A 72,089-nucleotide genomic window follows, 5' to 3' on the forward strand; every position below is an offset into this window, starting at 1 on the left:
GAATGTGACACAATGCTTTATTTTTGGATTTGGTATACACGCTCAACCATATTGTAAAATATGCCCTCTGATTTATCCTGTATTGAATGTAAATCTTTATTTGGAGGGAAACTCTGAGAAGCTTCATGGCCTACACTTCATTTGCACATTATTAGGTGCATGCTGACATTGATTATTCTGAATGGATTAAGAGCGGGGGGGTTGTAGGGCACAGCTTCCTTGGAGTTAAATGCAACATTGGCAGCATACAGACTTTCATCTGGATCCACGGCGTACACGTTATGTCATGAACTCAGTTTTATCCAAACAGGCCGCTCTACACACTCCAGTACCATGGTCCTTTGCTGCGCTTGCACTTCTGCCTTACACCACTTACCCCACCTCTGGGTACAGTTTCAATGTTTCCATGTTCTCTTCAATGTGTGACTGGCTTTGCTCTGACACTTGAACGTAACTTTGGACTATCACTACAATGACAAATGATTTGGGGAAATTGTAAACTAGCTAGGGCATTTGACCTTTGGGAATTTATCTTGCACACAGGGCCTACAGATGCCATACCTCTTACAGGGGTGGCTTGTTGGTGGAGGGCACATGTTCCTTTTGGATGAAATGCATACAGAAAATCAACATCTTTTCTGCTTGAGAAATTATTTTAGCCAAAAACCATCTTGCTGAAATGTTACTCTTTTTTGCTTATTATATATATTCTCTTTTATCCTTACAACCACATGTAGGATAAATAGATGAATAAACACACACACACACCAAGGTTTTTTTACTTAAACTTATATATTTTTAACTATTTACATAAAAATAAAAAACAAATAAAAACAAAAAACTATTGATACAAAGCACAACAATAGGCCAGTTTGGCCTCAATGTCCTCCATGTGTTTCTCCTACTCTTTTTGGAGGTCCTTAATTCGTTGCCACCAGAGCTGGATTAAGGCTTTGGGGGGCCCGGGGCACTTAAAACAGGGGGGCCCCTAAGATCTGAAATTAAGAACATAGGGGCATATTCAATTGAGCCGTTTCTGCAGCGCGTTAAAACTACTACCGTATTACTGTAGTAGTTAGCTGGATTTCAGCTCGCGGCTCAGGGAGTTTCCGCCGACAATTGAATATGCCCCATAGTGTCATCATGCACAAGAGAGCGTTACAAGTAGGTGGTGAATATTAAAAAGACAATCTGACCAATTCTATCATAAAAGGAATATTTATTTAACATGTATCCAAAAATAATAGTGAAAAAATAAAATGTTTTATATATATTATATGTATCTATACATACACACACATATATACAATACCACAAATACATATGTATACATACATACATATATATACAAACATATATAAATATATATATATATATATATATATATATATATATATATATATATAAATATTTACAACTACTTACTGCTACCTCTACTGCTTCTGGAAAGCTGGCTAGGTCCACAAATATGTGAAGGTATGATGGCTAGATGTAATATATGTAATATATATTAATATTAGTACTTGTAAATTGTACAGGCACCTCCGTATAAAATGCATGTAATATAACGGCATTGGGTATAAGGCTATTAGCATTGACACATCCTCCATTACGACACCTACAGCCCACAATATGACATAGCTCATCCAGAGGGCTCGCCTAGGTTGTCTGCACAAGAAAAATCATTGTTTCCACAAGGTAAAATACTGTACATTAAAACAATCATAAAAACCCCACATCAAAATGGGTATTGAAACCACACATTAAAACTAGCAATGATAGGGAGATCCAATGATTAGCATTAATTTAATAGTAGTTGGATCTCCCACCATTTCAAAAGTCTCCCTAACGGTATAATATAAAAAAAAACATTGCATCTGCCTACCTATATGCAAACCTTTAGGGTGTCCCAACCATGGTGGTGTGTGCCCTAACCCTCAAGAACAGGTTCCACCCTCCCAATGCCCTCTCTGCCTTTTTATAGGGTAAGTAGTGGGACTTCAAAGAAAAAACCTACATACTTTTATGTAAAACTGTGATTACTTGTAAAACACACTAGCATGAAATTTTTTTTTTTAAAAAAAAGCTTTTTTTTTTCAAATTAAATGAAAAAAGTCCCATGGATGCACCATAAAACATGTATTGCAATGTTTCTGTTCTGCGTCATAATTTGCCCAGTATTAGTGATACTTATGCATTACAAAGAGCATCCTAATGACCGTCATACAATATAACGAGCAATCTAGTGACCACCATGCAATGCAAAGAGCTTATTGTGCCCGCCATGCAATGCAAAGAGCATTCCTATGACCGTCATAAAATACAGAGAGCATTCCTATGACCACCAAACAATACAGAGAGCATTCCTATGACCACCATACAATACAGAGAGCATTCCAATGACCACCAAACAGAGAGCATCCTAGTGACCCCATATAATAACATGTGCATTTGTGACTGCCACACATACCACCCTCAATATCATGAATTAACACCCTTTCAAAATGATTAACTCCAGCCTCATTATAACAACCCCTTCATAATCATTCTCAACTCCTTCATGCAGTTTAATTATTAATCCTGATGTAATCAATTAAGTCTATATATATATATATATAGTGTTTGTGTGCCCAGGGTCTGTACTAGTGTATGTGTGCCCCGTGTCAGCGTGCCAAGTGTCTGTCCCTGTGTATGTGTGCCCAGGGTGTCTGTCCAAGTGTAAGTGTGCCCAGGGTGTCTGTCCCAGTGTAAGTGTGCCCAGTGTAAGTGTGCGCCTAATGTATATATCATTGTGTGTATGTGTGTGTGTGTGTCCCTGTAGTTCTTCTGTGTGTGCCCAGTGTCAGCGTGCCAAGTGTCTGTACCTGTGTATGTGTGCCCCGTGTCAGCGTGCCAAGTGTCTGTACTTATGTATGTGTGCCCAGTGTCAGCGTGCCAAGTGTCTGTACCTATGTATGTGTGCCCAGTGTGTGTGTGTGCCTATTGTATATATCAGTGTATGTGTGTCCCTGTAGTTCTTGAAAATTACTCACCTTAAGATTCCCAGCTGTTGTCCAGGACGGCAGGGCGCAGCCACAGGGCAGAAGAAGTGGGCCCCACCTCGGAGTTTGAACAGGAGTGACCATCAGACGTGAGATAGGGGCCGTGCACTGTATCAATAGACTGCACAGTCCCCACTTTGAAAAAGGAGCAAGGAGAGACTAGTAGGGCCAGCTGCACATTCATTACTTAGTCAGCCTCTGCGTCCATCCTCCCGCGTAGTGTCCCGGGGGGAAAAATAATTCATAACTGAGACTGCCTCTGGGCGGCGCTGCAGGGTACCTTCCCTCCACCTGGCGCCGACTGCCGGCACACACGCCGGGTGTATTTTGAAGAAAAAAAAAAGACATCCCTCGTTACTAAGGCAGCCTCCGGGCAGCCTCGTTAGGGTACCGGCTGCTGACAGGTGAGATGATGTGGACGGCGGGGGGCCCTTAGAGAGAGGGGGGCCCGGGGCACGTGCCCCCTGTGCCCCCCCCTTAATCCGGCCATGGTTGCCACGAGGCCAAAATGTCGGCCCTCAACTCTGACAAGGTTGGTGGGGGGTGAGGCCCATTGTCAGCTTTCTCCATGTGTGCTGAAACAAATCAGAAAAAAACATTCAATACATGTATACCTATTTTGACAAACAGACAGGATTTACTAGAGATGCCTACTGTTACATTACTTTCAAATGTTAGGGCTCTAGGTACAAATGCATTTGGCCGCACAATAGACGTTGGTAAGGCTTTGGTGTTGCATTTGGATAGATGTTCTACATTCTGGTGTGGCCCGGGGAGAGGCCCGGGGACAGGGTGGTCTTAACAGTATTATAGGCCCCAAGGCAAAGCACTACAGTGGCCCACTATCTACACAACCACTCACAGGAAGTTACAATATTTTTTGGTTTAGATTTGAAGTTAAAAAAAAAACCCATTCATATACTGACAGGTTGACAAGGCTATCAGGCACATTTGTGGCCTAGTGGTCAGCACTTTGCTCTCACAGCACTGGGGGTCAGGAGTTCAAGTCCCTGATTATTGTTTCATATGTGTGGAGTTTGGCAGCTTGCCTCATATTTGCATGTGTTGTCTACCACACTCCCCGAACATACTACTGGCCAGCTAATTTGGCTTTTGTAGAAATTGCCAGTAGTATGTTTTTTAATGTTGGTGAATTTAAGTCTGCAAACTCCCATGGGGCTGGTAATGATGTTAATTTGTTCTCTCTTTTCAGGACCACTGAATTAGTGGATGGATCTCAAAATCTTTGAATGCTGAGTATACTTTGGAAATCAACCTTTGTTGGGACTACCTCACAGTCTAAAATAGTCTAAATAGGCAGTTAAATAATGATTGAGTACCTATATCTACTACACTCTGTAATCTGGTTGCATCTTATGGGAGTTTTTAAAAATTTGTCTAAACACTAAGAAGTTTGGAATTTCAAATCTGCCTTTTAAATCTTTGCACAATAATGACAACACATCTGCCACTCCAAAATGTTTTTAAGGTTAGACCAGCAAGTTACACCACTCGGGTCAAGAGTTAGAATGCCTGATTACATAAACCACCCTTAATGTTCAGATTTGTCACACAAAAACATTTAGGTCAGTAAATTGTCAGCAGACAAATGTAGGAGACAGGAGGCAAAGCATTTTGGGTGCACTGGAAGGGCCATGACCTTTATAGTGTGCTTGCACATTGTTATGTAGGCCATGTCAGGTGATTAATGTGAACATATTTGCAAACATATCGCACAGATATATGTGTACACATGGTTTTTGAGATTAATAGAGAACTCACTTATTCTGATCTCCCACCGGAGTTCTTCCAGAAGCTGGGGCTGGCGGCGCCGGAGATCGCTCCACCGCCGTTGCAAGTGCACAATAGATCTCCGGATGTGATACCGCTGCCGGAGGTGTCTGCGGATCCTTTCATAGGCCCGCAGCTTTACCTCGTTAGAGATATACCTCCCAAAGGGTACATTGTCCATACCCTCTGTGAGGACTCTCAACTCTCGCCTACTGAAAATAGTAGCCCTCATTTGGAAATGCTATCTCTCACTCAAAATGGAGGGCTCTGCGCTCCGATTGGTTCTCAGAGCACGTATGGGCGTGCGCACGTCACACGCGGATCTTTAAGAAACCTGTGTGTGTAATGGTTGTCTCTCCCACCAAGAACATGGCGGCCCCCTACGATGAGACGAGTACTCTGTGCTCTGCAATTAGGAAGAAGAGTGTACACCTGGTTTATTAAACCAAACTTCCATTTAAACCCACCTGTGCTTTGCTTTACTGCCTGTTCATTAGCTTAATTGTCAGGACAGGACACATTCAAGATTTCAATATATTTTGATGCTTTGCCTAATAAGCAAACAACAAACAGTAAGTACAAAACTAAATTAGAGATTGTAATATTTCAAAATTGTTTGTATCTCCTAATGTAGCAAACTGTTTTGTCTAAATTTATGTGTGTCCTACCTGTAATTAAAGTGCTATATAAATGGGCCTGGCCCTCACATTTAACATGGAAACAATGCAATAGTAGCCTACACTATGCTAAGGTATTTTACCTTATCCATATTGCACTCAATAATATTTGGATGGTAGCTTTGTTGAACACATTACCTTTCCTTGTTTTGAAAATATTGTGTATATTTATTTTGCCAGGCCACACCACGCATTAGCCACTTTACATTGAAATTAAAATCGGCTTTTTGTGAAAACCTTTGAAAAAGTAAGTATAACAATTTAACATATCTTGGAGTATATCCCAATTGTTTGTATCTCCTAATGTAGCCAACTGTTTTGTCTGAAATATGTGTGTCCTAGCTGTAATTAAAGTGCTATATAAATGGGCCTGGCCCTCACATTTAACATGGAAACAATGCAATAGTAGCCTACACTATGCTAAGGTATTTTACCTTATCCATATTCAACACACTAATAAATAACTCATTGCATTGATGGACACATGGCTCCAAATGTATACACTTATTTTGGCGCATACCTAACAATTGCATTTGGAGTACACACTTAAGTGTGTTGCTGGCTGATTTGTACCCCAAGATTAATATTTAAAGCACAATATAGGGTTTGCCACTCTGCAACTCTGAGTGTGATATCATTCATTTTGGTGTGTTTATAACCTGTTAACCAATGTTATGCTTTTAAAAGTGACGAGTGGTAGTAGTAGTAGGAGAATGTGGGATTAGTATTTGTCGAATATGTCTGACAAAATGCAGTGGACAAACTCAATGTTCGTTACATATACAAGGCACAATGTTTATTATCAGGATCAGGTGGTAGGGGCTCTTTTTGGTGAGCTTACCTTGGGCGTCTGCGCTTGACAGGAGTTTCTTAGGGATTGGTGCTGCCGTTACGGATTCTTCGGGTGTTCCGGTTTCTGATTTTGTTGTTTGTCTCTTTGTTTGTGCCGTGGCGCAACCTGGGGAGAGAGAAGAGAGAAAAAAAGAGAGAAAAAGAGGGGGGGAGAGAAATGTGGGGGGGGGGGGGGCAGGGGTGGTGTGTGGAGAACACAGAAAGATGCGGTACCAACAATGGGGCTGGCGGGGGGTTATTTAAAATTATGACTGTTAATTAATGATATAAATTTACTATGAGGTGCGTTTTAATAAAAAAGGGGGACCTAGATGATCCGTTTGATAGCTTTTGATCCAGTGTTTAATTTTGAGATGGCCGCTAATGGGATAAGGTTTTTCTTCTATGTTAATGTGTATATTAATGTGGAACCCTGTTTAGTGGCGGTCTTTTGGCTGATAATGGGATGTGATTTTGGGTGCACAGCGGATGCTAATTATTGCGGGGACCTTATGGGGCATTGAATTGTTGCGTGTGGGGCTTATTCTCGGAAATCCCTTATTAGTCATAATTTTAAATAACCCCTGCCCCCCCCCCCCCCACATTTCTCCCCTCCCCCCCTCTTTTTCTCTCTTTTTTTCTCTCTTCTCTCTCCTCAGGTTGCGCCACGGTACAAACAATGTTTATTATAATAAGGGCCATGTGTTTTATACATAGTTAGAAGTTTGTGAAATGCTACCTTATTTAGGGGGTGGATGGCCTTAGAATCTGTATTAGCACCTGACTGTTTGCATTGCCTATGAAGACACTACTTATCTTTCAAATAGGAATATGTCTGATGCTGGCACCAGTGGTGAGCAGGCACCAGGTGTGCCAAGTAGGCGCAAGCACAATTTTAATGAGCAGTAGCTTGAAGTCCTGGTAGAAGAAGTGCTGAGGAGATTTCACACTGACCAGCGCCCAATCACAGGGCACGAGCGCCAAACTCTTTGGCACCAAATTACCAACCTCATAAATGACATGTCTCCATATGTGCATACAAAGATTGAAGTACAGAAAAGGTACTAATCCCAATTAGAAACAATACCCCAATTTAACTTGTCTGACTGTGTATAGGTGGAAATTAATATATATATATATATAGATATCGATATAGATAAATATGGATATTGTGACATAGTAGTATTAGGCAACTGTGAGGGGAAACCACCTTGTGTCTCGAAAGCATTTGTTGATCAGGACCTTTGTTTAAAGAAACTAACAGCATGGCCCTTGGTCACATTTCCATAATATGCTTGCCACATTATCCACGCTTGAAAAGGCCAAAATCTGTATTCGTGTATGTGTAGTAGAAATTGGTGTGATTTGCAAACGTGCAATGTTTTCTTTTAAATTGTGTCTCATTTGGATTTAAAGCTGCTATGTGAGCCAATAATGTTTGTCTATTCCACAGATGGGCAGACTATAAAGCACGCCTGAAATTGAAACTTTCAAAATTGCATAGGCATGCAGTAGGAACTGGTGGTGGTCCTCCACTAGATATTCATTTAACACCCCTAGAGGAGCGTGCAAGGGCAGCAATTGCTCTGTTGGAGATTGTTGGGATGGGTGACATAGACACTGGCTATAGCCCATCCCGAACAGGAGGGGCCGCTCCACTAGGTACATGATGAGTTTGCTTATTTAATGTCTGTAAAGGTTTGTATCTGTCTGAGCTAATGTGTAAACTCTCAGGATGTGTCTGAAGAATAACTTTAAGTGCTCAATGTCTTAGCCTATCAGATTGGAGGAAATGTAATGTAGAAACTGAAGTCAAGATGTCTCTATATGTACAGTTTTGTGTGTAAGTTAAAAAAAAAATGCCAATGTCTGCTTTTGGTGACTGTGAAGGGCTGCAAGCACATTAAATGTCATTTAAAACTTCACCAATGCTACATCAGGCGTACCTCAATATGTGTCAAAATATCATTTTATACCGTACTGTTTGTATAGAATATCTTAGTGTTTGTATTTATTCTCTCTACAGATTCTGAGCAGCAGCCCGCTGCACCCGTCGCGGAAGTTCGCCGTGATGAGGAGGCCGCTCCGGTGGATCCAGCTGAACATGTATGGGTTCGGTCACTCTCACACGCATCCCAAAGACTTCAAAACACCACTGAAGCACAGAATGTTCACCTGGCACTAATAACGAGCACTGTCCAACACACGGATCAACAATTGTCAAGTCTCAATAGCAAACTCTCCACTTTCATGAGCACACACACCTCTTTAATAAGCACAAACAACTCTTTAATGACCACACACACCACCCAAATGGATACTTTAAATACCACATTGTCAAATATCGCAACACTCCTGGGTGATCTCTTGCATGCCCACTCCCAACGCACCTCCGGCACATTCCCTTCACCCAGTTCAGATTATTTGTTCACCAGCCCCCATACCCAGTTGGCTGGTGGCTCAAACCTCCCTATTGTGTCTGACTCCTCCCTCCCAGTGGGACAGAGGATGGTGACAGTGGGACAGAGGAGGGGGACAGAGGATGGTGACAGCGAGGCAGAGGAGGGGGACAGAGGATGGTGACAGTGGGACAGAGGAGGGGGACAGAGGATGGTGACAGCGGGGCAGAGGAGGAGAGCAGAGGATGGTGACAGCGGGACAGAGGAGGGGGACAGAGGATGGTGACAGCGGGACAGATGATGGTGACAATGGGACAGAGGAGGAGAGCAGAGGATGGTGACAGCGGGACAGAGGAGGGGGACAGAGGATGGTGGCAGCGGGACAGAGGAGGGGGACAGAGAATGGTGACAGCGGGGCAGAGGAGGAGAGCAGAGGATGGTGACAGCGGGACAGAGGAGGGGGACAGAGGATGGTGACAGCGGGACAGGGGGACAAAGGTTGGTGACAGCGGGGCAGAGGAGGAGAGCAGAGGATGGTGACAGCGGGACAGAGGATGGTGACAGCGGGACAGGGGGACAAAGGATGGTGACAGTGGGACAGAGGAGGGGGACAGAGGATGGTGACAGTGGGGCAGAGGAGGGGGACAGAGGATGGTGACAGCGGGACAGAGGAGGGGGACAGAGGATGGTGACAGCGGAGCAGAGGATGGTGACAGCTGGACAGAGGAGGGGGACAGAGGATGGTGACAGCGGGGCAGAAGAGGAGAGCAGTGGATGGTGACAGCGGGGCAGAAGATGGTGACAGCGGGACAGAGGATGGTGACAGCGGGGCAGAGGAGGCGGACAGCGGGGCAGAGGAGGCGGACAGAGAGCAGAGGATGGGGACAGAGAGCAGAGGATGGTGACAGCGGGACAGAGGATGGTGACAGTGGGACAGAGGAGGGGGGCAGAGGATGGTGACAGCAGGGCAGAGGATGGGGACAGAGAGCAGAGGATGGGGACAGCAGGGCAGAGAAGGGAGACAGAGAGCAGAGGAGGGGCACAGTGGGGCAGAGGAGAGGCACAGTGGGGCAGAGGAGGGGGACACAGCGTGAGAGGGGCAGTGGAGGGGGACACAGAGTGAGAGGGCAGAGGAGGGGACAGCGTGTGAGAGGGCAGTGTGTCTGGATGCAGAGGGGGCAGTGTGTCTGGATGCAGAGGGGGCAGAGTGCCTGAGGGCAGAGTGTCTGGATGCAGAGGGGGTATTTTTGCATACAACTAAATAAGTATTTCTGTCCTGACCTAAATACTTATTACAATTTTTTGACCCAACTACTTCTAAAACAGGACTGCTCAATAATTATTTTGGAGGGGTGCCTTGAAAAAATTTGGAGACTTTAAGGGTGCAGCGAACTGCAAAAGTTTGGGAACCACTGCCATAGAGTGTGTTTGTAGGCTATGGTGTGTCTGTGGCAAAGGACAAAAGAACCACACATTGAAATAATATATTTACCAAGTATACCTGTTCCACAATAGTTAGGAAAGCAATACACATGGATTTATGTGTATCCAAAGAGAAATCACTGCACTATAGTAATGGTACAATATGGCATGACAACAGATTGCTGAGTCATTTGCAGGATAAAATATATTTATTACATATATGAATCCAAACGTGCTAACAAAAACATAGCAAAGAAGTTAATGATCTGTGTGTGTCCAAGTTCCTTGAATGAAGAGATGACAATCTGGCCAGACTGAAGAGAGACATAAGGAGGCTTGGAGCTCTGGAGAAATACTTCAACATGTAGTGAGACACGAATTGCACCACTCCAAAATCCACGCCAACGCGCCCTGTAGAATGGGAATCAAGCATTTAATATTGCAATATTAGCTCCCAAATAACTTGCACTTAGGCATCTAGTGGCTGACTTGCTAATCACTAAGTTTACCACTGTATTAAAATGTGTAAAAAAGCAGGTAATAATCTACACAATAGTGTCTAATAATGGCTTGTGTGTTTGAGCTATATCTTTGAGTCTGATTGTACTATTTGACATGATTACAAACCACATAACCATAGGTAACATAGCTAGCATATGTTTGGTTTCCACACCCACACATTCCAGGCTTAGTAACGACATTATTGAATGGAGCACACTCACTTGACAGACACATTTTAGTGCTGATAACACTAAACGACTTACATTTATCAACACCCTTCACCATGGCAACATCCACCAACTCAAAAGGAAAGTGCAATGGCCCAAAGGCCAGCACTCCAGGCCAAGTGTAATATACAGCCTGTAGATATAAGAAAAAAAAACAAAGTGTGAAAAATGACCACTACAACACACTATATGTGCCGAACAATAACCTATAAACCTCACATGGTTAAATGACCAGAGTTAGGGTACATTGAAAAAAATCACAATTTAGCAAACACATTATGACACTAGGGGACATCGACATACGAGACCATTAGTGCCTTTTGTGACTTAGCTAATACAAGCATCAAGTGTGCAAAGTTTGGACTGAGCAAACTGTAGCAAACATTTAAACCAAAAATCATTAATGTTGCGACATTAGGCTGTAGATGAAATCTAACACACTAAGGTGCATTTAGCAAAAGACATTGAGGCAAAACATAGAGGCATGAAAATATACTTTCTACACACATTGTAAAGGTTAAATACAGGTTGCCATGGTTTTTTAAAAAAATTATTACACCTATTAGACATTTCACTATCACACCAGTCCATGTCTATTCATGTTGACATTTGAACTTACCATACCTTATATAATCTAACCTTGAATAAGCTTGCAGAATATTTTACCACACAGCTTTGAAATGTGAAGTTAAAAAAAGTGCAAACAAATACATTACCTCAAAAATAACGACCGACAACATAGCTCCTGAAGTTGGAGCCACGCACTGCTTCACGAGGGGGGTGTACTAGATCTTCCTCCTCCACCTCCTCCTCCGCCTCGTCCACCCCAGCAACCTCGTCCATGACCCCTGGTGCCCCACTCCTGATGGCAATATTATGGGACACCACACACATAGCGATGATTCTACACACCTTACTCGGCTCATATATGAGGGCGCCACCAGACCGGTCAAGGCATCTAAATCGAGCCTTCAGAAGACCAAAGGCCCTTTCTATGACCGATCTGGTGGCCCTATGAGCCGAGTTATAGGCCTCCTCCTGCTCTGTGTGTGGGTTTAATATAGGAGTGAGGAGCCAAGGGCAGGAGGGATACGCATTGTCTCTTATGTAGGAAGAGAGGAAAGAATAAAAAAATCTAGATTAATACCATTTTAAAGTACAACTATACCTGAAAAAAATGTAATGTTAACATTCTACTATATGAGGCCAAACTACATTCTAGCCGAAATAGTAAGGTTACAAAGTCTTAATACTGTATAAGTAGCATCCTAAGAAAACTATCCATGTCTATTAATGCCTCTAAAACAAAGGTCAATCCACATTAGAGATTGGCAAAGTACACCTAACTAATAATTACACACCTGACGGAGTCCACTATTCACAGGACACATACCTTTTACTAATAGGTGACTTTCAGTTATAGGCCTACATTAGCATTATATCTCTCACTATTCAAAACATTGATTCAATCACTCTATAGTAGCGGAATCTATAAATACAAGGCACATGCACTATCTTACACATTGTGTAACAGTAACATCTCAAGTACTATATTATACTTTAACAATCTATGTCTGCCATACAATATTACTAACAATTTAGAGTTGAGAGAACCATTATTTGCACATAATTACCAAGTAGCCACGCATCTCTGTGTGGTGTGACACCCCCTTGCCTCTGTTGCAATCTAGGCCACAACCATGAGTTACGAAATGCATAGGAGTCATGGGTACTCCCAGGCCATTTCGCAACCAGGTTTCGAATCAGGAGAGATGGGTCACATATGGCCTGGACGTTTATTAAGTGAAAATGCTTCCGGTTCATGTAAACCGAAGCATCTCTACTCAACGGCACAAGGGCCACATGCGTCCCATCTACAGCCCCTATGATGTGCGGAAAGCCAGCTATGGTGGCAAACTGCTGCTTGATCTGCACAAGAGACTCCTCTTCGAGTGGCAGATAAACTGCCGGAGCCGTGACTGAAATGCTCTCAGGACAACCTCCAGCACACGGCTGAAGGTCGCCTGGGACATTCCTGCCGCGACCCCGACTGTGAACTGGAATGACCCAGTAGCACAGAAGTGCAGTACCGCCACAAGTTTGGTCAAAGGCGGTACTGCTGTCGGGATGTTGCGCATTGGCTCAAGGTCACACTCCACAATGCGCAGGGTGTCCAAGATCACATGTGGAGGAAGCCGATAGCGAGGGACAACCTCCGCATCTGACATCCCAAAGAGGCTGACACGTGGCCTGAAGATGCGCTCCCTCGGACGGCGACGTTGTTGTAGTTGCTGGTTAGGACGGGGCACAGGAGCAGGCCCCTCGTGATGCATAATGTACTCCAACTCCAGGAGTGCCTGTATGTGTTTAAAAAAGAAGAGGTCACAAACCAGCACTTAGGTGAAACGTTTAGACTTTGCATTGTCTGACTTTGCCACAAATGACACAACCAATACTTACAATGATGTCGGTTTTCATGCTTTCGCTTAATGGTGTAAAACGACAGTCCATAAGTAGATGAAAGTAATGTGAAAGGTGAGTTTGTAAAAAAAACAAACAAAACAAACAAAAAAAAAATTAGAACCAAAATTAGAGAAACAAACCCTATTCATTGTCCAAACACCATCTAGTCATATAGAACCACCACCAAAGTGCTTGCAAACGTGATACTTACCATCGCCATAGACCCTTTCACAAATCACATTACTTATATTCAACTTTATGTGGCGTACAAATGTGAAGGGAGTGAAACACTAAATACAGAGTGTTAATGTGTCTTTAAGGTAGGGCCAAAAAACAACACTTCAATAAAAGTGAGTAGAGCAAAAATAAATAAATATAAAAAGCCTGCCCATTCTTACTGCAAGGTGTTTTAACAAGGGGTATGTAATAAACAATCTCTGGTTTCTACTTACCACACACACAGACAAGATTGTCTTTAAATGGCACAGATCCCAAACAACAATGACAGTACCAAATTCGGCAGACAGATCCGATATCTGTGGGGGAGATCAACAGGTAAAAAATTAAGCAATGAAAAGGGATAATATTTATTCATTTCACTACATTCTAGAGGTCTGTATGCAGTCCCGCCTCTAAGTAAACACAGTGGACTAAAGATTTAAACTCCGCAGCTAACCAAACACTTTTCCACTAACCTTCAACATAAAAACCACTAGCACAGTACATTAAGCCCTTTCAGCAGCAATAGAGATTTGTAGCTCACCAACACTTAGGTAAATATTTAAACATACTGAATGCTGAGCAAGGTACAGCAGTAAACATCAGATTAAAAGCATTTGACCATCTACGGTCTACTTACCCAGAACTGTGAAACTCCCAACAACACAGAAGTGCAAGCAAGGTATTTTTAACTACCACTGTAATTAGTTAATTAAATGCCGGTGAGTACGCCGGAGAGTATGCCGGACGAAGTCATTAAGAGCACACAGGTGCGTACGAATTAAATAAGTGTGTTTTTGCCTAAAAGTCACCTGCCATGTTAGCAAAGTAGATTCAATGTACGGTAAGTCGAGATTTAAACTATTATTACAGATGTAATTCATGCGCTTAGGTGTTAGTGCTGTGGCAATATTAAGGTAAAAATAGTTTTAACTATAATTATATTCTGTAGAAATCATTTACATGTATTAAATTACCATGTGCAAATTTTATATGTGACACTATAGTGTAGCGGTTATGTATTCCACCCACCAATACTAAGTGCAGGAGTTTGAGCCCACAGGTCAACCCGAAGCACAAAGCGATTTAGGAGCCTCCATTAAGCGTACTCACTAAAGTTTAACATTTATGCAAATGCTCGTAACATAGTGCAAGATACGCAACGCGCTCACATTTTTTTTTTATTATTTTTTTTTTTTTGGGGGGTGAAGTCTTTCAAGCTCCTGCTGCTTTACTCAAACAATTATTTTTCGTTATGTGTGTGTGTGTGTGTAGGGTTATGAATTTAATAGCACGTTATCCCTCATGCCGTTCATAATAAATGCAACCTGACAGATTTGTCAGGCCTAAGACAGCGATTCAGCTGACCGAAATAGTTAATGTGCAGTTTGGTGTGGGTGATTCAATCTGAAGTATACTTTAGTAGATAAAGAAATGACCTTGCAATGATAAGGTAATGAGTTTGACCCACGAATGATGCGTGCATGTGGCTTACCTTTGTTTTTTAGTGTATTTATTCCACTCTGTGACTTATCTAGGAGTGCTTTAGTATATAGTTTGGTGTGTAATCTGCCTCTATGTCATGTTGAACAGTGTGATCATTTACAACACAGCAAAGCAGTTGTTGGCAAAAACTGTATTGCAAGGACATAGTAAATCTGTACTGGCAAAAGTAGAAAAAGCTAAGTAAAAAAAAAATTAAATTTAAATTTGGAAACAATATTAATATACTTTTGGTTTCTAATAATCTACATGGATATATTTCAATATGCATAAATTTTTACTCTGCATGTACCAATTATTGCAGTGTATAATATTTGTAGGTCTTTTGACTTTTCACCATGTTTTAAGGAAACCAACTTATGATAGAAGTTGCTGCTTAGCTTTCATTGTTATTCTATTCTCTTGGCATAACCACTTGTACAGTGGCGTAGCAGTTAGCCAATCCACCTTGCACGGTTGCATACATGTGTTTGAGTCCTCACTAATTCACTTGTATCTTAGGGATCATTAATATCTTTACAATATTCATGTTGCTGTTAAAAGTGTCCCTCTGGTAATAGTACGCTTTGCTTCACTTAGCCATAATAATGTGTGTAAATGGAACAAATATAGTGTAGAGTTATTATATGTGGGTTTTTTTTTGTTTGTTTTAAAAAACCCACCATCAACAACTGTGAAATCAGGCATGTTAGATAATTGAGAGTAATGATAATGGGAGTTGATGAGAATCAAAAGAGATTTTTCAGAAATATTTACGCCAAAGTCGATTGTTTGTGCAACATTTTCACACAAAGAAAATAATTACCCATGCACTGTGCACTCGATTCCAACAGCCGGAATGAATGGGGAATGCACTCAGCCAACCATTACGACAGTGGAATGGAGTGTGCACTCCATTCCGGCAACTGTAATGAATGGGGAATGGAGTGTGCACTCCATTCCGGCAACTGTAATGAATGAGGAATGGAGTGTGCACTCCATTCTGGAAACTGTAATGAATGGGGAATGGAGTGTGCACTCCATTCTGGAAAGTGTAATGAATGGAGAATGGAGTGTGCACTCAATTCTGGCAACTGTAATGAATGGGGAATGGAGTGTGCACTCCATTCCAGCAACTGTAATGAATGGGGAATGGAGTGTGCACTCCATTTGGGCAACTGTAATGAATGTGGAATGGAGTGTGCACTCCATTCCGGCAACTGTAATGGATAGGGAGTGATAGTAGCAAATATATCTGCCTAGCATACCAAACTGCAGTGTAGAGGCCTATAAGAGCCAGGCCTCTTTACTAAAGAGGCAGCAAGCAGCATAGTGCGCTATATGCAGCTAATGAAATCAGCTGTTCCGACATTCCGGCAGTTCCAATTATAACCCTAAGGGTCTAAATATCATTATACATGTTAGACCTGGCAGTGGCATTTAGTAGAAAGACGTGTGTGTAAAGGCAAGAGGATTTTTTTTACAACACAATCACAGTAATGGAACATTGTATATATAATTTTTACATTTTTTTTTAACATTTCAGAATAAAAAAACAAATATTGATATGTGTGCTTGTTTAGCATATTTTTTTTTTTTGCTTTTCATACGCAGAGTATGCTTCTAAAGGCTTTTAACAGCTGTTTGCGCTAGGTGTTTTGGATTTAAACATGACCCAGTCCTTCCTTAACTTTTGTGAAAGATTTGAGACAGGAGTGACGTCAGCTTCACTTAACTGCACATAGGGAACGCCTACTGTTCTCAAGTGAAAAAGCATAATGCCTACCTTACTAAAATGCTATCTCATCTCCGCCCAGTCCGCGCTTACTCTCCGCCCATTCCCACCCCTTTGTTCTCAAGTGGTCAGCCGCCATCTCAAATATATTTGCCTTGTCCTTTGAGATTGCGTTGACTTTGAGTGCTGTACCTGCTGTGAATGCGCAGCGTATGTGGTGTTTTGCGCATCTCAAGTCGCGTTTCGCGCATGCGCAGAACAAATTAGCAGATGCGTATGCGTTTGTGTTCCTTGATGAATCGGGCCCTAAGTTCTTAACCAGGGTAACCCCAGGATGATAGGGTTAACCGACTGAGAAAGAACCAAGAAACTTGCTCAGAGTGAAGGACTCCTACCTCCATCTGTACCGGGGAGGTTGTGAGAGAAATGGAACCATTGGCGACTCTATATGTGATAAGGGAATCGTAGGAAGACGGCATTCTGACACCAATCTGGCAGAAATAAAGTTCCCTGTGGATCCCGAGTCCACGAAAGCCAATGTAGAATGTGGGCCCTCCGGGGACAACAGGGTAACAGACATCAGAAACAGACTCCTTCTGAGAAAAGGGAGGAAAGGACTGGGATCCTAGGTTGACCTCCCTACTATCACCTAGGAGGAGGCGTTTCCCGGCTTCTTAGAACAAACAGTGAGAAGGTGTCCAGGTTAACCACAATATAAACATAAATGATTCCTCATTTGTCTCTCGTACCTCGGGGCATAGATGAGAACCACCAATCTGCATCGGCTCCTCTGTGGATAGAGAAGGCATAAAATTAGGTGCCAGTCGAGGAAATGGTTGACGAGTGTGATCGCGTTTAAGTGCACGCTCTCTATGGCGAATATCCACCTTGATACAAAGGGATAAAAGGTCATTCAAACTAGAAGGAAGATCATGTGAGATAAGATCATCTTTCATACATTTATTGAGGTCAGAATGTTGCTATTAAAGCCTCATTGATCCACCGAAGTTCAGCAGCTAGGGTCCGAAATTGTACCGCGTATTGGCCAGCCATGAGAGAACTCTGACGAAGCCCTAGAAGTCCTGAGGCAGCAGGGGAAACCCGTCCTGGTTCATCAAACCCCTTTCTTTTACAGTTCCCGAATACACCTCCATAAGGCTGCGAAATGAGCCTTAGGTGGCCAAAATTTCTGATCGCATCAGACGATATGCAGAAAATAAATTGCAAAATATGGGGAAAAAATGTAAAAAAATAAAATTATTAAATGACCTTTATGGATAATGTTTATTTTTTCAAAATGCATAACTGTTTTTCTATTTCTAAATTTTCAAATTAATATAATCTTATCAAACAGAAACATTTGTGTGTGTGTCTTTATTAATATATTACAATTGCACAACATGTGGGTATTAGGCCAATAAAGAATGGAGATTTAAATAAAACATTAATAACATTTAAGGTAGATTGTTTCATTACTACATTATCATTTCAACATTTATATAGCACCACTAATTCTGAGTTGCTGTACAAAGAAGGCAATCTGTCCCAACAGACATTACAATGTAAAAGCCATAACACAGAAAGACACGGGTTAATTTGTTAGCAGCAAATTAAGCTACTAATATGTCTTTGGATTTTGTGAGGAAAGCCATGCCATCATGGTAGGGCACACAGATAAGGCAATGGGCAGAAATCAAACTCATAACACCGGCACTGGAAGGCAGAGGTGCTACACACTAAGCGACCGTGAAGTCCCTGTGTTGGCTGCAGTGTTTTTCTTTACAAGATGGGGACTTAACATACAAGCAGTAGAAGATGAAAAAAGGTTGGCAGTTTATAGTTGTAATTCCCAAAAAGGAACCTGTGCCCTCAACCAACAACCCCCACTCCCTCCAAAAGGTAGGACATTTGTAGTAATATCTTACACATAATGTGCCCTGGGGGCATGAATCATTAAGGAATGTATATGTCAAATGCCAAACCAAATTAACACCTTCCCAAAACCATCTTGCATTGAAGAGAGATCAGATTAAAATTTTAAAAAGAGTTTAGCGTACATTAACTTAGAATGTCAGAGTAATCCCACACAAATATGGAAGAGAACATACTCCACAAAGATAAAGCCATGGTTAGGAATTGAACTCATGACCCCAGTGCTATAAGGCAGAAGTGTGAGTAACTGAACCACCATGCTGCTCTACTGTGTTCTTCATTGATTTTTAGTAAAGCTGAGTATATAACATAACATACAAGCCATAGATGGCGAAAAAACAAGGTTTCAAGACAATGTTGCATTTAAGTCCAAGAAAGTCCCTTCAAAATCAAGCCAACCCCCTCTGAGTCTTAGGCCATTCATAGTAATAGATGTCAGCATGCACATAATAATGTGAACGTGACCTGTGGGGAACCATCCTTTTTTAAAGTAAAACATTGTAATAAATTAAAAATGCACCTTGCCCTAACAAAGCTGCATTTGAGGGGGAAATACATCTAAAATAAGAGGACAGATTTTTCATTGTGGTAGAGCGTGTAGTAGATCACGTTTGAACGACAGAGTAAAAATCAAGATAACAAGTGTTTGTGTATTACATGAAAACAAACCATTACTTTCCATATTAGCTAAATACTATCCTAATACTACCACTTGCAAAAACAAAACATAGATTAGTTTACCAAAAACTCCTTTTCTGTTTCTTTCATTAATGAATAAGGCCCACAAGCTGCACACAGATGCTACGGCCATGTTTGGTATTTGAACTCATGATGCCAGTGTTGTGAGACTGAAGTGCTAACCACTAAGGTACCCATGTAGAGCATATATTTTTGGCAAAAAGGAAGAGTGGCTGTGTTTTGCGTTTTTTTTTTTTTTTCATGAAAGTACTATTATCAAGCTCTTACATCTATTGCACACATGCTGTGTTGTTGATCTTCTAGCTCTATTCTATAGAATGTATTTATTTTTCTAAATGAACGTTTGCTTTAGTGGTTAACAAATCCACCTTCCAAAAATGGAGGCATAAGTTCGATTCCTGACTCATGCCCTTTCTCTGTGTGGAGGTTGTATGTATTCTCCTATGTATCGATTATGGAAGAGTACGCTACGCATTTTGTAATGGTCAGGACACAAATTTTTAGCATATATTAATTATAATATTTATATTCATGTTTATTTATGATAGCAAATCAGATGCATTTGCATCCACATGCCCTCAGTTCTACTCAAACACATTATACGATCTTTCATGTCAGTGATTAAAAATGTGTGTTGATATAACTGAGTAATGCTCTAAAATCATTTGTCCAAGGTAATCTAATTATATGAATGCTAATGCAAATAATAAGGTAGCAAGAATTCTATACTATATACACTCGATTGCGTTTTAACATTTGTAAACAAACTCTTTGCACTTCCCACATTTGCCGTTACATAAATAAGATACATAATATCTTTAAATAAGAAGCAGATCTTGAGAAGCAGATCCTAAGATGAACTAACTGCTTAAGATCCGTTGCATCTTATTTTTCATTGCGTAAAAGACTGGAGATGGGCTTGTCTTTGAACTTCCATTCCTTGTTGAATTCCAACTCTCTTATCTACCAGTTTCTTCTTAAAATACTCATCGCAACTTCCACACAAGATAAGAACAGTAATGAATCGGGCCCATTGTGTTTAAGGGGGTTGTTGGTCGAATAACATGTGGAGTAATGTTGATCCCTAAGTTGAGGAGGTGCTCTAGAACAAAAATGGTCTATTGGAGTGCCACAACATCTGCTCTGTATTTAAAGAATGTCACAAGTGCTAAGTGTCGCTTGTTTGGAGAGTTGAGGCCTCGTACATTTAGAGAAAGTATTTAAACTATAGGAGTCAGGGTGTACAAGTATTGAGGCCCCCTCAGAGGGGTATTGCTGACTTCTGGTGGGCTGTTGAAGAGGTAGTAGGTGGTTAACCTCCATTAAAAAAAGGATGTCTGCTCTTGGGGTATGGAAGGGAATGATGAAATGGAGGTAGAGAGAGAAAAGCAAAGAAAAAACAAATTAACCCAGTGCTTGGGTTAGCATATTTGCCTGATTCGGAGGGAAGCGGCAAAATGAGGCGGGTGTGAAGCCTGTAGTGGAGCCGTCCCCCAAACATATCCAAAAGTATGAAGGTAGATCTAGGGAGGCACCCTGGATAAAACTGAAAAGGGAACACAAGGAATGGGTCTAGAAATTCAATCTCTAATAAACAACAACCAAATAATCCTAACGGTGATGGAAAACAGGGCAACACCTAAAAAAAAGATGGTGAAATAGTATAAAAGAGACTTCTATACACTTAAATGTTAAATTGGTATTCGTATGAAAATGAGTCACATCAACTAAACATTGGCATCCAAACTGGGCGCTAGCATAGCCATTGGGGCCAGACCAAGCAGAAGGGGGAGAGGCATAACAATACAGTGGGCCTATACATCACTGAATTTAGCCAAATTCCCATCCACCCGGTCCACAGCCCCCAGGGGGTCACGCTCATTAAACAGAATAAGTTATTAAGAGATACAGAGTTATAAACTATAGAAAATTAGATTCTAATATAAACTATAAAATATGAAATATAAAATCTGAAATATGTAGCATAGAATATTAAGGTCCCAGAGCAGAAGCAGACTATGACATCTGGAAACTGTAGTGCAGTAGTATAAATAACAAACAAAAGATTGACAGAATTGCAGGCAATACTTATACAAGTGGATCAGGCCAATAAGTCTTATCAGGAGTGTTGTGTGGTATGCACAAGGCCTAAGTCAAAGAGTAACTTGTGTAACCTCATTAACATTGGCTAGAAATCACAAGGAGAGTTCTCACAATATAACCGAGCCTGAGCTGTTCCTGTAGATGGGTGAACAATATTGGAAAAAGTCCATACCAGCCCAGAACTGTATCAAGTGGGCCCCACGGTTGACCATTCAGATGGTATTCGGGCCTGAGGTTGGGTGGAGTTGAGAATGCAGGTAATATCCCACTCCTTCAGCAGCTGAACACCTTCTTCAGGGGTAACAATGACATGCATGGAGTTGTTTCTCTGAACAATGAGTTTTACAAGAAAGCCCCATCTGCATGGGATATCATTGTCATGAAGTGCTGTTGTAACTGTTTGGAATGATCGTCTATTGAGGATGGTTGCTGCAGAGAAGTCTGGTTATAGTCGGCCAGGACAGACGAGTTCTCCGCAGCTAGATCTGATCGTAGGAGCTGTTGTTTGATTTTGAAAAAGTGCATCCGGAGTAGTGTGTCCCTTGTTCGTGGGCCCGTATATTTTCTCGGTTTAGGTAGGCTGTAGACTCTGTCAATAAGGAGGTCTCTGTCCAAAGCTGAAGGTAGTAGCTTACGAAACAGTGATAGGACATAAGAATGTAAATCTGCATTGACCACGGATTCTGGTATACCTCTGATTGATGATCGTCTATCAGGGCGTTATGACATGTCACAACCTCTCCCATTTTTTGGTCCAGATGGTTAGCGTGTTCCCTGATTTTCTCTAATTCGCCTGTAAGTTAAGGGATAGCTATCTTTATTGTTGGGGTCAGTTCTGTATTTTGAGCGGCGAGCACCTGTTGCATCGTTCTGATCGTGAGAGGGGTGTTGGGAGTGAGTGGTGTGGACGAGGAGGAGAGGGATGCCATAGGGTCAGGACACACAGAGATCCTAGATTCCGCAGACACGGGGGACTTGGAAGAGTTGGAAGCCTTTTTGACTTTGGCTGAAGCCAAAGGTTTGAAATAGTTAACAGTAGGTAAAGATTTTGTACCTTTAAGCTTCAGAGGACCCATCTTAATAGCCTTCAGAGGCAGTTCGAATCAAAGTAGTATTAGTACAGGTGTGGCAGAAAGTTGTATCCAGTTGCCGGGGTTGATCGGAGATGATGTTAAATAGACATGGGTGGGGAGTGCGTCAGAGTTGTCACTTGTTAGACATCTTTAGGTAAGGACACCGCAATTCTTTCAGTCTATAAAATACTCAATGCATGGTTTTTCTAAGAGTGGCTGTGGAGCAGAACTATGGGTGCTATAGAAAGTGACGTGATCCTCCTAGCAACTGTCCAGAATCTGCCGGCAGAATCTGTAAGTAACCATGGGTTCTCGAGATAATATGAGCTGGTGGCTGCACTTTAATTTTTAAGTGAGTATAATTGCAAGCTCCTCTATTTAAATTACAGCAATGACTGGAGTAATATTGTTCAGCCACTAGGTGGTGGCAGAAACACTCAGAGAAGGCAGCGGTATTGTGGAACTACTTCACTTGAAAGGAGATAAAGTAGTGATTTATCCAGATCTCGAGGGGGGGTGGGGACGCTATCTCATCTGTCAGCCAGGTAGGCTTGTCAGCACCGGAAATGAAGCAGGTTAATGAAATTAACTTCCGGTATGTGATATCTATGTATTCAAGTGCAGCCGTGATATCTATGCATTCAAGTGCAGCGGGGGAACAGGTTGCCTCAAGTGGAGGGCATAAATAAGTGGGCAGAGAGACAGATGAAATTCCAATTACTTGAGATCGGGTAGGGCCCCAGACCAGAGAACAGGCAGAGTCAATGTGCCGTGCAGCAAGATGTTGGGGATGGTATCCGTGTCTTTCCCCGCCTAGTAGAAGAGGGAGGCCCGTGGTGCCGATGTGATGGGCAAAGTAGGTCTTACTCAACAGTCTAAGAGGCTGACAGTTATAGTGTCCAGAGCGCTCAGCCTCCCTTCATTGTGGCTATTAATGCCCATTAAGGAACCACACACAGCTGGGCTGCTTGTGGGCTAAATGTGTCTCAAAATGTGCTGTTTTTATATGCAGAGGGTATTGTCGGGGGTTTAACTCTGCTACTGACCCATGTGTGTGACGGTCTCTCCGGGTCCAAGTCTTGATGGTGGCAAGCAGAGCTGTCAGCAGTCGGCACACAGCGACCGCTGCACACAACTATCGTCACCTCTAGAGCCCATCCAGAAGCATGCTTGATCTGTGTCTCACTGCAAAACGAAACAACTCTCTTCCAGCAGAAGGGCCCAAACGCCGGGTCAATTCCAAGAAAACAGCAGCGTCTCTACCGTGGCCACCAGGAGGCATCTCTTTTGCACCAAAATCTTCACCTCGATCTAGAGTGGCAATAACACCGCTCAAGGGATGAAACAGGTCTCCAGCTCAAACGCAGGGGGTCCACAATCCAGACAGGTAGTGACTATATCGTGTTTGTGGGGTTACAGACAAAATACGCCGAAAGGAAGCTCATGGTGATCGGAGCTATGAGCAGACATGTTCAGCCATATTGACTGCTAAACCACCCACTCTAGTGGATTCTTTTTTTATAGTCGCCACAGAATCTTCTTCCATTGTTAATTTCTGTATCTGTATAACTACACATTTCATTGCATATTTTTCTTTCTGTAAATAGATGTCAAAGCTTTACTAATCATTATTGTTACTGTTAATTAACTAACACCATTTACTAACTAGCTTTACAAAGTTTCAATAACCACTTTTAATACTCACTTTTTTTTAATGTTGGCTTTGATTTGCTTGAGCCTTCTTTGCTCCTTGTTCTTTAGGTCAGACTATCTTTCTTGAATCTGGTACTTTGTTCTATTTTACTGAGTTTATCTCTAAGGAGATTTAGGAGCTTCTGCATAATTAGTTCCTTTCGGTAATTGACTTTTCAGTATTTCCTCTTTTGACAGTCACAGTAGTGCAGGTCCAGCACTTTCACCATCATTTCCATCTCCTTTGGAGTCATTGGCTTAGCACTTTTAACCTCCTCCAATTGCATTTCTTCTTCTTCTTCTTCTTTCTTCTTTCTTCTTCGTTCATTGTTGGTATGGACCAATCACAGCAGCTGTAGTTGCGGAGTGGAGCACTGTAGGTGAACGTATATTCGTCTATAACCCTCGTGTTTGCAACTGTGTTGGAAAAATTTAGGCTGAAGTTTCCCTAGCATACAAACGTATACAATTATTTCTTTACCTTATTTAATTGTTACTAAAGCAAGTTCTTTCTAGCATGAGAGTTTGTGTATTTGTTTTTGGGGTGTGTTTGTAGATATGACAAAACATGTTATTTTTTTGTAGGAAAACATTAAAGATGGCATCTGACAAAACTGAAGAGCTCATGAAGGACTTCAATGAGTCGTGCAGGTCCCATCCCTGCCTGTGGAAAACAAAATCCAAAGAGTACTCCAACAGGCAGAAGAGGATCTTGGCTTTGGATGAAATGGTGAAAGTGAACCTTTCCGATTCTCCAGGATCAACTGTAGAGTGGGTCAAGGGTTAGATTCAAAACATGTGGACAGTCTTTAAAAAGAAGCTTAATAAGGTGGAGGCCTCAAAAAGATCAGGGGCAGGGACTGAAGATGTTTATGTGCCCAAGTTGTGGTACTTTGACCTACATTTCACCTCTGATGAAGAAACTGCAAGACAGTCTACCTGCAACATGGAAATGGAGAGCAGCTCCTCACCTGACATTCAACAATCTGATGTCATACCAGCAAGTGGCATAGTGTCAAGATCTGCCTGCTAGCTTATGCATTAAATGCTGCTTTGCCTGGCAGCTCCTGCCTTTTGTCCTTATTAGTTGTATTGCAGCAGTACCTCTGATTACCAGAGGTGCTGCTATTGTGCCTTTCTTGTTTGCATTAGGGGTTAACTTGTTCACTAATTATCCCATGCACCTGGGTGTGTTCTCATTTCCCCTATGTATACCTGTCTCCCCCAGCATTCCCTGCTGGTTATTGATGTTATACTCTGTGGTCACCTTCTCCTGCTGTGCTCCTGGGTTTATGCTGCTTGAGATCTCTACTTACACTGTGCTGACCTGTTTCATCTGTGAACCTGGTATTTGCCTCTGCATTTTCCTGTACTTGCTGTCTGGAATCTTTCCACACCTCCTGTTTACCTGCAACTGCTGTATACCTGGTAATTACTGCAAGCTCATTATTACATCATCTGTTCTGACTCTTCAGCAATAAACTTAAATGTTTTTTCACCTTATTCATGACTCCTTAGCTGTATTCCTGCATTGATTCGTGACACATAGTATGTATATCGCAAAAAGAGAAAGAGAGGTGGGCTCCGCACTAGATCAAGGACCATCCTCAATGGTCACATTGTCTAAAACAATGTGCACCAATAATGAAGGGGTGCTTCTAACAACAATAATAGTATATTATTATTATGTATATTATGTTAAGTGACCGAATTCCCATGACTAAGCCTTGAGGCGAAACGTACGTCAGGTTTACGCTTAACACAGGGAACTAGTGACTCAAATGTGAGTTTAGGTGTGTGTGAATGAGTTCATATTTTTGGTGTTTGGTCACTCCATATAGAAAAGAAATATAACCACCAAAAGGATTTTGATCCTAATCGTAAACAATATATGTGTGAATGTGTGCCTTTGCTCGTGGACAATAGCGAAGATACTGATGATCTATTAAATTGTAGAGCAACATTAGGCAACACATATGGCATGTTCTGCCATATGATTAAGTACTAAAACATTGGCAGATTAATCATGCTTGTATATATGAAGGTGGCAATTTATTATTGATACTTTGAGCAGTCTGTAGACATCCTACACTATTTAGAAGAAGACGGTGAACATTTCCTAGTATTTTGTCTAAGTTAATTCATGCTCAATATTGATTAGAGCTTTCTATAAATGGAGATGATTTAATCTCTGTAAAAACACATTAAGCACCACTACTAAAAATTACAACTATACAATATCATATTGGAGAATTTGATAAGAAACTTATTATACTATAATATTTCCAATAATATCTAAGATCTCCATTTAGAAATCATAGTAACTCCTTTATACTATTATCAGACCATTGTTATACGAATCACAATTTTTCCCCAAATATCGATCATTTGACTTTAACCACACAGTCCCGCCTCAGGGTCCATATTTTATTCACTTTATTTTTCTTTCTGTTACCTATATTTTTAACATAATTCGCCTATCAGTACTTTTTGAGTGCTTTTTTAAATGTATTCTCAATAAAGATTAAAAATTGTAATTACACCGTTTGAATAGGACCGGAGTGCTCTTTTGCTCAACCTATTTTCCCTTTCATATGGCATAGTATAACCATAAAATATTGTTAATGCATAAAATATTTTCCATTTCGCTGACAATGAAAGTTATTCAATGTAACATACAATACGAATGTATATACATTACACAATGTCAGTCTGCCAGGACACAGTACCCTCACCATTAAAATATTAAATTAGCCTCCCTGTTTTACTTTGCCAAGTGGCTGGAATTCCTCATCTGTGAAGTCTCCAATGGTGTCAACCCTAATACTTCCTCTACTGTTAAATAATTTTTAATAATACTAGGTGTGCTGCACACACTTGTGCTTATATGCCTAATAAAGTTGTGTAGGACACAACAAGCCATCACTATGGTGGAATAAAAAATCCTAAATCTGTTGCTCAATATATCAAAAGCATTTTCCACAACTTGCCTAGATCTTGACAATCTATAATTAAAGATCCTCCTTTTTGGTGTTAGACTTTTTTTTGGAATAAGGTTTTAATATATTGTTATGCAGTGCAAAGGCTTAATCAACAACAAAAACAAAATTTAGTTTAAATTGTGTTTCGGTGTGTGGTGGCAAATTCAGTGACTTGTTTTTTGTTTATCATGGAAGGGTGTCTGCTCCAATGTATCACCATCTGACACTTTACCATTTTTACCTACTGCCACAAATAGAAATTCATATTTGGCATTCACTATGACCACTAAAATAATGCTGAAGAATCCCTTGTAGTTAATAGGATCCACTTTTTAAGGGTGGCATAATTCTCACATGCTTGCCATTTATGGTGCATCAACAATTCCAAGAAGTTGCCATTCCTCAACCATTGCAGGAAACTATAGGAGAAAGATTGTTGTAATGTTAAATCAATACATGCATGCATTAGCATACTAACTAGTTGTCACGGGCACTAGGAGTCTTTACCCAGGGATCACCAGATGGTAGGCTTACCAGAGCAATGTAGATGGTAATAGGGTACTCTGGTAGCTGGGTGATCACGGAACATGAAATGATGGCCGATGAGATGCTCAGGAAAGTCTATGACTAGCAACACTGGTAATAATGAGATAATAATACACAAGGAACTGTATGGACAAGGACACGTGAAGGTAGTCAGTGGTCTGCGATAGCAAGTTGTACCACTGCTATAGTGAGGAGGAATGTCCAACAGAAACAAGGAGGTGATGAGAGTCAGCGGTCTGCGGGTAGCAAGTTGTACCGCTGTCTGAGTGAAGGAATGGAATCCAAGTGGAGGTATCCAGGTAGTCAGTGGTCTGCGGTAGCAAGTTGTACCACTGCTATGTGAGAGGAGGATGGAACAGGTGATACCGGAAACAGGGATCAGTGGTCTGACATCAGCAAGTTGTACCACTGAATATATATGTGAGGAGGTGCACAGGGGAAGGCTGCAACACAGGATATACAGAGGCACCTAATACACGATCCACAGTAATATGCACAATATAGATATATATATATAGAAATGACTGAGCAGGTCTGCAATCAGAAAGTCTCTTGAAGTAGTCCAGCACAATGATAACACAGTCAATGATGGCAATAGACTCAGCGGATAGCAGACTCCAGAGAGAACCAAACACAGTCCAGCAAGATATGCAATACACAGCACAGTCAATGAGAAGTATGCATACCGTGGTTCAGCAGTAGCAGTCAGATGGGATAGTAGCGGTACCTGAGCGGCTAGAGGCCGACTGGATCGAAAGTCCCTGGACAGGTGAGGCAGAGGTCTAGCAGGTGCAGCGCACAGGTGAGTAGACCAACAGAGACACGAATCCACAGGAGTCAGCAACACGTGGAACTGGACTCATAGGAGACCCAGGAGAATGGAGATGATCCAGCAGAGGGTAGAAGATGAGATACAAATCCAGTGCTGACAGGAGGGTAGAGACCAGTGGAACACGTGAAGGCGTGGAGAGTGGATCAGCAGGAGATGGACGATAGCGCTGACCACAGCGGCAGGACTCAGCGGCACACGGAGGTAACCAGTAGCAACCACAGGAACCAACAGCGATGGGAAACAGGAGTGCAACGCAGGGCAGGAGCTGTAGATCACGAAGTGTAGCAGATGGTAATGAAAGCGGCAGTCTCGAGGAAGACACAGCAAAGATGAGATGAGACTGTAGTGCACGGAGGCAGCGGATAGTAGTCAGCTGGCAGTCACGATGATGGACACAGGCGAGTTGCCAGCAGGAGACTGTAGTGCACGGAGGCAGCGGATAGAAATCAGCAAACAGACTTGATGAGAAGCAGGTGAGTGAAGTAATAGCTGGAGTGCACGGAGGCAGCGGATAGCAATGAGCAAACAGTCACATTGATATAAAATAACGTTGAAGTGGTTTAGAAGACTGTAGTGCACGGAGGCAGCGGATAGGAATCAGCAACAGTCATGATGATACAGTTGATGGTAGAAGTGGTATGGAAGACTGTAGTGCACGGAGGCAGCGGATAGGAATCAGCAAACAGTCCTGATGATACAGTTGATGGTAGAAGTGGTATGGGAACCACAGGAATAGAAGTGGCTTGGAAACCACAGGAATCAGCAGCGCTGAATACACGAGGAATACAGGAACACCTTCAGAGACTCATGAGGAATGAGACTCCAAGATCAGGCAACGTGGTGTTGACCACAGGTGCTTAATATAGGGAGGTTGCCTGATCTGCCAATTGAGTTAAAGGGGTATACACTGAAGTATAGAAAAGGGCTGCGCATGCGCAGACCCTCAGGATGGTGGACGACCACGGTTCCTAAATGTCCGGGAAGAGGCACTCACGGTCCGGTGAGTGACAGTACCCCCCCTTTTAAAGGTGGGCACAGAACGCCTGGAACCGGGCTTGTCCGGATTTTTGGAGTAAAACTTCTTCAAAAGGGCAGGAGCATTAAGATCTTCAGCTTTGATCCAAGAGCGCTCCTCAGGACCAAAGCCCTTCCAATGAACGAGGAAGTGGAGGACTCCTCGCGAAATTTTTGCATCTAGTACCTCGGTAATCTCAAAATCCTCCTCCTGATGAACTTGAACTGGCTGCGGAGCTGAGGGAGGAGTTGAAAAACGGTTGATAATAAGAGGTTTGAGCAAAGATACATGGAAGGCATTAGAAATCCGAAGACTCTTAGGAAGAAGGAGTTTCACACATACTGGATTGATAACTTGAATGATCCTATATGGACCAATAAAACGAGGGGCGAATTTCATGGATGGAACCTTCAAACGAATATTTTTTGTGGATAACCAGACACGATCTCCAATTTTTAGTGGTGGAATAGCCCGCCTCTTCTTATCAGCGAAAGATTTATATTTGATAGATGTCTTCTTTAAACAGGTTTTGACCTGAGACCAGATATTTTTAAAGGTCTGACAAACAGTTTCCACCGCAGGAACTTGGGTGGGCAGGAGGGCAGGAAATTCCGGAAAAGACGGATGGTGACCGTGAACCACCAGCACTTGACTTTTTGAAGATGACTCCTGAGATCCATCTTCAACGTCCGATGACGTCATGAACGCCCGATGAGGAGGAAGGCGTTCAGACTGAACTTTATCACACAGATCCGTAGATGAAGGATCTTGTGGAGGAGGACCTGGTGGAATAGACGAATGCTGTCTTTTGAATGAAACCACTTGGGAGAGACAACGATGATGACATTCAGTTCCCCAAGATGTAACTCGAGGAGTGCGCCAGTCAATCTGGGGAGAGTGACACTGAAGCCATGGAAGGCCTAAGACAATCGGACTTGTCGTAACAGGAAGGATCAAAAACGATATTTCTTCATGATGCAGGGCACCAATCTGAAGGGTTACTGGAGACGTACTGAGCCACAGTGCGAGATCCTTGGCGAAGACGGAGAATGCTGGATGCAGCGGAAATGACACGACCTGGTTCATCGAATACACTTCGGAACGTGGAAATAAACTCGGCACTATCCTGTAACAATGGATCGTTTCTTTCCCACAGAGGGGAAGCCCATGCGAGAGCTTGTCCAGAAAACAATGAAATAAGATAGGCCACTCTGGAACGATGGGTAGAAAAATTTTGAGGTTGGAGCTCAAAATGAACTGAGCATTGAGTAAGAAAACCCCTACAAGTTTTGGGGTCTCCATCGTATTTTGACGGAGTAGGCAGGTGAAGCGTGGAAGCTGTAAACACCTGGGATGGCACTGGGGAAACGGAGGAAGGCACAGGAGCATCAACAGTAGTTGTGGCATCTTGTACAGACGGTCTTTGGGAGGCTAAGGCCTGGTAACACCGCAGTAAATGCCGTTGGCGAACTTCCTGTTGCTCAATACGAGTAACCAGATGCCGCAGCATCTCTTTGGCTGTAGGTTCCGTATCTGGGTCTGTCATGGCCTGATCTTACTGTCACGGGCACTAGGAGTCTTTACCCAGGGATCACCAGATGGTAGGCTTACCAGAGCAATGTAGATGGTAATAGGGTACTCTGGTAGCTGGGTGATCACGGAACATGAAATGATGGCCGATGAGATGCTCAGGAAAGTCTATGACTAGCAACACTGGTAATAATGAGATAATAATACACAAGGAACTGTATGGACAAGGACACGTGAAGGTAGTCAGTGGTCTGCGATAGCAAGTTGTACCACTGCTATAGTGAGGAGGAATGTCCAACAGAAACAAGGAGGTGATGAGAGTCAGCGGTCTGCGGGTAGCAAGTTGTACCGCTGTCTGAGTGAAGGAATGGAATCCAAGTGGAGGTATCCAGGTAGTCAGTGGTCTGCGGTAGCAAGTTGTACCACTGCTATGTGAGAGGAGGATGGAACAGGTGATACCGGAAACAGGGATCAGTGGTCTGACATCAGCAAGTTGTACCACTGAATATATATGTGAGGAGGTGCACAGGGGAAGGCTGCAACACAGGATATACAGAGGCACCTAATACACGATCCACAGTAATATGCACAATATAGATATATATATAGAAATGACTGAGCAGGTCTGCAATCAGAAAGTCTCTTGAAGTAGTCCAGCACAATGATAACACAGTCAATGATGGCAATAGACTCAGCGGATAGCAGACTCCAGAGAGAACCAAACACAGTCCAGCAAGATATGCAATACACAGCACAGTCAATGAGAAGTATGCATACCGTGGTTCAGCAGTAGCAGTCAGATGGGATAGTAGCGGTACCTGAGCGGCTAGAGGCCGACTGGATCGAAAGTCCCTGGACAGGTGAGGCAGAGGTCTAGCAGGTGCAGCGCACAGGTGAGTAGACCAACAGAGACACGAATCCACAGGAGTCAGCAACACGTGGAACTGGACTCATAGGAGACCCAGGAGAATGGAGATGATCCAGCAGAGGGTAGAAGATGAGATACAAATCCAGTGCTGACAGGAGGGTAGAGACCAGTGGAACACGTGAAGGCGTGGAGAGTGGATCAGCAGGAGATGGACGATAGCGCTGACCACAGCGGCAGGACTCAGCGGCACACGGAGGTAACCAGTAGCAACCACAGGAACCAACAGCGATGGGAAACAGGAGTGCAACGCAGGGCAGGAGCTGTAGATCACGAAGTGTAGCAGATGGTAATGAAAGCGGCAGTCTCGAGGAAGACACAGCAAAGATGAGATGAGACTGTAGTGCACGGAGGCAGCGGATAGTAGTCAGCTGGCAGTCACGATGTTGAACACAGGCGAGCTGCAAGCAGGAGACTGTAGTGCACGGAGGCAGCGGATAGTAGTCAGCTGGCAGTCACGATGATGAACACAGGCGAGTTGCAAGCAGGAGGCTGTAGTGCACGGAGGCAGCGGATAGTAGTCAGCTGGCAGTCACGATGATGAACACAGGCGAGTTGCCAGCAGGAGACTGTAGTGCACGGAGGCAGCGGATAGAAATCAGCAAACAGACTTGATGAGAAGCAGGTGAGTGAAGTAATAGCTGGAGTGCACGGAGGCAGCGGATAGCAATGAGCAAACAGTCACATTGATATAAAATAACGTTGAAGTGGTTTAGAAGACTGTAGTGCACGGAGGCAGCGGATAGGAATCAGCAACAGTCATGATGATACAGTTGATGGTAGAAGTGGTATGGAAGACTGTAGTGCACGGAGGCAGCGGATAGGAATCAGCAAACAGTCCTGATGATACAGTTGATGGTAGAAGTGGTATGGGAACCACAGGAATAGAAGTGGCTTGGAAACCACAGGAATCAGCAGCGCTGAATACACGAGGAATACAGGAACACCTTCAGAGACTCATGAGGAATGAGACTCCAAGATCAGGCAACGTGGTGTTGACCACAGGTGCTTAATATAGGGAGGTTGCCTGATCTGCCAATTGAGTTAAAGGGGTATACACTGAAGTATAGAAAAGGGCTGCGCATGCGCAGACCCTCAGGATGGTGGACGACCACGGTTCCTAAATGTCCGGGAAGAGGCACTCACGGTCCGGTGAGTGACACTAGTTTACATTCTATTTTTATTACACAGCCAGCTGTTCTATCAGAAGCCTGATTCTGTGATGTGGCAGAGCAATGAGGGACAACGCCGCATGTCACCCAACTGACAGAAGACAGCCAGGAAAGCATAGACCTACCCACATGGCTAACCACAGATGGACCCACACAGGACACTGCTAAAGCCAGCTAGTCACAAGGGCATCAAACTAGCAGGAGGGGGAAAAAAGGTACGTGACCTTGAACAAAGCGACTCGCTTACTAGAATATTGATAGAGTCTACAGCACAATTAATGTCAATGGAGCCACACTGGCAAAAAAATGAGAAGGTTATATATTGAAATGCAAAAGGAGATAGAATATTTAGTTAATGATAGGATTTATAAGGCATAGAGGGGGGATCTCTCACAAGAGCATAGGCATTTTCAGCTGGTCCAATCTCAAATATTCCATCTGATACCACTCCACAGGCAATATCTTATCATGGGAAGCCAAACAAGTACCCCTCCTGCCTACAGGACTTCTACACCACTGCACTACTTGGAAAATAGCGAACATTACCATTATGAACAGCTGTGACAACTGTGAGATTTTTATTATACTAAAGTTTTGTTTTTAAGTTTTCGTATGTTTTATGTGTGCCCTATTTTACTTAAAATATTAGTTTGAGCTTTCCCATCTTCAGTCCATCTCTGCTGTGCAGAGATGTGTTTCATGTCCTGACAGCCTATAGGCCCAAATCTGCACCTCCCATGCTGCCATTTAGTGGAAGCGCATGTTTGCCCTCAATTCTCATAAATATTCATTTGGGCTTTCCCATCTTTAAACAATCTCTGATGTGCAGAGATGGGTTCCATGTCTCGGACAGTCTATAGCCCCAAATCAGCACTCACTGCTACCTTCTATTGTATGCTGGCATACAGTGGAATAGCTTTCTGCTTGTAAAATGTATATATTTTGTTTGTGTTGTTTTTAGTACGTTATGTTCTGTTTCTATTTTAATTTTATGTTTGTTTAAAATCTGACTATTTCTTTCAGCAACCTTCATATATTGTCCATGCAGAACTTGTACATAGTGGTGGGATTCAAATAAATTTACAACTGGTTCTCTACCCTAATGACCGTTTTAAGTATACAAAAAGATATCAATATCAAGAGGCAGTTATCTAGTCAAACCCAGGTGTGCGTGTGTATATAAAATATTTCTTATTTTATGCTGCTAATATCAAGATAATAATAGTAATGAGTCATGTTATGTCACACAGTAAAGCCCCCATTTCAAATTAAGCCACAGTAATGCCCCCAGTTCATATTATGCCACAGTAATGCCCCTCTTCTTCACACTCTGCCATGCTGCTTTTGCCTCCCTTCACTCTCTGCCATGCTGCTTCTGCCCCCCATCACACTCTGCCCTGCTGCTTTTGCTCCCCTTCACACTCTGCCATGCTGCCTTTTCTCCCCCTTCACACTCTGCCATGCTGCCTTTGCTCCCCATTGCTTCCGTTCCTTCACTTACCTTTTCTATCTTCTCTTTTCTTCTCTTCTTGCTTGCAGACTTCTCTCTGCGCCGCTCCTCAATGAACATCAGGTGTGATGATGTCAAGCCCGACATTCAGTGCGGACGAAGCAGGGAAGAGGAGTGCCGAAGCCGCGGACTGGTCAGTTTCTTTTTATTTTGGTTTTTTTAAGGGAGCCTCCCCCCACCAACGAAGAGGGTGGACACAGCCTATAGTCACCGGTTCGCTGAACGGAGCCTAAAATTAGGTATCGGTTCTGGAGAACCGGTGAGAACCGGCTAAATCCCACCACTGCTTGCACGATAGATTCAAGTCTCGTGTATGATCATACCTGGGGCTTGCGCTGAAATTGCTGTGCTGTATTTGAGATCAACCAGTGTCCTTCCTGTGGCCAAAATTCTTAGGTTGGCAACCAGTCTCTGCTCTGCAGATATGTGTCTCCTAAATGGGTGTCCTCCTTTTTAATGAGTGGAGTGACAAGCTGGAGCAGTTCCTGGAATGTTGGATCACTCATCTGCAGGAAATTCCTGAAGTCATCTGGATTATTGTGCCGTATCTCCTGTAGCAGGGGCATATGGGAAAAGAAGTCTCTCCTCTGGAACCACTCCTTGGTCCAACAAGTACCATTCTTTCTTCTTCTTTACCTCCGGGTCTGTGCTTGCAATGTTCTTGCCATAGTGAGAAGCAACAAATCACAAGCTTTCTGTCCATTTATTGTGGCCATGAAATTACAATAAATCTTAGTAATTGTGCAGTTATGAATGGAGTTACACTATACACAAAGCTGTACAATCTAATGAATGGTGATGTTGTATTTCTTTTTCCAGAATCTATTTGTGAGTATTGTGTGCGCTGAGGTTTTATATAAATTTGTTTAGAATATTGCTGCTGTAAGGTCATATATCTGTACAGTTTGTACGGAGTCACGATCTTTTGAGACGATGTTACGACTGAGAAAAATTACAGACCGGATGCTACGTTGTGTAAAAATAATTTAAAACATGTATAGTGTGTACTCATGAATCACCATGCTGTTTGGAACTTCAGTCGTTGGTAAAATCATTATAGAAAATATATCTGTCAAAAACTTTGCAATGTGTACCCAGTCTAAACAATGGATGTGGAGATATTGTTTTTAATTTAAATTTTGTACATTTTTTTATTAGGTAAATGTGAATTTTGATTTTATTAATAGGAAGTTATTTTCTCTTGAGTATTTGACTGCATATACACAACATAATAATGCATTACAACATGTTTTATTACATGATTGTTTACAAATTGGGTAATGCCACTTATGCATTGAGTACTAACATACGCCTAACACTTGTGTACCCTATCTATGCTTTCTTTAGGGATATGCACAAACTGCTACGCTTGGCGTAAGTATTATTATTTTTGACTTGTTTTCATCACAAGACGCTCCTGATTGTACATATGGACATAAAAACTCTTTATCTTGTTTGCGTCTTTCCCTACATATACCAAAGGTATATATGCTTGTACCTCTAAATGAGTATTTGTAAATATTACAAATATTTACAAATACAAGTTAACCCGTGCATGATACTCATGCATTCTAGTCAAATCAAGCTACTTAAGGTGTTAAAAAGGTTCTTGTCATGCATTTGGGCCATAGCCCAGGCCTCCTCAGGGGAAAAGCGTTACTTCCCGACGCAAGCCCCTTTTTTTAACGTGGTTTTGTCCACATGTCACAACCTCATCATTTTTCTCTATCACCTCATCCTTCATCTTCATTGCCACATCTATCCAGATGTCTATCCAGACACAGGGATCTCTCTCAGCGGTCCTGAGTATCACACTCCTTTCACTCTGTCATCCCCGGCAACCACCAACCACTCCCCACTGTCACCCCCGGCAACCACCAACCACTCCCAACTGTCACTTCTCCTTCAAGAAATATATATATATTTTTTTAAAATCTTTATAAACACTTTTAACAATTAACAAAATAAAAACATCTTAGTATACCAAATTTCAGCCCTTTCTGAGTTTTTTTCCCACACACACTAAGAATTTAGTAGGTCAGTGTATAACTTCGCCCAGCAGGTGGCGCTGCAGCTTGTTGTTTTTTTTTCCACACACAGACACACGCCACTAGGCTTTTATATAGTAGATATTTGGTGTAATTAGTAGTCTGTAACCCTGATTGTAGCATATAGTTTTCAAAGTGGTCCCTGGTTTGAGGAAAAAAATCCTGTGATGTGCGCACACACACTGTACAATCTGTACAGTGTGTGTGCACAGGGCCACCTTAACTACATTATGGGCCCCCGGGCAATGCAATGCACCGGGGCCCCTAAATATAAATATATATATATTTATATAGTGTGTGTGTGTGTGTGTGTGTAAAAAAAATATATATGTATGTAAAAAAAAGTAAATATATATATATATATATATATATATATATATATATATATATAAAATCACCTTTTTACATATATATATATATATATATATATATATATATATATGGGCCCCCATAACTTACCTTAAGTCCGATCCCCTTCTCTTCTTTTTTCCGCGCTGAGTCGGGCGTGACATCACGCCCAACATTCACTGCTAGCACGGCATGGAAGAGGGGACCAGGGAGGGAGCCGGATCACCAGCTGACTTGACCGCAAGTAAGTATTTTTTTTTTTTTTTTTTGCAGGATTTTGTTTTTCAGCGCTGCCTCCGACGGGCCCCCTTGCCCGCAGGGCCCCCGGGCACCTGCCCATTGTGCCCAATGGAAGAGATGGCCCTGTGTGTGCACATCTGAAATGGGTTTGGTACATGCTATGTACCATGTCACTTCTGAAGAGCAAGGCACCCTCAACACATTTACACTTGCCTAAAATAACTTTATTGCTCATGCACTGTGGCAGACATACCTTTCATCAGTCAGTTGGATCAAAAGTCCAAGCAGTCAGTACCACCTATATAGGGACAGTTGGAAACAGGGGCAAACTTAGGGGGTTTCCAGTTGCCTAGAAACCCCCCTTTCTCTAATCATGGAACCTCTTAGTTAGTAGGTATATTTCATTTTCTATAACACATTGTCTGCAGCACAGGAAACATTTCCATGAGCATCTGCATATGTTTTCATGAACATTGGCTTCAACATAATGGTCACCATCACTTTCGTGTCTAGTGATTTATTTTGACAGTTTTACATATAGTGCTCTAGTGTTCGCCTGACATATCAAATACAGAAATGAAATGATCTGTTATCACCTGCAATCTAATGTGCAGAACTGGGTAAGTAACCATAACAATAATTTTAATCGCTTTTATTTTAATTGGGTATGAGAGAAGATTAATATTAGTTTTGTAGAGTAATCTTAATATGGTTAGATTGTCAGATTTTTTTAAAGCAGTGTCCACATTAATGTACAGTTTACTTTATACCTCATTCTTTTTTATATATCATTTTATTACATTTGTGTACAGTTTACTGTTCTAATTGTAATATCTGAATACAGCACTACTGCATATATTTTGTATTGTATGCAATTTTGATTAGTTTTGCTATGCTGAATGTATGGACACTGCACTGTAGCACTTCTCTTTATGTCATGTTCATGCTGTAGATATGGACGCTGCATAGTACCACTTCTCTTCATACAATTTTATGCTCCACCAAAAGTCTTGAAAGCTTGTAACTAAAAAATTGAAGTTAAACTCAAAATATTAAAATAATTTATAATTATTGGGGTTTCACGGAAATTTCACAGACAATGGAAACAGTGTAGAAAACACCTCTCAGTAACTGCCTCTGCACCAGTTGTTAGTATATTATGTCTTACGCTCTGTGACTCAATCAAACTTCTTATTTACAGTCAAACAATTTAACTACATACAAGTGCCTGTTGTCGGTTTATTGAGGCGAGTTTATTTTTGTTTCGTTTGCTTTGTTCCAAAATCAAACATTTGGAAACTACCCTCTAGAAATCCTTCCGCACTCACTTTACAAAGACTTTCCCCAGCAGAGGGCAGTCTCAGTGATGTGTAGGAAAGACCTGTACCACATTCTCTAACTGCTAGCAATAATAGATCTATTAGACCCAATTTACAGTGAAAAATCTTTGTGCTGTTCAAACAGGAGAACCATCAAACAAACCAGTTTCCCAAGCTAAAAAAAAAAAAGTAAATCAATACAAATATAGTTTGCTTGTGCTGTCATACTAGACTTTCAAATGTATTTAAAATAAACTACACATATTAGGTATACTATATTATACTTAGGAGAGTTAGCTTATTACATTTTAAGCAAATGAATTGGCTTGCACTAGAAGAAACTTGCAAAAGTATATTTTTCCCTAATTATGTATATTTTTTCTGTGTAATGGTTTTCATTTATATCAATATGCTACCAAAATAATAAAAAAATATATTATTTTAAATAGAACATATGAAAACTGAGTTGGTCATGATAAGGGTGTGAGATAATCTCATGGAGTGGTTAAATTATCCATTGTATGAAAACAAAGGATCAGCTTTCATATATTTCTATTTTCATTTAAAGAAGACTTCCACTCAAGAATACAAAGTTATACTTAGGCTGGGTACACACTATACAAAATTTCTCCCGATGCAATATCCTTAACAATAATAAAAAAAAAAAAAAGTTCCGATCAGTACGTCGATTCATGTGTACACACTAAATACATTGTACAAGATTTACCTTCAGATCTGTGCTCTACATCTGTCATAACCATCGGCTGAAAAGATTGTGACTCTGCACACTCCATAGAGATCTATGGACACTGCCAGTCATGAGTACGTACACACTGCAGGATTGGAACTACATTGTTCCATCATTGAACAAGATTTTTAGTCCGATTAAAAAATCAAATGAAATGATACGATGTGCATTGAAGCGGTAATCGTTCATCATTGCAGCGTACACACTATTGCGATTAACAGTCATTAATCTTATGATTGGCCCGATAATTGGCTGAAAACACTGTAGTGCAGTGGTTCCCAAACTTTTGCAGTTCACGGCACGCTTAGAGTCTCCAAATTTTTTCAAGGCACCCCTCCAAAATAATTAATGAGCAGTCCTGTTTTAGAAGTAGTTGGGTCAAAAAAATGTAATAAGTATTTAGGTCAGGACAGAAATACTTATTTAGTTATATGCAAAAATGCCCCCTCTACATCCAGACACACTGCCCCCTCTGCATCCAGTCACTCTGCCCCCTCTGATGCTGCCCCCTCTGCCATCTCTCACGCTGTCCCCTCTCACTGCCCTCTGTCACGCTGTCCCCCTCCTCTGTCACGCTGTCCCCCTCCTCTGTCACGCTGTCCCCTCCTCTGTCACGCTGTCCCCCTCCTCTGTCACTGTCACACTTCCCCCTCTGCATCCAGTCACTCTGCCCCCTGTCACCTCTCACTGCCCTCTGTCATGCTGTCCCCCTCCTCTGCCCTCTGTCACGCTGTCCCCCTCCTCTGTCACGCTGTCCCCCTCCTCTGTCATGCTGTCCCCCTCCTCTGTCATGCTGTACCCCTCCTCTGCCCTCTGTCCCCCTCCTCTGCCCCCTGTCCCCTCTGCATCCAGGCACTCTGCCCCCTCTGCATCCAGGCACTCTGCCCCCTCTGCAGCCCTCTGTCACGCTGCCCCCTTCTGCAGCCCTCTGTCACTCTGCTGCACGCTGCCCCCCTCTGCTGCACGCTGCCCCCCTCTGCTGCCCTCTGTCCCCCTCTGCTGCCCTCTGTCTCTCTCTGCTGCCCTCTGTCCCCCTCTGCTGCCCAGTGTCCTCCTCTGCTGCCCTCTGTCCCCCTCTGCTGCCCGCTGTCCTCCTCTGCTGCCCGCTGTCCTCCTCTGCTGCCCTCTGTCCTCCTCTGCTGCCCGCTGTCCTCCTCTGCTGCCCGCTGTCCTCCTCCGCTGCCCGCTGTTCTCCTCCGCTGCCCGCTGTCCTCCTCCACTTCCCGCTGTCCTCCTCCGCTGCCCGCTGTCGTCCTCCGCTTCTCCCAGCCATAAAAACAAGAAAGAGCACATAAACTTACCAATCCGCCGGGCGCCGGGACCCAGCAGCCTCCTCTCTCCCGCAGCTGTCACTGACGTCGATATTCAGTGACAGCTGCGGGAGAGAGGAGGCTGCTGGGTCCCGGCGCCCGGCGGATTGGTAAATTTATGTGCTCTTTCTTTTTTTTTATGGCTGGCCCGCGGCACCCCAGTGACAGCGCCGCGGCACCCCTGGGAGCCGCGGCGCACAGTTTGGGAACTAGATGTAGTGTATACCCAGCCTTAGATCGGGAGGCTCCATTAGAAGTCACCAACTGTCCAGTGTCACACTCAGACACATAGATAGCGGTGTTGTCAAAGCCCTTCCTCCATGAACTTCCTATTCATGTCAATAGAAAATTCAAAGGTAGAGGAATCAATAATACCCATTTTGCCAGTTAAAACAGGGCCACCTTCATATTTTATGTTATCCTAGTGAACAAAATAAAACAAACCATTTTCTTTGTTTTTGGTGGCATTATCCTTTAAACTGTAAATGCTTATGTCAGTGTGCAGACAGCTGGAAAGATCACTGCCCCCATTCTTGTAATGTAAGTAGGTCCCTATGAAAACTCACATGCACTGTCCAAAGGCTCCACAATTGTAGGTGAGCGTAGGAGAACCATGAGTGGAGGAAGCCACTCTTGGATAATAATGTCACAAGCTGCCTTGAGAAAGCATTAAGCGAAACGCCTGTCGGCATGTCTGTGGTGTGTGAGAGGTTCAAACAATATGTGAGATAGCAATGCACTTAAAGATATATACCTCATATAGAGACTTGGCAGCTTGACAGGTTCCCTGGCCCCAGTAAGCTTAATTGATCTTAATTGATTGAACTTCAGCTGGCAAGTCTAAATTAATGATACTGTGTCTGAAGTGCATGACTTGGTATCCAGTGAGATTTATGAGATAAGCAAACAATACATGAAGGAATAATATATCTGGATAAAAAACTGAGCCATAAGGATTTTTGGTGAATAAGAACCATAAGAAATAATGGATAAAAACAATTAATGTGACTTTATAACCTCCCTAAATTGCAATTGAGGAGAAATAATAACAGACTAAATGTGATTGTTAAAAACTCATTACCACAGAACTAATTTTAATCATTTATTTCTATAACTTTATTATTACCAATATTACTTCACTATCTTTTAAATTTCGCTGTCTTTAAATTTTGTTCTGATCATGAATGGCCATTTTCAATCATTTATTAATTATTTATTATTAAATGTTATATATTTTAGGTCTACATCTTATAGACAGTGTTTTTCATTTAAATGACTTTCTTTCCTTTTTTCCTTTTTGAGACCTATTTTCTCCCACCTTGCCCTGACATTATATTAATAGTAGTCACATTTAATAAATAACGCACCCAAACAGCTCCAACATTAAAAAAATAGTATTCACATTTAAATAGACCCCCTTTTCTGTCTTGCATTCTATTTTTACCCCCAAACCACATAGCCATTAAATAGTCAATTCACCCAACCTTAAATTGATAGGCACTACCAAGACCCCCCCCTATTAAATTAACTAGCTCCCACCATCAAATAGACTGCCCTCACCATCCCCCAACCAAAAAAATAATATCTCCCACCCACCAATCACCATTAAATTAATATCCCACACATCTCCACCCTCACTACATAAAGAAAGTAAATAAATATATTGGGTGATAATTCACCATTAAGAGATACCAGAAATATTTGAAAAATAAGAACTGCTGCGAGAGAAGATCTCTTAAGTGAGGGACGAATGAGGGGAGAAAATTGGCTGCTCCAATATATAAGATAATGATATCTATGGATTTATCTATAAAACAAAGTTTATATATTGCAGACTATTATATAATAAAAAAAATATTTATTAGCATAACAAATGAAATGGATTAAAATATTCACATTTTTCTACTGACAGCAATAATAGCATACAGTATATTCAATATGCAAGTGGAAACGTAGATGGAAGAATGGAGTACTACCAGACAAAAATATTCCATATATTCTAAATCTTTTAGAAAATTCTAGGTTATCCTCATAGAAATTGTAATATAAATTTGGGCATACATCTGTTGATGAATATATCTATAAGCAAGTTTTGTACTATTAATAATAAAAATCCATGACTTATATGATTGTAATATATCCTTTATATGTAAAGTTGTATAGCAAACATACCTTTGTCTGTGCGTCCAAAGCCCAAGATCTGCTGGTTTTCTTCAGTATACCTTACTATATAAACAGTAAACTCATATAAGAGCACACAAAAGCATCAAAAGATAGTATACCTATATATATCGTACATACTAAACCAAGGTTGTAACTTCCATAATGGGTCCAGGTCTAATGCTACCTGCGCTATACAACAGTTTCTGAACAATGATCTCTCTTCTTTTCAGCTGTAATATTCTGTTATATTCTCTTTCTCAGCTGTCTCTCTGGAAGTAGATAGATAGATAGATAGATAGATAGATAGATAGATAGATAGATAGATAGATAGATAGATAGATAGATCGCCACTGGAGAAAATCCCGCTCCCTGGCTGACTTCCTCCACTTTAAATTCATCCTTTCATCCTATAGCTCTGCCCTCTCACTCGCTAAACAGTCTTTCTTTAAGTCCCTCATCCTTTCCCAATCCTCTAACCCCCGCCGTCTCTTCGCCACCTTCAGCACTCTCCTGGCCCCACCCCCTCCCAGGGGCGGATCTAGACAACTGCTTTACCCCGGGCGATTTTAGGGGGGCGCGATTTAGGCCCCGCCCCCTTTCCGACATCTAAGGCTACCGGCGACTGCACACTATGTGCAGGTCCGCTCGGCAGTGACAGTGTGCTGCCCGGCTGCTCTGATTGTGTTTTAAACACACTGTCACTGCTGAACGGACCTGCACAGTGTGCAGCTGTCGGCAGCAAGTCCCTGCTAGGGGGGGCGATTGCCCCTGGATCCGCCACCGCCCCCTCCTCCCACCCCCTCCTCCCTGACTGCCTCTGACTTCACCTCCTTTTTGTCCTCTAAAATTGAGGCCCTCCGACTTGAAATCTCCTCCTCCACTCTCTCATCCACCCCCCCCACTTTTCCGTCCTCCCCCCCTAGCCACCTTCCCCTCCACTCCTTCCGCCCCACCACGGGTGAGGAAGTCCACTCTCTCATTTCATCCTCCCCCCCCCTCTACCTGTCCCCTTGATCCCATCCCCTCCCACCTTCTTCGCTCCCTTTCCCCCACCACCTGCTCCCACCTCGCTCACCTCTTTAATCTTTTTCTCTCCACCAGCATCTTCCCCATCTCCTTCAAACATGCTCTCGTATCCCCCATTCTCAAGAAACCTAATCTTGACCCCACTTCTCCCTGTAACTATCGCCCCATATCTCTTCTCCCCTTTGCCTCCAAAATTCTCGAGAGGCCCGTCTGCAGCCGTCTCTCCTCCTACCTTTCTGAACACTCCCTCCTTGATCCTCTGCAGTCTGGTTTCCGCCCCCTTCACTCCACTGAAACTTGAGGGAGTGGAGGGTCTCAATGTGGGAGGTGGGCTATTAATTTAATAGTGGGGTCTATTAATTTAAGGTGGGTTGATGGGACCTTTAATTTAATGCGAGTTGGTTTGGAGGCTATTATTTGAATGTGTGGCTGAGTTTGGGGAGAAGCAGGGCCATCAAATTTGAACATGAATTATGTAATGTCAGTGATGGTTGTGGAAAATAGGTCTATTTATTAAATGTAAATGCTATTAATTTATTGCCGAGGCTGTTTTAGGGGAGGGAAAAAGGTTTGTTTATTATATGGGAATATTATTAATTTAATGTCAGGGTTGGCTGGAGGGAAATAGGTCTATTTATTAAATGTGAATAATATTAATTTAATCTTGGAGCAGGCTGGAGGAAAATAGGTCTTTTTTATCAAATGTGAATACTATTAATTTGATATTGGATATAGTTGCAGGGAGGGATTAATTATTAACCGTGGGTGTTATTGATCTAATGCCAGGACTGGTTGGTGCTTCTAAATTTCATGTACCTAGTGGGGCAGTTCTGAATTTGGTTGACCGTCGTGCTTAGCAGGATTTGACCTGACTGCAAGGACAGTTGGAAGCAGGGACGGTGCTAGCATGTCTGGCTCCCCCCTGCAAAAACTAAATTTGCACCCTAGTCTTTTATAAATTATTTATTCATTCAGTAATGCTTTTCTATTTTTAATGAAAATCATATAATATATTTTAACAAAGAGAGTAATAGAAATAAATACATTAAACAGCAAACTTTTATTGCTATATGAGTAATATAAATTAAGAATATGTATTGTTTGTAATAAACTATTACATTTTTTGGCAAATTCATTTGGTAAGAGGTATAGAAGGGAAAAATGCCCCTACCTTCATCACACTGTGCTTTCCTTCACCACACTTTTGCCCAGTCATCACACTGTGCTCCCCTTCATCACACTGTGCCCTCCTTCATTACACTGAACCCTCCATCACACTTTTGCCCCTTTTCTCACACTTTGGCCCCTTCCCTTCATCACACTGTGCCCCATTTTTCATCACACTGTGCACACTTCATCATTACACTGTGCCCCCTTCAGCAACACCCTGTGTCCCCTTCAGCACCACACTCTGCCTCCTTCAGCACCACACTGTGACCCTTTCAGCATCACACTATGCCCTATTATGATCACACTGTGCCTTCCATGCTGCTTTTGCTCTCCTTCACTTACCTTTCTGTTGCCTTCTTCCTTCTGTTTTCTTGTCTTCTGTTTTCTTGTCTTCTGTCTTCTTTTTTGCTTGTGAGTCGTGGCTCATCTCTTTGCGCCCCTCACTGAAAACGGTGTGATGACGTGTGAACAGAACAGCAAGGAGGGGAGGAAGTCGCAGCTGCCACGATCAGGTAATATATATTATTTAATTTTTTTCTGGGTCCTGGTTGGAAGGAATGTCCGGCTTCACACTGCTCTTCTATTGAAGGAGGAGCTGCGTGCTTCTAGCAGTAGTGCTCACAGTATTGTCCGTGTATTTGTATACAAACATAGTTTTGTATTGGTGGTATTCCACTGTAATTTCTAGGGCTAATAAAGCTAGATTTTTGTAGCCGGTATACAGTACAAGTCCATTGTCTAATGACCGTTTACATACATAGGTGAAGAATTATATTCTTATCTATCAACTGCTCTTATTCCAAGCACACCTAAATAAACTATGCTTTAGACACATGTCTGCATTTTATAAAGAGACATAAATATATATATTTTCATTAGTACAATTTGAGGATTCTTTTTTTTATCCCAAAAGTGATATACTAGCGTGTAACCTACAATTCTGTGTAATATTGCTATCATTTTAACAGTAGCAGTGAATTAAATGCAATATCCCAGTTTTGTTGTTAGCATTTTATTGGCTCTATAAGAAATGATTGTAAGATGAATTGCAGTCTCATAAAACTTTTTACAAGAAAGAAGTGAGTTATTTTACAGTGAAATACAAACACATTGTTATACCAGGAATGTGTGTAATGTACTGAAGTTATATGAAATTGTATATTGTGATAGTCTCATATAACTATATGAGATTCAAACTTTGAAGGTTATATAGAGCTTAAAAGCCAATAAAGAAAAAGCAGACCAGATGAAAGTAATAAGGAGTTGGTTCTGGCTCACAGTATCAGGGAACATCTCTATTTGCCTTCTGTACCCCTTTATCTCTTTAAAATAATCTTATTCCCCACACCAAAATCTGTTTTTTTTGCATGTGTATGCATACATAAACATTCATGCCAATATTTAACAAGGAAAAACTATCCACCTGGCTTCTCTCTCATTAAATACTAAACTTTACACCCCTCTACAAGGGCAGCACACGGCTCCAGGCCCCATAGTAAAAACGTATGGGGATTGCCCGGCAAAGCTGCTCCAGCCACCGTTAGGGGTTTTACTGCTGTGCATGTGCAGGGCATGTGGTTAGAAGAGGTCCTTCTTCTGAGAGCACAGCTGGGCCCCCTTCACCTCCGAGCCCTTTAGTAGCTGCACCATCCACAGTGGCTGTGGTTTTACCACTGCCCCGCATAATTATAATTATTACTGTTATTATTATTATTATTTGACCCAATCTTAATTGCAAGCTTTCCTACTGCTAAAGTGCAGAGTACAGACCTGGATTTAAGTTTGTGCATCCCTAGGGATGGAACTCTCCAGAGCAGTCCATGAACCCCATGTTTGCTTAGAGGAAAAGAGCAGGGGCCACTGGAGCTGAAGGATAAAAATTCACCACTGTCTCTGTTTGATGACATTAAGATCAACTAAGCCAGTGGTAAAATTGTGCAGCAACACCTTGGTGAGTGAATAGTGGCTGGTGAATAATGTTAATATGCTGAGGAAAATTCCCCAGCAAACTGCTGTGAACTAAAAGTGAAGTGTGAAGTAAAAGAGCTGCTATTCTATTTGTACATACAGTGCAGAAGTCTCAGTTGTACACATTTGCAAATATATGATAAGCCACCAGCCTTGTCAAGGCGCTTCTGCTAACAAGGTTGTCATAACTCTACAGTCATGGCCAAAAGTTTGGAGAATGAAACAAGTATTGGTTTTCACAACGTTTGCTGCTTCAATGTGTTTATACCTTTCTGTCAGATGTTGCTCTGGTATGTTAAAGTAAAATTACAAGCATTTCATCAAAGGCTGTTATTTTGAACAATTACATTAAGTTTATGCACATAGTCAGTATTTGCAGTGTTGACCCTTCTTTTTGAAGGCCTCTGCAATTCGCCCTGTCATGCTATCAATCAACTTCTGGGCTACATACTGACTGAGGGCCACCCATTCTTTCCTCAGCAATGCTTGGAGTTTGTCAGAACTTGTGGGTTTTTGTTTGTCCACCCGCCTCTGAGGATTGACCACAAATTCTCAATGGGATTAAGGTATGGGGAGTTTACAGGCCATAGACCCAAAATTTCGATGTTTTTTTCCCCAAGCCACTTAGCTATCACTTTGCCTAATGGCAAGGTGCTCCATCATGCTGGAAAAGGCAGTGTTCGTCAACAAACTGTTCTTGGATGGTTGGGAGAAGTTGCTCTTGGAGGATGTTTTGGTACCATTTTTTATTCATAGCTGTGTTCTTAGGCAAAATTGTGAGTGAGCCCACTCATTTGGCTGAGAAGCAACCCCACACATGAATGGTCTCAGGATGCTTTACTGTTTGCATGACACAGGACTTATGGTAGCGCTCACATTTCCTGCTCCGGACAAGTGTTTTTCCAGATGCCCCAAACAATCTGAAAGGGGATTCATCAGAGAAAATGACTTTACCCCAGTCCTCAGCAGACCAATCCTTGTACCTTTTGCAGAATATGAGTCTGTCCCTGATGTTTTTCCTGGAGAGAAGTGGCTCCTTTGATGGCCTTCTTGAGATCAGGCGATCCTACAAAAGTCTTTGCCTCACTGTGTGTGCAGATGCACTCACACCTGCCTGCTGCCATTCCTCAGCAAGGTCTGCACTGGTCGTGCACCGATCTCGCAGCTAAATTAACTTTAGGAGATGGTCCTGGCGCTTGCTGGACATTCTTGGGCGCCCAGAAGCCTTCTTCACAACTATTGAACCTCTCTCCTTGAAGATCTTGGTGATCTGATAAATGGTTGATTTAGGTGCAATCTTACTAGCAGCAATAACCTTGCCTGCGAAGTCATTTTTGTGCAAAGCAATGATGACTGCACGTGTTTGCTTGCAGATAACCATGGTTAACAGAGGAACAACAATGATTTCAAGCACCTGTCTCCTTTTAAAACTTCCAGTCTGTTATTCTAACTCAATCAGCATGACATAGTGATCTCCAGCCCTGTACACTCTCATCTGTTTTAACGAGAGAATCACTGACCTGATGTCAGCTGGTCCTTTTGTGGCAGGGCTAAAATGCAGTAGAAATGTTGTTTCTGGTATAAAGTTTGTTGTCATGGCAAAGAGGGACTTTGCAATTAATCTGATCACTCTTCATGACATTCTGGAGTATATGCAAAATGCCATCATAAAAACTGAGGCAGCAGTCGTTGTGAAAAATAATATTTGTTTCATTCTTGGCCATAATAAAACAGTATATAGAGTATATTTATACAAAATCAACAGGTTTCGTTTTCTCTGTTAACTTGGGTGGTATAGTATAGCTGCTCATACATTACATTCATTGTCTATTTTAAAAATATACAAGTCATTGCATGTGTGTGTTTTCCAGTTATTGTGTGGTGTAAAGGTGTGTCTGTATCAGTTTCACCTATTGTTAAAGGAGTGTGACCTCATGGTGGGAGGGCGTAGTATAAATCAGTGCCTATAGTGAAGGGTATGTGCGTGTGGGGAGCAGGAGGAGGGAGAAGCTCTGAGGGAGTGGGGAGAGAGAGACTCCATTTTAAGTATTCAAAGCACACATTTCAAATTTCTACATACATTCCACAACAATATGACCAAAATCATATTCTCACACTATAAACTACATTTATCTCACATATAAACTTCTCACATGGACACTTCTAGCATCACAGCAAAAACATTATTTACCTCACACAGGATCTATTTTGTCTAATCATGATAATCACATAAACTTACAATGGCAGCCATCTTGAAAGCACAGAATTACATTAATTTGCAATTGCAGCGATCTTGAAAGCATGGAATTACATTAACGTACAATGGCAGCCATCTTAGAAGTATGGAAGTACATTAACTTGCAATGGCAGCCATATTGAATGCATGTAATTACATTAACTTACAATGGCAGCCATCTTGAAATCGATTACATTGATGCCCTATTAGCTAACACAATTTCTCCAGCAATAGACGGCATTATTCAAAATTCACATTACAAACTACTTTCAGTCATTGCACAATACGAACTCCAGCACTTACAGTTTAAACAAAAGACAAGCGATACAAACTATGTATATATATATATTCCATTCAGACGCCATAATTTCACTGTGTGTCCTAAATCGAATATATTATATAATCTCACAATTGTACAGTGCAGGAGTTAACAACCCCACATCCAGCCATACTGCTCAATTATAATGTTATCTCAAACATATGCAATTCCTATTTATGCAACACAGTCTACACACATTCACATATTAATCTTCAATCTCCATTGTCAAATCTCCAACATCATATTGTCTTAATCAATCTAACTTTTACAAACTTTACACAAACCAGTGTAACAGGTTTTACCATGTAACCAAACACTTCATACGCTAACTTCCATTACACAGTTCTTGAAATATTCCGTTCAATCTGCACTCAAAAACAAGAGACTCTAAACACACTATAATCTATTCCTCATACTAACCATACCTCTAATATAAATGCCCTACCAGGCGACCTTTCACACACACAGACCTCCATTCCATTGCACTTACAGTTTCCCTCATGTTCAGCTGAGAGCTATGTCTTACCAGGGTGAGAGCAACCAACAAAAAAGACCATCTTTTCCTCCTGTAACATAAGATAATAAATGTCTTTGGGGTGGAGCCAACCTTCCACAGGAAGTTGCTCACAGCATGTGATATGCACGTCCGGTCAATCTCTCAGGTATTCATACAGTTTTTACCAGTCTCATGAGGAGGATATATTTATATATATATATATATATATATATATATATATATATATATATATATATATATATATATATATATCTTCAAAAGGCTACACGTTATGCAAAATATGCAGGAGAAAATACCCTGATTTTCTCATGTGAGACTGGTATTGGTTCCATGTCAGTTGTATAGAGATACTCACGAGTTTCACAGGAGGAAATATCTTCTGGGTTTCTAAGGATATGTCTCACAATCTGTTCTTCATGTTAAATGATTTGCTGTATTGCCTTAAACGACTATATTATATATGTTTATTGTAGTCTGTCCTCTTTTGTAGCATTGGTTTGAACTTTGTTGGCTCTAAAAAATGTTTACTGTCAGATAAATTGGTGCCTTAGCTAATTTTTACACAGGAAGGGCCTATAGTTTTGCATGGCAGCCCTCCTCTCCCTCCCTATAGTTTTGTATGACAGCACCCCTCTCATTCCCTATATTTTAGTATAACAACCCCCTTTCTATAGTTTAATACAGGCAGCCCCCCTATAGTTTAATATAGGCAGCCCCCCAATAGTTTAATATAAGCAGCCCCCCTATAGTTTAATATAGGCAGCCCCCCTATAGTTTAATATAGGCAGCCCCCCTATAGTTTAATATAGGCAGCCCCCTATAGTTTACTATAGGCAGCCCTCCTGTAGTTTAATATAGGCAGCTCCCCCTATAGTTTAGGATAGTCAGCTCCCCCATAGTTTAGAATAGGCAGCCCCCCTATAGTTTAGTATATGCAACCTCCCATAGTTTAGCATAGGCCCCCCCCCCCCCGTAGTTCAGAATAGGCAACCCTTCCGTAGTTTTTAATAGGCAGCCCCATAGTTTAGAATAGGCAGCCCCCCCCCCCTGCTCACTTGCCTTTAGTTGAGCTGGCAAGCATCGCTCCTCAGATCAGGCAGACAGGAAGTGATGTGAGACTTCCTGTCTACTGCATAGTACTCTGGGACTCCATACAGCAGCAGGCAGCCTTGCGATTGGCTGCATTTTGCTGTCCACTGACCAACAATGCTTTTGATTGCCATCGCACCGACCCCCACCCCCACCCGTGGAAAAAGTGGGCGAAACATGTTGAGGTACACTATATTGTCAAGATTTTGTAGCCATCGGTATTATTTGTCAAGATGTGCTTATTCGGCACTTTGTCCGCAAAAGATATGTAAACACTTATTATTTTTTAAATTAATTAAACGTTTATCACTTATCAAAGTTGCTTCTCTCCGTGTACATTGTCGATGACAAGAATGTATGAGACGGATAGAATGGATACAACCAGTAACAGAGTCTGATTGCAAGTTCACCTGGACAAACACAACATAGGAAGTAGCAGTGATCAGAATCAGAATACAGACTACAAGATAACCAAGCGCAACTAATACTACTTCAGTGTAAATAATTGATATCAAACTTTTTAGTGTATGGTCAGATGAATGTTTTACAACTTTATATCCATTTTTTTATTTATACTCCCTTCTTCTACATCGTAATGTAAATTGGAGAGAGGATACTAACAATGTTACTTACAAAGACTATCCATGCCGTGAAATTCAATCCTTATTTGGACAATACATTTGACAGATAATAATAAGGATTGAGAATAAGGAGTGATCGCTATGAAACCATATTAGGTTTATCAGGGGTGGGCTGGCAAATGTTAGCCCGGGGGCAAGACAGGATACCTGCCTATTAGGAACATTTTAAAGGAAAAAATGCAGGTGGCCCAGCGACCCAGCTTAAGGTAGCCCACTATGAGACTGGCCCAGGGGGCAAATGCCCCCCTATCCAGTCTGCCCCTGGGTTTGCTTCATTACAATATATAGGTGTGTACATTTTTACATATATGATTTGCAATGATCAAGTTTTATATTATAATCTAGTTAGTTGCCACAATTGTAATTATAGTTATAGAACTGAGATTAAGTGCTGTATCACATATTGTTTGTATAAATCAACCATTTATTATAGCCATGGATGAGCTACTGCACCTCCCACTGACAGTTTGGTCCACTGTTCTTGTGCAAACAGTTCTCTCAGATGTGAAGAGTGCCGTCTCCTAACTGCTGTTTTCAGATCTCCCTATAGGTTCTATTGAATTTAGAGCTGGACTCACTGTTGGCCACTTCGGAACAGTCCAGCATCTTGACATGAACCATTCTGGGTGCTTTTTGAAGTGTGTTTGGAATCATGGCCCTGCTGTAAGACCCTTGAGCTTCAACTGAGACCCAGGTTTCTGGATCTAGGTTCAAAATTTGCGCTCCAAAATTCTCTGGTACTTTCCACATTTCATCATGCCATGCACATCTTCAAGGAACCCAGTGCTAGATGAGACACAGCAACCCAAATCTTCACATAACCTCCTCCATATTTGACTGTAGGAAAAGTGTTCTTTCCTTTGAAAGCTTCTTTTTGCTTTTTGGAAACAGGGATTCTTTAACAACAAGCTCTAATTTGGTCTCAACTGTTCACAGGACATTCTCCCAGAAGGAATTTGGCTTGTCCTGGTATGTTTTAGCAAACACCAATTGGGCTTTCTTATGTCTCTCTCTCTCTCTCAGTAGTGGGGCCCTCTGGGGTCTCTGACCATATATGTCTCTTTCATTAAGATATGACAGATGGTGTAAGTTAATGATCAGCTTGAATCTGTTTGACAGCTGAACAAGGTGCTTTCTTCACCATTCGAACAATGCTGTGCGGCAATCTTCTATCATGTTTTCTCTTCCGGCCACATCCAAAGAGGTAGTTTATGGTGCCATGAGCTTTAAACTTCCTAATAATATTACATATGCTGAAAACAGGAATATCAAAGTCTTTGGAGATTTATTGTATAATTGAAATGGCTACTACACTTTTCTGTCTGACCCCCTCAGACATTTCTCTGGCTCTCTTTCCTCCATGCTTTTTGCAGTACACAGAATGACACAAAACAGGAGAATGTGTTCTTTTCTCTGTTCAAGCTTGTTTAATTATTTTTACATCGTTATATTATTTTTATATTGTGGGCCCCTGCTACTCACCTCAGGTGAGTTCAGTTCCAAAGTGAAGGAGAATCACATGCTTGAAATCTAATTATTTTTATCTACTTCTACTGCTAATAAATTTGTATGGTAAATTTAAGGAGTTCCATGTGGAATAAAACGTGACTTAGTAAATGTTTCTGCATTTTATGCTTTATACCACTGCAAACCAAAGAAATACATATGTGGATACTAAAAAAGTTTTTATTTCCACAATTTTTAGGAAAAAATGGCGAATTAATAGAAAAAAGGAGGGTTATTCGGAATTTTCATGACCCATTGGGCTATAGCCACTACGGGGGCATAGATCCACCACTTTCAATGAGAGAAAATCATATTAAGGTAGCTAGATATTTAGTTATCTATACTTTAGTTAGTCAGTCAAAATAGAAAGGAACAAAGCAAGAGTGAGAAATACAAAAGTTAAAGGAGAAATAATAGAAATCAAGTTCTGCTGACAGTCGAAAATAAAGTAATAGAAACTGAAAAATAGAGGGAGTGCAATAAGTAACATATTTTGAAACAATAAACATAGTACAAGAAGGAGAGATAAGATACAAAGCACTAAAGTGGGAGGAATTATAGAGACACTTTAAAGCTACAGAGCATGAGAAAGTGATTAAGAAAGTAATTTTTTAAAAAAAGATAAACACACAAAACTGCAATTATATATACAAACACAAAATAGCCACAGTACAAAAATGCAGAAAAAGTATCAACAGGTAATATTAAAAAAACAGCAAGGCTACTGCTAATAAATTTGTACGGCCCAATTAAGGAGTTCTCTGTGGATTAAAATGTTTCTGCCTTTTGTGTTTTATTCCACTGCAAACCAAATAAATACATATGTGGATACCTATATGTGGATAACATATTTTTTCATTTCCACAATTTTCAGGAAGAATTGGTGCATTAATAGAAAAACTGCAATGGGGCCAACATTTTGGCTACAACTATATAAGAGATACAGATAGCCATAGTAAACGTATACATACATTGGTGCACAGTGGTGTATAGCTGTAACTAAAAGAACTTTAAGACAAAATGAGTGGTTAACCGTTCCTTATGGCAGGAAGAATAAAGAGAGAAGACTGCTTATATGTGTCATGAAGAATGATACATATGACACCAAGTGACTGGAGTGAGGATTGTTTCGTCCGTATGTATTATTTGCAATAAAGATTCTCGGATGCAATTGCTTTGGTTGCAAAGCACAAAATGTTTTATTCCAAAGTATTGCAAGACAAAGTTTGGTATGCATAACGCATGAGCTTCTTAGCACTAACACAAGTTTCTATCAGAACACTCTGGTTTCTAAAGCCAGAGGTGAACAATTTATACACTGTACAGTTGTAAAATGCAGTGACATCACAAAGATACACAGTTACAGCATTAAGGTCCACATTCATAGGTTGAAGTGTCTTGACCTCCCAAGAACTCAACGTGTCGTTGGATGATTCCACTGGTCATTGCTCCTTGAGATTTCCAGGTGTCCTCCAGATTCCCGCCTCTAGACCTGTACAAACTGGTTCCTTTATGATCCCTTTGAACTGGCTATTTGGTGTATGGAAAGTGATATTATTTATAATTAGCGTTCACAAGGTGTGAGCGCTACATAAATAACACCGGAAACATTCTCATGCAATTGCGAACAGAATGATACCAAACTCAATGTAATTTAAATGTTGTAAACGATAAATAGCTTATTCACCACTTTATATTTTATATCAAAAGATGGAAAATACATTAAACATATTTAAACAATGCAGGTGAAAATAAAGAAATAGAAACTGAAAACAGAGGGAGTGCAATAAGTAACATATTTAGAACAATAAACAGTACAAGAAGGAAAAATAACATACCAAGCACTAAACAGGGAAGGATTAAAGAGATACATAGGGCTAGATTTACTAAGCTGCGGGTTTGAAAAAGTGGGGATGTTGCCTATAGCAACCAATCAGATTTTAGCTTTCATTTATTTAGTACCTTCTATAAAATGACAACTAGAATCTGATTGGTTGCTATAGGCAACATCCCCACTTTTTCAAACCTGCAGCTTAGTAAATCTAGCCCATAGACTGAAATTAGTGTGCACAATTGCATCTATTAAGTGTGAATCCCTGCTACAACACCACAAATTGACTGTAAGAGCCATGTATATGATAAAGCAAATAAAATGAAAAAGGAAATCGATATTTTTTTTAGGAATAACTAATATAAGGTATATTAAGGTATAGAAAGCATGAAACAAAACTGCTCTAATGATTATAAACATACAAGCTGACTGATTATAAGAAACAAGAAATGGACAATTTCTCATTAAATCCACTTGGGCTAATAGTTTCCATTTGGTCTCTAGGCGTAGAAGTAGATTACCACTATCTCCTCCTCTGCATGGAATGCAAACATGAACTATAATCATATATCTTAGTGAGTCAGCTGTATGTCGCAGTTTTGGTCGGCAGCAGGTTGATCACTCAATCCATGTTTAATAGCTTTTTTTGAAGGCGTAACGATGTAAGGCTCTCGGTGAGTTCAGTCTCGCCGATATAGTTTCTTACATAGACAAATGATCATAGAGATCACAAAAGTACTGAGGTATGATAAATATTATTTGATAGTTAAATTTCTTCTAGTTTGGGAATGACAAAACATAGAGCCACCAATCATAAGTAGGCAAGTGGTACATTTTATACATTGAAAGCCTACTTGTTTTTACAGAAAAGGGGCATTTTGAGAGGAAATGTGCCATCAGGTGTATCACAGAGAGGATGTACTAAGCGACTCTTCAAGTTCATACCCCTTTTGAAGCTCAATAAAGGCTGTCATTGGATAAGTGTAGGCAACAAAGGATCTGAATTTATCAATGACCATAAATTCTTCACAATTTTGATGATGGTATCAGATTCTTTTATTATATGTTGTATAATAATAGGAAAAATATTCTCCTTAGTTTTGTTGTGAACTTGCTCAGTTTTGGAATGGTGTATAGAGATGACAAAACCTAATGGATTTTTGTATGAGGTTATGACTATAGCCTTGTGAGATGAATTTCAAAACCATTTTTTTTATATCCTCCCAAGCTTGACTAGGATCAGAAGTTATACATAAAATATGCAAAAACTGAGAGTGTGGAAGACCTTGTTTAAGCTTATTAGGGTGAAAGCTAGTTTCCATAATGGTACTATTCACATCAGTATCTTTAGTACAGTGCCGTAACTAGACATTTTAGTGCCCTGGGCGAGACAGGGCACCGGCGCCCCCCATCTAAGTGGGAGTGGCATTTGCCACGTGGGTTTGGCCAACTTAAAGTGGGGGGTGTGGCTAGCACTTTACTGAAATAATTCTGTTACACATATTTTCAAATGCATGATGTGTGTGTGTGTGTGTATATATATATATATATATATATATATATATATATATATATAAAAGAAAAAAGGAGAGAGAAGCGCCACGCATAGTGTATTAAATGACCAACAATTAGTCTTCTCAGTGCGACAAACAAGTGAATTGGCCTCGTACCAAAAAACAAATAATAAACAGCTTATCTGTAATTAGATTCCCGACATCCTATATAGTAAAGATCCTTGATGTCCAGTCCTTATGGCTCCAAATATTCAGATCGCTATGGACTCAGAACAAAACTATTATGGTGTAGTATGCCAAATAAGGCTACCAACAATTCCTCAAATGTGGGTACCAACATAAACTCATAGCAGAATTAATCCATTAAAAATTTATTACAAAGATAAAATTATTTTATATATATAAAATGCGCCCGTACATAATATATAACACATATAGGCTTATCTGCAGTCTTTCCAGATGGTAGTCACGGATCTCTCAAAACCACCTGGCCAAGGTAGATTTGGTAATCCAAAGGAAAGAATCAGAAGACGCCTTATCACTCTCAACGCGTTTCGTCACTCGACTTTTTCAAGAGGATTCAGGGTATATATATATATATATATATATATACACACACATACAGTGGTGGGATTCAAATAAATTAACAACTGTTTGTCTGCCCTAATGTCCATTTAAAGTATGCAAACATATATCCTATATGATATCATATTATGGAACAGTAATGCCCCCAGTTAATATTATGGCATAGTAATGGCTCTAGCCTTCCTTTGCCCCCGAAAATACTGCGATGCAGCTTCCTTGCCCCTCAAAACACTGCGATATATAAAAAGGTGCTTTGGGCAATAGAGAACAATAAAATCTAATTTAAATAACTAGCATTTAATAAATATTCCTAAAAAAGGTGTTTGTTCCATTAAGTGTCATAAATTTACGAGAGAGATAAAAACACCTCCCCTCAGATTATAACTATCGTTTATTTAGTACGTGTTAGAAAATAGCTATAATCTTGTTGCTATGGGTAACGCTTCCACTTTTTTTTTTTATGTGTTCACTCTTTGTAATGCCTGGCATTTATGTAGTACAACAAAAGTACTTTGTAACTGTTGTTGCCTGAGTGACTTAATAGACAGTTTCTTTTAGGGGTTGCAGCATGTGGCATTTAAGGTACCTTAAAGAAAAAAAAAAAAAAGAGAGAGATAAAAAGAGAGAGAGAGAGAGAGAGATCTTTCATTCACTTACCCGCAGTGGAACTCATGTGCGTTCCACTAACAGGAAGTTCGGCGTTAATGCCGAACTTCCTGTCAGTGGAAGATACGTTCCACTGCGGGTAAGTAAAAGCCTGTAGAAGTGGTGGGGAAGGGGTGTAAAACGCAAGTGCACCCATCCACGTCCAAATCAAGCTCTGTGCATCTCAAAATTACTTGTTTTTCTGCCGTATCTCTTGCTCCAACTACAGGCAGTGGTTATGACAGTCTCGTATGTATTTGCAATCAGGCATTATTTAAGAAAATTGAGCATATGTGCTGTAATCCATATAAATCAGATTATATAACTGTCTAGGAAAGTTCACAAATTGAAAGGAAAACACTGGTTGCTATGGGTTATAGAATATTTGGACACATATATAGAGGTCTGGAGAAGTTGTATACAAGGTTTGACAACTCTTGCGTTCAACCTTACATGTGTATATTTGTTTGTCAGTATTTGTTATTGCTATTCTCACCTTGGTGTTGGAAATTTGCTGATGTGTTTTAAAAGTTCTAAAGACTGTGCTTTCTCCTTTGTACTGGAAATTTGCTAATGTGTGTGATAGAGGAATTAACCCCCAAGTTAGAGGCATGTATTCATACATGTGAAAACACTGATTGTGCAGAAATGTATAAGATAATGGAAATGTTAGCCTGGACTATTTGTAAAAGACAATCTAAAATATGAACAAAAGTAAGGCAATAAGGCAAACATAATACATTTTACTGGCAGTTTAAACTGCTATTCTGAGATACAAAGAATGCAAGACAATACAATTGGCAATTATTCTAACAAATCAATATTATTTTTTAGTCTTCGCTCCACTTCAAAACTATAATGTGTCAAGTGATATAATGCATTAAAAAGAGACTAGCAGAAAGATACCAGCATCTGGACATGGGAAGTAAGCTCTAAGGTGAAAGGTCCCTACCTTTACTTGCTCCCGAGCTCCCCCTTGCTCTCAGCTACTCTCTGATAGATAAGAGCTGTGCCAGAGCAATCTGAGGTATGCAGCACTCAGCACAGATAACATACAAGTCCTGTTGTGAGGAGGAATTAAATCAGCTGTTCTGATGCCACACCAATATTTTATTATTATTTCTTCTGACAACGTACTGTGTCAGATGATGGCTGTTAAGGCAGACGAGTGACTGTTTATAGTGTATGTGTCTGCCAAGTCATGCCACTGGGTAAGGGACATCAGTCAGCAATGGGGATTACAGATTTTAAAGTACCACAGAAAGGGAGCCGCCGCAGGATCAGGTGACCTTTTTTTCTTTTTTTTTCTTTTCTTTATTGACACTGCCGCAATTTTTTTCTTTTTTTACCATGCCGGCGGGGAGGGGAAGGTAGCGGGCGGCTGCTGCGCCCGGGGCGAAGGCACCGCCCGCACCACCCTAGTTACGGCTCTGCTTTAGTATACAGGGATATGGAAATTGGTCCATCCCTTAAACAAACTGTCACATCCAGAAAGTGAACTTCTTGTTGGCTAGCCATCATATTCAATTTAAAGGGAGAATCTGAATCATTCAGGTCCTCAGCGAATAACCATAGGATTCCAATGGGACCACTCGAGATTAAGAATGTCATCTACAAATCATAAGAAAATAGCCATCTCTTCATTTCAATGGGATTGGTCCGAGCAGGAACATTTATTCCTCACTAAATTGAACCCAAAAGAAACATCAAAGAATTTCTAGAAAGTCACTAAGAAAGTGAAGCAGTTATGAAGAAGAAAGTAATTTCACTCCTACAAAAATGATGCCCAGGCCAAGAGAGAGATGAAGGATATCATAGATGCCACTTTGGCCTTTTTTTGAAGAAAATATTACAGACAGAAGTTCACAGTGAATGGAAGATATATTCAAGAAACTCCGTGTGAGGATTAGGAATATGGAGCAGAAAGGGTCATTTATGTTTATACATTTTATAGCATATAACATTATTACCTAAAAGTCACTTACATCTCTGCCTTGTCTCTGATATTTATGTCATAAGTCTGATTGCCTCATGGTAACTCCAGATTAGGAGAGATGCATCAAATACACCCTGAATAATGAAGAAATGTGAGTGAGCTCTCTGTACAGCGCTGCGGAATTAGTGGCGCTATATAAATGATGATGGTGATGATGATGGAAAGGTTTCCAATTTTAAAATATGGAATAATTTTGTCCCGGTGGTAGGGCTACATGGGTTCCATCTACTGCTTCTATCATGTGTGGAAAACCAGCTGGTGAAACTGCTGCTTTAGTGGCACAAGAGAATCATAGTTCAATGGGAGATTAATAAACTGGATGTTGCACGACAGGAATTCCTGCAGTATGCATTTCAGTACCTGACTGAAAGCAGTCTTGGTTGGACATTCCTGCCGAATCACCCACTGTGCTCTGGAAAGACCCAGATCCAGAAAAATGTAACACAGCAAGTGGTGGCATTGCTGTGTGTATGCTGATCACAAACCCTAGGTCTGTCACAATGTGTAGAGTGTCCACGGTGACATGAGGTGGGAACCAATAGCGTTGCATCACCTGTGCATTTGGCATACCAAAGAGGCTTACAGGGGACCTGTAGACATGCTCCCTGGGTTAGTGATGTTGTACCAGTTGCTGGCATCTGATGCCGTCTTGCAGCCATATACATTGCCATTTGGGCAACTCTATTCTATGTTAAAAAGACAAAAAAATGTAAAATTACATTAAATACATGAAAATCAACAAGACCCACAACAGTATTGCATCCATGTGTTTTAAAGAAAAGCTAAAAAATCTGGAGATAGGAATTTTGATTTTTTTTTTTACAAACATAACAATGTTATTTTAAAAAAATGTTTTCAGTGGCTGCAGGGTTAGCCTACATAGTGACATAAGCCTAGTGCAGCATAGTTGTGATGTAATTTATTAGGCATACACAATTACGGACAGTTACTTTTCTAGTAGGAGACACACATCTTGCTTTAGATGCAGGAAATCTAGTAGCAAGTCTTAATTAAACCTTCCTGTGCTGGACCCTCACACATCAAAAGCTCTAATTAACATGAGATTAACATGGGTCATCTCTTCAGACAACTGCAGAATACACATGCCCAAAGAAAGTTACAAAACCCCAAACAAGTAATTTCCCTACTCCAAGATACACAAAAGACTTCCTTTAGCAAAGTTAAAACAATCAAATTTCTTCCCCTGGTCTCAGAAATAAAAATATCTCCTTTACCAACATACACACAATATCAAAAATAAGTACATTTGTAATTATGTAAATAAGCGCCCTGCGCTATTTCCTTTAAACACATTTATACCATAAGTTATTTATAAGTGATTCAGTGACACTCCTACCCCTTGTCCATGCGGGCAACCACCGTACCTGCATTTGGTTCCTGGTTCCGCAGTCTCTTAGGGTCACCGAAGGTCACCCGGAGGATTTGGCTCTTCCTGATGAGACAGATAGGCCACAGGGTGCTCCTGCCCAACTAGCCGCACCTGGCACTAATTCTCCCAGTCCATAATGGGATGCGTCAGTTTGCACAATAATGTCCTTGCTATAATTGGGCGCCAACATTACTGGAGCACGAACCATGGCTTCCTTTAACAATTGAAATACCAGCTCACAAGCAGGTGTCCAGTCAACTACTTTGGGGAGTTTCTTCTTAGTGAGATCTGTCAGGGACTTGGCTACAGTTCTATAATGTCCGGAACGAAACGTCTGTAGTACCCTGAGGTCCCTAAGAAGGCCAGTACTTGTCTTTGGGTTGTGGGCCAGGGCCATTCTCGGATTGCCTGTACCTTAGCTGGTTCTGGCTTAACCCTACCTCCCCCACATGATAACCCAGGTACTGCACCTCTGACACCCCCATTTGACACTTGTCTGCTCTGATGGTCAGAACTGCCCACTGAATTTTCTCCAACACTTGCCCTACATGTTTCAGATGATCCTCCCAGGATTTACTGAAAATGTCATCCAAGTACGCCTGAGCAAAGCCTTTACACCCTTCCATCAGGTAATCAACCACACGCTGGAAGGTGGCTAGTGCATTCTTCATCCCAAATAGCATGGACTTAAACTCGAACAGGCCAAATGGGGTGATGAATGCTGACCGTTCCTGAGCCTCGGGGGTCAGTGATATCTGCCAATACCCCTTGCTCAAGTCAAAGGTGGAAATATACTTTCCTCCAGCTAACTCGTATAACAGAGTGTCAATTCGGGGCAGGGGATAGGCATCAGACACGGTCACCTCGTTCAACCGGCGGTAGTCTACTCAAAAGCGCATTGTCTTGTCCTTCTTGGGAACCAATACAACGGAGCACGCCAACGGACTATGTGATGGCTGGAAATGTTGCTTATTTAAAAATGGCAACCTAACATAACCAACTAACACACAATGTGGTCCCCAAAATTAAAAGAACAGCATAGGTCCATAATAAATAACAGTATAAAATCACAACATTAAATCAGAAGGGTGCCCACACCAAATAAAACAAAACTATACAAAACAAATACAATACATTATTTCAAACCATATCAAACCACCGAAAGAAACACTTCAAACCACCCCCAACAACCAAAAGTCACAACATACCTTCAAAATGTTCTTAAGCAAAGAAGAAATAAACTGAACATTTAGATGTATGCAAAGCCATATATAAAAACACCAGTAATTATTCACTCAAAATCTAAGGGAGGTGAAAAGATAGACAGCCCCAGATGGGAAGACATACCGGATCTTGGTCCCTTACAGAGGCCTCAGACCCCGCCAAAGTCTGACCCAGTTTGCATTGGTCATCCGGCGCTTCTCCATATCCTTCAACTTCAACACCTCATGGAGAATGTCACCCACCACCACTTCACAGGGAAGGACCTTTTGTTCGATGGAAACCTGACACCTAGCGTTCCAAGTGAAGTATCTAGTAACTAATCTAACTAAAAAAAGGGTGCCAAAATCAAAATGCCGCCACCTATCCTTGAATGCTCCATAGACCCATTCAGGGTAACTGAGCCCCGAAAGGCAAGGGGTGCCCAAGAACCTGGAAACTCTCCTGATAACTTCTATGTTAAAGGGGCACTCAAGCAAGAAGTGGTCCATGGTCTCCTCTTTCCCCTGACACTCCTCCCCATGGAAAGCCATGATCATCGACGCTTCTTTACCTCAGGTTCCCTCTCACATAGAGTCTTCCATGAAAAGAGACCCAGTCAATGTCCCAAAACTTCAGAGGAACTCTCCAAGAATTAGCCAAGGAAAGACCCCCCGAACACAGATCACCTGGGGAGTCCCTTAGTGACTGCTGAACTCAGAAATGAGAGTGCAGGATCCTCCTCTCCAACTCCCTTCTAGAGGAGTTCCTGTCTTCCCCCACCTCCAGGCCCCATCTGCAGCAAAAGACACACATAACTAATGTACAGAAATTCCAGGATCAGGTAGGTCTTCACAAGGTCTACTCTTTCCCTCAGAGAAAGCTTCCACTTCCTCCAGTTCTCCATTTTCCGAGAAGCTTCCTCCAGTCTCATCCCCGAATTTTGCTTGGCATAATCGCTAGGACCAAATTGGATTCCTAAAATTTTGATTATACTACTGACCGGGGGAAGGCTGTCCGGAAGGTTGAACTGACAAACTTCCTCCCCCATTCAGAAAACTTCACTCTTATCCTGGTTTACTTTCGAGCCACTGGTCTAGGAGTACCTGCAGACCAGAGTTGCTACTTCCATTGCATCTGCAGACAGTGACATCATCCGCGTAGGCCACCACCTTCAGAGGACACTCCAGACCCAACTACACTCCTCCTTTCGAGCCATCTTCAATCCTTCAAATGAAAGGATCTATTGGAAGCACATACAAGAGGGGGCTCATGGGACAACCCTGCCTTATTCTAGAGTTAACCACAAAGGACAGACCTACCCAACCATTCAAAAGAGGGAAGCTCTCTACCTGTTTGTAAATAGTACAAAGCCAATTCACCACCCACACTGGAAGACTATACCTCAGAAGTAGAGCCCATAGATACTCGTGATCCACCCTGTCAAAGGTCTTGGACTGATGAAGGGGTAAAAGGTACTGTGAGGATACCACCCTTAGCTGGGATGGCAGTTTCTCACTGTGGGATTCAACTCACTCGGGTAGACCAGAAAATATCCAAAATAAGGCTTTATTACGACAGCACACCACAAGACGTTCACAAGATACAGGGTAAATGGTAGCATGTATCCTTCAGCAATCTTTTTTCGACAGATTTTCCAAGTTTCAAAAGTAACTTTTGAACATTTGATGTTTGGTCCATGTGGACTTGAATCACCCAGTCGGGCTTAGCAGGCCGGCGGCAAAATAATTAAAACGGTGCATGCGGGCTGCTTGTGTGCTTCGTCCGTGCTGGTTTGTGATGGCACTGCTCGGCTTGTGGTGCTGCTCAGCTTGTGATTGGTCGTGTGGTCGCGCGCTGAGTGCTTATTGCGGGCGGCGACCGTTTTATTTCATTACACAACTGACGTGTGTGGGTGTGTGTACAGTGATTGACTATGTGATGTGAGTTCCGGCACCTTTTTTCTTACAAAAAAAGCACTGCTAATGACATGAAATAATAATATACATAATACACTGTTGCTCTGGTCTATATATTTAGACTGGGCCAAGGATTAAAAAGTACATTAAACTGTGAGAAACGGGTGATGAATAAAAAGTTCTCCGTCCGGTAGCACCCCGTTTCCTCACAGGTACTTGCCAAACTTCTCAGCCCGACACCGCTCAATGGCCTTCCGTATCCCCAAGACAGCACTAAAGGTACCTCGCACCTTCACAGTGCAGTGCAGTGCTGTGAGGGGGAAAGCATGTGACCAGAAATCTGCATCAATCTATTAAAAAAGCACCTTTGCCAAAATCTTTCTGTTGGTATTGAAAAGGGCTATGGGACGCCAGTTCTCAACATGCGACTGATCCTTTCCTTTGGACAACAGAATAAGGACAGAAACCCTCATGGAGGAAGGTAATAAACCTCTCTCCAGGCTCTCATTAAAAACCTCCATGAGGAGTGAAGCCAGAATGTCCACAAAGATCTTAAAGAACTCAGAGGTTAATCCTTCCGGGCCTGGAGATTTCTTTTTAGACAACTCGTCTATGGCCATTCTGGCTTCATCCACCGTTATCTCGCTATCCAAAGAAGCGAACTGCTCAGATCCTCAAGACCAGGTGTTTCCCTCAGAAATTGGTCCATCTTCTCTCTGTCTAGCGATTTCTCAGATAAGAGGTCAGAGTAGAAAGACTGCACAACACCAAGGATGCCCTCCTTATTCTCCCTGAGAACACCCTCAGCATTATACAGGTCCCTCACCTCTTTCATATCTACCGACTTCCTACAGTTCAGGTAAGGGTCTGGTGAGTGGTACTTCCCATAGTCCCTCTTCAAAACCAAGGAAGCAAATCGGTCATATTACACCTCCCTTATCTGAGCCTTCACTCGGGCGATTTCCCCACCATCTCTCTGCTCAAAGATCTGGAATCCAAGTTTCCTTCTCAATGCTGAATAGGTATTTTCTCTTACGGAAGAAACCCCGGGTCCTCTTTTTAAATACCTCCCACCACTCTGACCTACTCCAACCTGCCTCTAAAAGTGTCTCCTGGGTTCCAAAAAAGTCCCTAAATTCCCTCTTTCTCTAGGAGCTTAGAGTTCAGGCACCAAAGGCCCCTGACATTCTGAAGAGTGTCTGAGGCATTTAAGGTTACACTGAGATAAACCTGGTCAGAGATCTCTACTGACCTTAGCTCTGGAGCCAAAGTTTTCACGCTATAACTTAACAAAAAACCTGTCTATCCTAGACCTCCAGCTACCTCTATAATTAGTTAAAACCAGTGAGGTCTGGGAAATGACGACCCATGCACATCCACCAGACTGGCTCCCGCACACCCCTCGGCACGTCCCCTGCCCATCCCCCCCCCCAGCCTATCTCGCAAATCCCTGGCCATAATAACACGATTCGCTGTAAATTGCATCATTTTGGTACCGCCCCCCACTTTAATTGGCTTTAATTGTAAAATGTGTGGTGCGAATGCCGGAAACATTTTGTGGATTGGGATAAAACAGGCATACTGTAACTTATATACAAAATAAAGTCATCATTTGCAGCACTTGCAGTGTAGCATGGTTTGGTTCTTTGAAATAACTTGTAGTGAAATATAAAGAAAAAAGCCTTAGGGAATGGGGGAGGGGGATTTGGAGTAGGGTTAGAACTTGACCTAGTATAACTGTACATATTGGTGTTTTGTGCTTTGGGTGGGCAATGTGAATATATTCACATTGTATTTTTATTTTGCTATAAATACCTTATTTTATTCTCCATTGCTTTGTGACATGGTTGTGCACAGTTTTAATTAGACAGATTGGTAGGGCTTTCCTTTTCTTTAGAACTCACTCCTTCTAGATCACAGCATGGCCATACCACCTAGTTGTACTAGTGTTACTTAGGTACAAAACACACTATGCTGTGTGAGGACAATGAAATGGTTGTGTTACGTTATATTTATACACATGTAGAAGCAGGAATTAGTCTTATAATGGTAAAATGTGGCGGGAACTATTGATAACAAACACAGTTTCAGATGCTGCTTGCAGATTTTACCATCCAGATTCTGCATTAAGTGTAATGCTTTGATATTTCCAGGGACAATCTCAATGTTCATCTTAATGAAAATCCTTTTGAACTTCTGGCACCAAGATCCTATATGAACATTTGAGTTTAGTTACATACTGCTTGTTCAAATAAACTGTTCACATGATCCTGTTTACACGTTCAAACTATATATTCTGGCCGGTTAAATCCATGACCATCGTAACCACTAAATAAACACAGACATGCAAGGTACACCCTATACAAGCAGATCACACAGAAATGGGCAGGAAACACCTGGTCATTATAGCTAATACTAAATTACTAAGTGTAAGAGACAAAGTGGAGTTTGGTTTTGCTTTCATGTGGTGTAACGTGACAAGATTCTTCCAAAGGCGAACGTCTCCTGTCCCCCAGATTTGGGTAGTCAAAAACCAGTTTTACATATGACTGGTGTGTGCAAGTGGTGGAAGATCACAATATGTGTCTCCCCACACAGAAGTGTGTATATATGTGTGCCATGAATGGAACATTGCATGAGCATGCATAAATCATTATTGCAGATGTTTAGAAGTTAAATAATACGTTAGGAAGTAGGTTGAATAAGAAAAAGATGGATAGTGTCATTGCTTGACTGGTGGTCTCAACTAGAATTGAAGGTAATCTAGATGAGGAATAAAGCAGATGGTGGACTTGCGTATGACACCAAGGTATGGGACTTGATTGTGTGCACTTTGTGCTTTGCCTTTGTCCGTGGCCAAGATTGTTAGCAAAGTGGTGATTGTGACTGGAGTCCAAATGTTTCTATGTGGTTTGAACATGTCCTGGCCTAGGAAGCGTTGTGCCAAACAATTCTAACATTTAATGACCCTACTTTGCCCACATTTACAGAGTTTAGGGCAATATAGATAGATTGGACTATTATTAGCTGCCATGTGGAAGTAGAGGGGAAAAAAATCCTAACACGTGGCCCCAGAAAAGAGTGGTTACATACTAACCACACAAATATACCTACTACTAACTATTTTAAACCCACCAAATATAATGACAGTTAAGGGGAAGGGGTGTATGTGGCTGATGGAAAACGAGTCAAGAATGGCTAGATAGTAAAATGGAGTGAATGGTGTGTATGAGAAGAGGGAGAACGGCAGTGTAGTAAGCAGCAGAAAGTTCATTGGGACTGATTGCTGATACTATTGCAGAGTAATATTTATGATACATTATTAAATAGTTTCATCACAAAACAACTAAGACAGTGATATTTGACATAAAGTTTCTTGGGTGATGTCCAAACAATCAGGCCAAATTGAAAAAACACATAGGCAGAGGTTTAGCTGTATAAATAAATGATGATGATGATTTTCCAAATACTTCAATGTGTGATAAGACAGGAAATGCAGGATTCCAAACTGCCTGACATCTTTTGCTGTTGGAGGGAAAAAAAAAACATTAACTACAACAATATTAGCTCATAGATTACTTTAATGTGTGTACTTTGTTTATGCCTTTGTGCAGATGAAGGTAAATCGTACCACCTTGTTTTGAGATTTATCCAGTCGTTGTGGAAATATTAATTCTTCCCGATCGATTTCCTTAACTTGGTTATAGGCTTTTTTAATTTGTTTACCACTATAGCCTCTTGTGCATAGTCTTTCTCCTAATTCTTGTGCACGTTTTTGGAAGATAGGTAGTTTTACACAATTTCTTCTGGTACGTAGAAGTTCCCTTCTCGGTATGTTCTTTATTGTTGTGGGGAGATGGTAACTAGAGGCATGTAGTATACTGTTTGTTGCTGTTATTTTTCTGAACATGTCTGTACTCAGTTCTTTTTCTTCTGTAATAAATATGGTTAAGTCCAGAAAATTAATTTTCTCTGCATTTATATCATAAGTAAGTCTCAGATTCATTCGATTGTTATTAAGTTGGTTCATAAATTCTATTAGGAGTTCTCTCTCTCCCTCCCATATAATTAATATATCGTCTATGAACCTCAACCATAGTATGACATGTTCAGTATATTTTTCGTTTTCTATGGTAAATACATTCTCTCTTTCCCACCATCCTAAATATAAATTTGCATATGTGGGGGCACATGTAGTGCCCATCGCTGTGCCCCTAATTTGTAGGTAATATTTATTATCAAATATGAAATAATTTTTTGTTAGCACAAATTCCAGTAATTGCAAAATAAAGTTGTTATGATCATTTTGTACTCTATTACCAAGGAATTGTTTAACAGCATCTAGGCCCAGCTCATGTTCTATACTGGTATACAGTGTTTCAATATCACAGGTGCACAGCCAGGTGTTATCACTAACTGTAACATTTTTGCCAAGAACATCTGTTGTATCTTTTATAAATGAAGGTAATGTGAATACAAATTCGTTTAGGTGTTTATCAGCATACATGCTGGCTTTCTCTGTTAAATTACCTATCCCGGAGACTATCGGTCTCCCGGGAGGTCGTTTTTCATTTTTATGGACTTTCGGAAGTACATAAAAGGTAGGAGTTACAGGATTTTCTGTCCATAAGAAATCAAAATCATTTTTATTAATTATTCCTTCCTCAACAGCATTTTTTATTAGATCTTGATATAGTTTTGTAAAATGATTAACGGGATTAGTAGGTAATCTTAAATAACACTTAGCGTCATTCAATTGTCTCATTATTTCTGCTCTGTAGTCATAGATAGGCCATATTACTATATTGCCACCTTTATCAGATGGCTTTATGACTACATCTTTCCAGAGATTTATCTCTTTTATTGCAGTTCTTTCTTCTTGTGTTATATTACTTTTTTGTACATGTTGTTCCAAAACCATTCGGTCTAAATCTTTGGAGACTAGTTCAATGTAGATAGGGATTTTTGGGCATATCATTGGATTGGGGCTAAAGGTCGAGTTTTTCTTCAATATAGTTGTATCCTCTAGTCCTGATAGAGGAACATAGGTGGATTCTGATTGTAGTTCTTCCAACATTTTTATTGCCTCTTGTTCCTGTAGATTGAAATTATCACTTCTCAAGTTTGGAGTCACATTGTGCTGTTTAAAAAATGTATGTAATAGTAACTTTCTACCAAAGAGATGTAAATCTTTCTCTATTGTAAATCTATCCATATTGTTAGTTGGTGAAAATGAAAGGCCTTTAGCTAATATGGATTCCTGTGCTGATGTTAATTCTTTATCTGATAAATTGATAATCCTCATTGGGCTATCCTGTTCTTCTAATACCTTTTTTCCCGGTATTGCCCCTGAGGTTTCCTTTCCCAATCTCTTAGTTCTCTTTTGCGTGTATTTCTTCCCCCCCCCCATCTCGTTTTCTGATATCTCTTTCTAGTTCTCCATGTTCGGAACTTATCCCTAAAAAATCTTGTTGTTGTGATGTTGTTGGTCTACTTCTAGTTGGACTCTCGAATATTTTTCCATCTGATATTTCCACCTCCGAAGTGGTATAATCTGTATAGGGTTTTTTATTGCTGTTACCAAATCTTTCTCTTTTTAAATTCCATTTAAAAACTGTATTATTATCAAAATCAGTTTTATCTCTAATAAACTTTTTCCTTTTTTTATCCTTAATCATTTGTTCAATGTCAAATACTTCTTTTTTATATTTTTCATAAGTTTTTTGAAATTTTTCCAGATTTTCATGTTCTTTCAATTTCTCTCCTAATTTGGTAATATCAGAGGTGTATTGTTCTAACCTGATTTGATCATGTTTTATCAATACCTTCATAAGTTCATGTGAACATTGTAACAATATTTTTTCCCATTCCTCTCTCAAAGTATCTGTTGCCAATTCATACGCGGGGAATATTTTAGGTCTAAGACCTCTTGGTACCAGTTTTTGTTTAATATAGTTGTCAAATGTCAATCTATTCCAATAGGTTTTAGTCTCTTTAATTAGTAAGTGCTTAAGATCTAATAGGTCCTCTGACCAATGTAGATTGTTTGGCTCTTTAAGTTGTATTTCATTAAATAAACACTCACTTGTTCCCCATTTATCCTGTCTTGAGATCAGATCTTGTCTTATATTAAGAGATGTCATCTCCTTAAGTAACAGGTATTATATCTTGTTCTTATTTTTGTATTGGTATAATACGTTTTATATCTTATGTATATTCAATTTTATTATTATTAGTTGTGCTGGTAAAAAGAAATTGAATTGAATCAAAAATCTTATATGTACAGAAAAAGGGGGTTATTCTACCGCACCAACTGGAGGATTCGATCCCAGTGTTAATATATATATATATATATTATGATAATGATAAGTAAATAGACATATTTCTCTGGGGTGCTACCTAGAAACATAATCGTGTCATGTTGAACAGCAAAAAACAGGAGTTTCTTTTAATTAGGTGCACTCAATCCTCTGAAATTAACCTTTGATTTGAACAAGTATAAGTACACTCTTAAAAAATAACTTTTATTGTCATAAATTTTTTAAAAGCGAAATATAGGGTAAAATTGTGCTCATAGATAAAAATTGTGATTAAAATGATCTGGATGCACATAAATATTATACCTATATGGGTTTATTATATAGACCATATGGTATGGAGGTTGAAATTTGGCAAACCTGCATATATAATTGAGGAGTAGTTGTATGGATGCCCTACAGACCCATAGAGCTATTATAACGAGTCTATGGTATCTATTGAATTAAACTAGAAATGGTCTAATAGCCATTACACTCCTGGATAATACTGGCGTACTGCAGAAAATTCACACCACTTGCATTCTTCTATATAGTTTAGAGTTCTATTGTCACTCACACTATGGTTTTGGAACAACATGTACAAAAAAGTAATATAACACAAGAAGAAAGAACTGCAATAAAAGAGATAAATCTCTGGAAAGATGTAGTCATAAAGCCATCTGATAAAGGTGGCAATATAGTAATATGGCCTATCTATGACTACAGAGCAGAAATAATGAGACAATTGAATGACGCTAAGTGTTATTTAAGATTACCTACTAATCCCGTTAATCATTTTACAAAACTATATCAAGATCTAATAAAAAATGCTGTTGAGGAAGGAATAATTAATAAAAATGATTTTGATTTCTTATGGACAGAAAATCCTGTAACTCCTACCTTTTATGTACTTCCGAAAGTCCATAAAAATGAAAAACGACCTCCCGGGAGACCGATAGTCTCCGGGATAGGTAATTTAACAGAGAAAGCCAGCATGTATGCTTATAAACACCTAAAAGAATTTGTATTCACATTACCTTCATTTATAAAAGATACAACAGATGTTCTTGGCAAGATACAAAATGTTACAGTTAGTGATAACACCTGGCTGTGCACCTGTGATATTGAAACACTGTATACCAGTATAGAACATGAGCTGGGCCTAGAGGCTGTTAAACAATTCCTTGGTAATAGAGTACAAAATGATCATAACAACTTTATTTTGCAATTACTGGAATTTGTGCTAACAAAAAATTATTTCATATTT

The 72,089-nt window shown here is 41.0% G+C and overlaps 1 long non-coding RNA gene across 1 annotated transcript; it reads left to right on the top strand.

Moving 5' to 3' along the window:
- Positions 1–14,202: 14,202 nt before the first annotated feature.
- LOC142142785 (uncharacterized) lies at positions 14,203–18,145 on the top strand. Its single transcript, XR_012689329.1, has 2 exons — positions 14,203–14,341; positions 17,649–18,145. It is a non-coding gene; the product is annotated as an uncharacterized LOC142142785 (long non-coding RNA).
- The last annotated feature ends 53,944 nt before the right edge of the window (positions 18,146–72,089 follow it).

The sequence above is a fragment of the Mixophyes fleayi genome, chromosome 3 (assembly GCF_038048845.1).
Source record: "Mixophyes fleayi isolate aMixFle1 chromosome 3, aMixFle1.hap1, whole genome shotgun sequence".
In the NCBI taxonomy this organism is placed as follows: domain Eukaryota; kingdom Metazoa; phylum Chordata; class Amphibia; order Anura; family Limnodynastidae; genus Mixophyes; species Mixophyes fleayi.